This window comes from Drosophila persimilis, unplaced genomic scaffold (assembly GCF_003286085.1).
Source record: "Drosophila persimilis strain 14011-0111.01,24,50 unplaced genomic scaffold, DperRS2 tig00000663-arrow-arrow-pilon, whole genome shotgun sequence".
Taxonomy (NCBI): Eukaryota; Metazoa; Arthropoda; class Insecta; order Diptera; family Drosophilidae; genus Drosophila; species Drosophila persimilis.
Genome location: NW_020825331.1, coordinates 617,745 through 689,502, shown reverse-complemented (window position 1 = coordinate 689,502; position 71,758 = coordinate 617,745). Strand labels below are relative to the sequence as shown.

Here is a 71,758-nt window from a genome sequence, read left to right as displayed (position 1 = left end):
CTGGCGATTACTTGAGATCTCTGGCATAGCTCCCACCCTCTCTCTCTCTCTCTCTGTTGCCAATTTTGTTAATGACAACATTTGCTCGTTAGATTTTTAGATTCTCAGATTTTTCCTGGGCAAGTGCCTCCTTTCGTGTCGTATCAGATTTTGTGTCGAGGAATATTTATTATTCTAATGTGTATACTTAGGAGCAACTTGCTTTGAGGTCTTGGAATTTTTCTGTGCCTTTTATTATCTCAAAGTGAGACGTCTACTAGGAGGCAAGCCCCCTGAACACTCGCCAAAAGGAGTAAAATATCAAATAGAGAGAGAGAGAGATTCTATCTATTTTTTACCAGCTATTTCGTAGATATATGGGACTATCCATTATTTTTACTTCCATCGAAGCTTGGTATCTTTTACACATACTATATAAGTGTATCTTCAACCAACTGCAACCCTTTCAGCCCTGATAGGATCTCGTTCGGAATCCTTACACCTCAATTAGTTGGTGCATTGCGTGCGCCTCATCAAGTTGTCACAACCTTTCAGCTCAGCTCAGGGGAGATCAGATCGGATCGGATCAGATCAGATGAGATCAGCGTCTTGTTCCGTTTCGATCCGTTCGGATCGGCCCGAGTCATCTTGTTAGCCAGGGCGAGAGCAGGGTATGGAGGGGGACTATCGTTAGCCAGCCCTTCCTCCGTCGCGCCTGTCGCGCCTGTCGCGCCTGTCGCGCCTTTGTCGCTTTGTCCATTGTTCGGTGTAAATTGTAGATTTCATTATAATGCTTAATTTTTCATTACAACATCAACACCCTGTGTTGGACAACTTGTGAACATGACAATGCAATTGACGATACTAGAAGGGAGCGGGCACGGGAGCGGGAGCGAATCCTTTCGGCATCATCGGCATCGCTAGCCCTGTGTTAGGGTAGGGCTCGGGCTCTGGCTCGGGCTCTGGCTCGGGCTTGGGCTCAGGGGTTGGGCATTGGTTATGAAATGTTTGAACCCTTTTTTTGTTGCCTCATAATTTGGCCTTTGTGCGTCAAATTTATTGAAGTTAATATTTGTCGCCGGCCATGGACTTGTACTGTCTGCAGAGGGGGTGCCAGAGGGTGTGGAAAATTGCAACAAGACTCGGCAAAAACAAAAAATGAAATAAAAAAGCCAGCAGAGAAGAGCAGTGCAGAGCAGAGCAGAGCAGAAAAGAAAGAGAAATATATTACACCGCAGTGAAAGGGGTGCCGCGACGGCAACTGCTGCTGCTCGGAGTTTTTGGTGAAATTGTTGCGAGCATAAATCATGCAACATATTGCATAATCATTCCGTGGCAGAGGAGGCAGCGGTGGCAGCGATGGCAGCAGCGGCTGGTTGACAGCCCGGGCGCGTGATTTGTCGTCCTTTTGGGCTAATGGACTCTCTCTCTGTCGCGCTCGGCATGCCCTGCCCTGGGTGGGCCATCGCCGAATCATTTAAGGGACAAATCATGCCCAAGGTCATCGCAGCCTTTTGCCCAAAGGATTTGCTGCCTTTGGCTTTCGAGGTAACCCGGAGAAATGCAATGTTGCATCTTTACGATCATCCCGATCCGATGCGATCCTTTCTTGGTTCGGTTTTATGATGCAATTTCGAAATTGAGGCCGTGCCAATATGGCTCGCCCGCTGCGCCTTCGCCCGAAACCCGGCCATTATATAAAGTTGCGCATAATTTCCATAGATATTTCAGATATTGGTCGTCGAAGAGCGGGTTCCGCTGCGACTTTCCCCTGCGGGCCCTTTAATGACGGAACATTTCCAGCGAATTCCCGTCCAAATCGGTACCTTTTGCCCTTCTGTTTGCTCTACTTTCGCTGCGTCCTGCCTTTCTCTGCCTTTGCTTCCTTCCTTTTTGGTTTTTGGGTTAACTCAGAGCTCTTGTCCTTTGTCCCTTTTGTCGAGTTGTCGGGTTGCCGGTTGCCTTTCTCCCCGCTCTATGCAAATACGAGTTCTGTCCCGGAATGCGTGTCCTTCGAGCGTTTATATGATGCCCTCTTTTGTCGCAATATTATACAAATATCGGGCAATCGGTCGGCCCTGTCCTCCTCATCGCGGTTGTCGTCTGCCCGCTGCATTTATGGACCATAATAAAAGTTTTGTGGTGCCGAAAACCAGGCCATAACTGGTAAATGGTAAATGGTAACTGGTAACTGGTAACTTGTCTCCGGGGCTCGGCATTCGGCGTTCGGGGAAATCCTTTGAAGGATCTTTCAGACTTACAATAGTTGGGGGGAAAAGCAGTTGCCATTCCCCGTCGATGGGAACCGCCTGTGTCATCTTGGATACGGCCAAACACACAAACATTATCCACGCCCATTTAGTGTTTCACCGAAGATTTCACAATTTTCCAGTTTACTTTTTTTTTGTACTTTATTTTTTAGCACCCTTTCCCTTGCCCTTTCCCTCGCCCTGTCCCGTTCCCATCCTCCACTGGTTACGGCGGCCGACCGTTAATCTCTTAATTTATCAATTGAGCCCAAGAACCAGGACGATTCACAGGCCCAGGCGCAGGCACAGGAGATGGCTTCCGTTTCCTCTCGCCCCTTATGTTTCTATTTCTATTTCCATTTACATTTTCGGTTTCAGTTTCAATTTCAATTTGAGTTTGAGTTTCGCAAATTAATTTCCATAAATGCGCGACGACGAAGGACAAAAAAAAAATCAAACAAAACGTGTCAAAGGGTTGCCGCGACAGGGCTGCTAAGGAGGGGTTGGTAAAAGGGTTTCGACAAAAGTTATGTTTACATAATTAATTAAACAATCCCAGGCAGTGTGTGGGCAAGGGGGGAAGGCACGCACACACACATGTGCAGCGAAAAACAGTGTGAAAACCTGTGACCAAGCGCGAAGGCAATGCCAAGACGAGCCGCCGAATGGTCAGCCGCGCGTACAGTGGGGCAAAAATTGGGAAAAACAAACAACATAGTATGTATAGTACAGGAAGTTGTAAAAATAAAGCACATACACTTTAAGAATTGAGAAAATGTTGTTTCTTTTTTGTTTATAAGGATGTGATGATGATAAATAAAATGAATAAATAATCCCCCAAAGATCCCCGAGATCAGGGCCGATTCAGGCTCATGACACTGGGATATAGCATGGCAGAAATAAAGGGATAAATAATATATATACATTTAAAGGAAGACTGTTTTCCAAAATTGCAGTAAATATCTAGCAAAGAATTAATTTTCTTCGATGGGACCCAAAAATATACTTTATAAATGAATAAAAAATTATTTTTTTTTACGTTCAACGATTGTATTTTTTATTTTTATTCAAAATATGGAACTTTTTAACACAATGACTGAATGGGCGGCCAAAGATCGAAGGTTGACGATTGATGTCTCCTTAAGGCACAGGCATTCAGAGCCTTCTCCTTTATCCATTACATTGCAAATACATTCGCAGCCGAATCTGTGTGCATAATCCGTTCCACAAGACTCTTTTTTCACTGCATTTACACCATGAACAATTTGTCTTTCTAATTGGTATTCCCATATCCGAATCAATAAAGCCGCAACCACTGTTCGCCTCGACCAGGATAATTCGATACGATTTATGTAATTTCACACACACACACATACAGATAGAGAGAGAGAAAAGATATAGCTTTAACCTGGAGGAAAAAGGGTTGCTGTGGATGATGGGTGAAAGGGATCTCCGTCATTTACTTACGCCTCACGTTAATAAACTCATAAAAAGCCAACTAAAAAGGGGAACATTAAAACAAAACTAAATTGTCATCTCCACGCACGCCCAGGCCAGCCCACCGACAAGGCCGCATAATGGCCGTGCACTGGCACAAAAGGGCTGGGGGGGGGACAGTGTGGTAAAGGGTTAACGCCTGAGAACACACACGGATACAAAAGGATACAGATACAGATGCAGAAGTAGAGCAGCAGCAGCAGGGCACACACGGTGGGCGTGCCACTTGGCACATTTGTCATGAGGAAGCGGACCAAACTGGTTCCCCACACACACGCACACCCCACACACACACACACACAGATGCACACAGAAAGAGAAATGACTTTTTGATTCACTTGCGCGGCAAAGGATCTCGGATCCGTGCGTTAAACAGGCACAAATGTCCCAAAGGAGCCATCCCGAGAACTGAGTCGAGTCCTGCACCATGCCTCAGCCAGCTGCCGCCTCGACTCTCCCCCTCTCTCTGCCGCCAGCACCCCCTTCTCAACAGTGGAAATTAAATCGCAGCCATTTGGTGTTGCCATTTTATGGCACTTTTGTGACGCTTTTCCACTTGGCTGCCTCTCGCTTTTCTCGTTCTAAGCTTCATCCCCCTCCGGCTCCAGCACCGGCACCGGCACCGGCACCGGCACCGGCACCGTCCTCGACCTCGGCCAGGTGTGAAATTAGCGCAATTTTCCGGCACACACACGCACACATGATGCAGGAGGGTCCATCCGTGCGAGTGTGTGGCAGGATGTGGGGCCAGTGGCCGCCGCTGTGTGTGTCCCACTGTGGCCAGAAGACTGTGGGATAGGCCACAAGTCGGATAGGGGAAATGAGGCGAAAGAAGGCCGTGGGCGGAGGTAAATGGAGGATTGGATCAATGCGGATTAAAAGATACGATTCAGCTCCAATGACCAGAGATCTGAGAGATACTTTAGACACACTAAATAATTGCGGATAAGACACTAAACAAAATGCTTAAAGGCGGCTTAACTAAGAGCAAAATATGTTGCCAATCTACGACGCAAATAGGCTCGATTTTGAAGGCAACTCCTGGGGGTACTACTGGAAGCAGATTGAGGCATCTTTCAACGAAATGTAACTATTTAAAGAACATACTAGAAACCCTAAACAGCCCTATTAAATATCAAAAGAGTGACATCCCATGTACTGGGCACCTTCTCCAAGTGCCATCCACTTCCCGACGCATCCATCCATCAATCGTTTCAATCCCTTCAATTCAGCCAAAAATCAGAGTGAAATTTATGTGACTCCTTAAACATCGCAGACAAAAATTATTATAAATTTCCCATCTATTTGGAAAACGAATCCCATAAATTGGGAGCTATTTAAGAGTTCAATCTCCTAAATGAGCTCCGCTCCTCGACAAAGGAGTCTCTGCGCTGCGCGAGAGTAAGCCCCTAATCAATAGATGTGTGCCTCTGCCTGGCGGGAGGAGTAATCACTTAATGCCGCACACGAAACAGCCACCACCCACCCCCCACTGCCACTGCCACTGCCACTCCCACCTCCCACTCAACACTTTGTTTGGGTTGACAAAATTCTTGAGATACTTTTATGACGCACGGCTAAATGCCTGGAAAATCGACAGCGGCCCAGACTGCTCCACAGTAAATCACATGACCCTCTCTGACCTACTCCCGCCCGCCGCCGCCACTTGTAGTGCCCCAACTCCAGGACCTATCCTATCCCTTGATTATACCTGGGGTACTCGGCTCAGCGGCGGGTATATTGATTCGATTTCCCTACAGCGTAGGACCGGAGGTGAGTATCTTCTGGTGGTGGGTATCTTCTAGTCGTAGCTGAAGAAGCTTCTCCCTCCTCAATCTCCTTCTGGTGGTGCGGCCCCCTTCCCTGACATTCCTCCATTCTATCGTACATCTTGTGTCTGTCCTGTACTGTTCTTTTCGCTTGGGGCGTGAGTAATGCGCATGGCTTAATTTCAGTTTGTTGTCACATATTTCGGAGACGGGCACCCGGCCCCCGTCCCCCGTCCCCCACCTAGGCATAAATATTTATAGCGCTTCAGCCAGCCCCTTCACAGATTAGAAAACGCTCAAGTGCGACTTTTGGCTCGTGACTTGTCTTAAGTGAACGCCGCCCCTCCACCATTTGACAGCCACAGTCCCTCCTCCCTGCCCTGCCCTGCCCTGCTCTGCTCTGGTGGCACGCGTGTTTTAGGTGTCATCTCTCTGGTCCACCCTTCCCGTGCCCCTTCGGCGGTGCACCCGCACGTTTGGTTTATAGTTGGGCCGACAAATATGAGGCGCAGATACTTGTGTAATTTGAGGAATCCCCTACGCAACTGGGGCGGCTCTGACTTGTTTGATTATGTTGTCGCACGCGCTGTTTAATTTTGTATGAATATGAAAATAAACCCACCCCCGCACCACTACCCGTGCCACTCATATTCCCGGTCGGGGCGGTGGTGGTGGGGGGGCTGGAGGCGAGGCGAGGCGAGGGTGGTTGGGTTGCCCTGGTTGCCCTGGCGCGGCGGGTTAATTGAAAAACTTAAGTGGCAACAGTCGCTGTGGATTAGAGCATGTTAAAAATTTAATTAACGCCTGCCTCACGGCCGCACACGGCCAACAGCCCGTTGGAAACTATCTAAATTGTCTCCTGCCTCTCCTGCCTCTCAAGATACTGAGACAACAAGGAGGCGTGCCCGACACACGCCCAAATCCACAGAGCACGAGAGTAGAGGAGTCTGTGGCACGACAGACAGCCAGAGAGAGAGAGAGAGAGAGAGACAGAGAAAGAGATGAGTGCTGTCGCTTAATGAGGCTCAATTAGGCGAGGCCCAGGCAGAATATGTTCAAGTTTTTTTTATTTAAATATGTTAATTGCTTAACAATATTAGAAGATCCCAAATACATTGCCCCTGCATGGGCTGTGGGAGGGCAAGGTGTGAACAAATATGAAAACTGAAATTCCAAAGAGGGGTATTAATCATACTTGAATAATAATTTACTCAAGCCAATTAAAAATCAAAAGAAGCGGCTACTTTTTTTGAATAATATTCATCCTGCGTATACCCTTCAGCAGACACGAATCAATCTTAAGATACAAAACTTTGGGCACTTCCAATCCCTGTATGAATAAACATTTCAAAACTCGTAACTTTTTACATCGAAAATTATAAATAAATAACAGATTGGCTCTACAATTTCCACAATAATGAGCGCGGCAGATGAGTAGATCAGTAGATGAGTACAGCGATTTGCTGGCAATTTTCACTCGGCCTCTGAAGCATTGATATCCAAAAAAATCAATGGGTTGAAAAGAGAACTGTATGACCTTATAAAGGATTTTTCATTCGTGTCAATACAATGGCTATAACTGAAGATATACTCACCCAAAGTTTGAGTTGTCTAACACTTTTAATGTTTCTTCGACTTTGGAATTTTTTTAAAATTTTTTTTTGTATGGTAACTAGGAAAGCCAAATAAATAAATAAATAATATTCAACTAATGTCCAATCACCTCCTTAGTATCATTTGCATTCCTGGAGTATATATTCCACAAACTTTGATTGGTCAAATCGATGGGTTTCTATGAATGAAACTGTCCGCCAAAAGAAGCATTAACCACCCTCAGAAAAGCGGAATTAAGGGAGAGCTTAGAGAGTGCAATAATCATAGAATGTGTGTTTATTGTCCATGTTTGATTTCCTAGTAACTTTATTGGTCAAATCAACGTTTGCTCGTTGGCAGTAAATGCCTGCACGTATCCCCACATCCGCACATCCCCAGCAGCAGACCAGCAGCAGACCAGCAGCACAGACAGCAATCAGAAATGGATGGCCAGAGGGCATTTATGGCTTGAACGGGCAAAGTAAAACACTTTTGGTAATTCATTAAGTTACGGAAGTTGAACTCAGAACTGCAATTTCCCCTAGAACCAATTATAGAAAAATTTAAATTCGTTTTAAAAAGCAGACCAGAAGCAGAAGCAGAAGCAGAAAGCAGAACGCATGTCCCATGTCCCATGTCCAGTAGCTGTGCCCGAGAACAGACCAGACCAGACCAGACCAGACACACGGACCGACGACAGGCAGACGGACGGCACTCTGCTGATGAGGGGGGTAAGGTGCAGGGGTGCAGGGGTGCAGGGGTGCAGGAGAAGGACCTGAAGCCGAAGGAGGAACAGTAGCAGTAGCTGATGGATGAATGTGTGTTGTCATGTGTGTGGGTGGATATGCGGATACGTGTGTGTGTGTGTGTGTGTGTGTGTGTGTGTGTGTGTGGATAGCGGCATGTTCATAAATTGAAATCACTTCCATATCCACCAAGAGAGAGGAAAAGTTCGGCAACAAAATCGAGCAAAGCGACGCTTTCCGCCCAAAAAAAATGAGAACAAAAATACTCGGCGACGTTTCATGCTCGGTGGCTATCCCTCATTCTCATTCCGATTCCCATTCTCATTCCCATTCCCATTCCCATTCCCTTTCCCATCATCGCATCATCCCATCATCTCCCATTCCCTGGCAACTGCAATAAAAAATTCCGTTTTTAAACCGGTTGGCAGCAGCAGCAGCAGATGGAGCAATGGAAGCTCAGAAGAATGGAGGTTGTAGGTTGGAGGATGGAGGATGGGACACAGACTGGACTGAATCGAGGACCCTGGACCCATGTACGACAAGTGGGCAACACTTGACACAGTTGCCACTTTCAATTGCCAACATAACTCGAGTGGTGGGCGGCCCCTGGCTGAAGAAGGCCAAAGTGTGGGTCCCCTGCGAGTGGGTGCTGCTGCAACTGGACCTGGGAACTGGTAGAGGAGCCTGGAGCCTGGAGTCTGGGGTGCTCTGTGTAGTTGGGCCTGCATATAAATACCGCCTGTGGCCATAAAAGTGGAGGCCATCCAACCGACGGTGTAACAAGCCTATCCTCCCCCCTCTCCGCCACTTCAGGCACCCAAAAAAAAAAAGATAGCATAGAGTGCTGCAATTGAACCTACCAACCTACCAGAACCCCCCTGGCCGAAACCCTACTAAAAAATGGCTAACCGAATGTGTGTGGGCGCGAGGCTGTGGATGGTCTGTGGATCGGTCCTTGTGGGTGTGCTGTGCATATGCTGGTCCCTCCCTCTCTTACTCGCTCCCTCTTTGTCCAGCAAATCCGAATCAAGCGCCAGAAGAGATGCTCCGTCGAAGCCAGGGAAGAGTTCTTTGGCTATCGGTTTCATCTGTTTTCTACACGAATGCTAAAGGGATGGATCTCCAAGCTGATCTCCCAAAGCAAAGCGAGTGAGCCGGGGTCAGGCCTCCTCTCTTTTTTTGTGCATCTTTCAAAAGAGTATCTCAGCTTCGTTGGCACCCACCATTGTGTCTCCCAGAGAATGTTTCTACCTTTTTTTGTGTACCATTCTCTTGGTTTTTTTTTTTGTTGTTGTTTTTCGCTCGGCTCTGCCAGGCATATCCTTTCCTCTGGCCACTGGCCATGGTCCCTGCTCCTGTTGTTTAGTTACTTTGGTAGTTTCGTTATATTTATTGGCCCACATCGGGTGAAAAATGTTCAACGCTTTGGCAATTTAGTTGAGTACCCCGTTATATGCTGGCTGGCTGGCTGGCTGGCTGGCTGGCTGGCTGGCTGGCTGGCTGGGAATTGGATGGCGGGGACGGAGAGTGGATGGAGTGCGACTGCTATGGTCAAGCTCATAAAAAGCGAAGCGAAGGCAAAACAATGGCGAAACAGCAGGAGAGGCCCAGGACCAGGACCAGAATTCCACCTAGTCCATGATGTAGATGGAGATTGGCCGGGATGAAGGAGGAGGAGGAGGAGAAAAATGGAGTGCCTGAAGTGGTGTCGCTTGACGATTTACGATTTGGCATTTTGCTGCTCAACTGGGCCGTGAACAGGAGACAAGACAGCCAAATGATGGCCACAGCCCCGAGCCGGGCCAGGGACCCACTGAGTTTTAGAGTAAAAAGTGTACCTGCAGCGACGAGGCAGTGGACAGGAGGACAGGTGGAAGGAGCACCGCTTCGACCTCAGCTTTCAGCTTTATTTCATATTACATAATTGGGCGTGTAACGAGTCTAATTGAGTTTTTATGTTTTTCGGGTCCAAGCCAGCGCCAGCGCCAGCGCCAGACAAAGTTCCCCAACAATTCTGGCCATCGTCGCGTGTGGGCCCTTTGTGCTGTGCAACCCTTTTTGGCGGCCGGCACACACACACACACACACACTTGTGCCCACACATGTGCGGTACATTTTATGGCCGCTGGCCATTGCCACGCCCCCTCGGGACGCACAAGCTTGGGGGGAAAGGGAGGCTGCATGTCTAGCTCATTTTGTCCCCGGCACTGGGACTGGGACTGGGCGTCAGGTCAGCAAATCAATTAACTTCGCTGGCAACATGTGTTAATATCCTTTTCAACTTCCGCTCGTCCTGCTTCGAAGCGGCAAAGGTTTTTTGGGCTGGTGGCCCGGTGGAAGCTGCAGTCTGGAAATAGTTCAAAGGACTATCCGAAACTATGGAATACGATTCATTTTCGAATGGCTAGCAGCAAAGACAAACTTAAGTTGATGCTTTCTTGGGACTTTCCCGGGGGCTCACGTGTGTGGGGCTGCGTGTGCCGCGATGCGCCTAATGCTCTATTGCCACGCCCCTAACGCCCAGCCACCCGCTGGTCGGCTGGCCTTGGGCGTGCGCGGCGGATGCTAATGAGAAAAGCGACGGCAATGGACCAACCGCTGGGCAATGTCCTCGAACTGCCACGATGCCAGGATGCCAGCGAGCGCACCTTTCGCCGAGGCTGCGCGTGCACAGAAGCTGCTTCCTCTGCAATCTCTTTCTCTCTCACTCGTATGCCTGCTCTGTGAAATTCTCTAGAGATCTCTCTCTCTCTCTCTCTTAGTATCTGTCAACACGCAGCGTGAGGGCCGAACGGCAGCCAGTCCAGAATCACAGAGTCCCGCTGTGTTGCGCACGCGAATCGAGCGGTGCGGCATAGGTAGGAGTCCGAGTCTGCGTCTGAGGCAGGGACTGCGGCAAGAAAGGAACTCAGACAGGGACTCAGACTCAGTGGCATAGGGATCCTTTTTCGCGTCCCTTTTTACAACTTTCTACGAAGGCAGCTCTCGCGCCTGTGGCTTTACGATGTCCGCTTCATTGGAATGCACTCCGCTCTGGCCAGGATCGTAGCGGGAACGGGAACGGGAACGGGAACGGGGACTCGGACTCGGACTGGGTGCAGCAACGACGGGACATCCTCGCGGGGATCGCTCGCGCTGTGCGATGCACCGCTGTGACGTGTCGCGTGCATTTGAGATGCGGAAAATGCGTGCCCGCTGGGCGGCCTGGGCGCGCGCGACCATCGGAGTGGGTCCGGTCCGGGAGCGGGGGTAGGCGTGGCCGGGACACCCTAAATGCCTCGCATACGAATTTGTATCTACACAGATTCACTTCTGGTGTCCGGAACTGGGTTTTCTCCGTGGGACACCATGCCGCGCAATTGATTTCCCGTCACCGACTTTTTCCAAAGTGCATTAATAATAGGGCGGGGGGGGAGGAGTAAAGAGACCCCGGGTCGGAATAGTTGAGGTCACACCCATGTAAGTGGTTTTAGTCTGTTTGCGAGCGGATAGATCTTTGAGTACATTAAACACTTGGAAGTACTTGGATAGATACTCGAATAGAGGCCAGGCTGGGGACATCTAAGGGATCTAACTCATTCAGAACTATCGGATACATGAGGTCCATCAAAAGGAGAGCATTCCTTAGTGTAATATTGTTGAAATGCCGAGGGAATATGATGATTGGACCTGCAGATCTCGGAGAAACCCACAGAGATACTCCGTTTGCTACATTTCCAGCTTGATTCTACTGGTGTAAGAAAATAAATATAATATCAACGATAGACGAAGATATTACCCTAATCCATGGCCATCATTCTCCCGAAGATATAGCTATGAAAAATGTTTATTTTCTGGGATGAGCAGTTCCTCTGTTGCGAAAGTGTTCGATGGGCCTTCGATAAATTAAAGTCGTCTCATATCATACTTACGCACAGATGCATGCACAATAAATGTGCCTCTCTGCCACATGGGGCTGGAACTGGGCCTGGGACTGGGACTGGGACTGGGACTGGGGCTGGGACTGGGGCTGGTGCTGACACCCTCTTCAGATTGCTGCTTGTTGCCCGATCGGAAGGGTACTCGTGTCCTGCTTGCCTCGGGGGTGACAAGGGTCTCGCTTTCGACCTGTCTTCAGCATCCCGGAGACCCTTGTTCTTCTCCCGCCGCACCACATCCCCAAAGGCCAACGGCTGCTGCATTGCCCCCTTCTGTTGCGCTTTGTCAGCCATTCCAAACACAAACAAAAAGTCCCCCCCCCGCCCCCCATCGCTCCATCTTTTTTGCTGCGCTTTTTTTATGCTTTATGGCGCAAAAATTTTGTTCGTTTCTTTGGGGCTTTTTGCGCTTCCTTGCAGCGGGGCTACTGTTTCTGCAACATGCTGCAATTGTGCCACGCCACCCACCCGCATTCCCCCCACTCGCTTCAGGGGCCCGCTGGCCCGCTGGCCCTCCGCGCCTTTGTCCAGGGCTCTCTCTGGCTCTCTCTCTCTGCCAATCCATGCATTTTTTTGCGGGTATCCGATATAGTTGGGTCAGCGCTTGTGGCCAGAACGGTTCTGGTTGCCAACTCCACCGAATGTGGCAGATAGCAGCGAGGAGGGGAGGGCCAGATTGGAGTAGGGGATGCTGTTGCTGTTGCTGCTGCTGCTGCTGCTGCTGGGTGTTATTGAGTGCAAATAGCAATTTCGCAACAATTCTTCCGAATCTGCCACTCCCGTTCCCGCTCCCTCGCTCTGTGGCTGTTCTTTTTTGCTTTCAGCACTTTAGGCCGAGATTCCCCCCAGTTACCGCCGCTCTATCCCCCCCCCCCCCCCCCCCCCTGCCCGGGCCCGGGTCCCATCTTTCGACCGAAGACCTCATACCTCCATATGCAACATTCTTTGCGTCTATTGACTTGACTCGTTGTGCCCCCCACGCCAGCAAATCCCATTTTAGGAGATTGCTAAGTGGAGCGGCGGGGGGCACGGGGCACGGGGCTTATCCGGGGCTTTCGCACAATGAACTGTCAAAAATGTTGGCATTTTTTTTGTTTTGTTTTGCAGTGGGGTCCGTCCGGGTGCAAAAAACATTCCTGCAGTCGATTTTATTGGATTACGGTTTAGATTGCATTGGCGAAAAAGTGCAGCAGCAGAGCAGAGCAGCAGCAGAGCAGGCAATCCGTGTGTGTGTGTGTGTGTGTGTGTGTGTGTGGCTCTTGTTGTTTAGAAAACATGCAAAAAACTTAACGCCACTTGGCCAGGCCGCTTGTCCTTGTCGTCGTCGTCCTTTTTGATTTCTCTTTTGCCTTCTTCGTGTTTTTGTTTTTTTTTTTTTTGGGTGTTCTTTTTAGGTCGCTCACTCTGCCACAATTTGTTGCTGCCACTGCCACTGGTGGTGCTTCTGTTTGCTGCTGTTTTTTGGTGGCAACAACAGCAACAGCAACAGCAACAATAGGCCTGGGCGTTAACGAATTGAAATTTGTTTGTTTGCTGTTTGCTGTTCGATTCCGTGCGCTTCCGTTTTTAAAATGTACGTGCAACAGTGCAACATCTACATATGTATACGTGTGTGTGTGTGTGTGTGTGTGCAGCAGGAGGCAGGTGCTTTGGGGAATACATGGCAAAAAGTCTGAGAGAGTGCCCAGAATGGAATAGTTCCCCAAGGAAAAGCAACATATGAAGAAATTGCCAGGGTAACTTTTAGATATTTTATGGGTAATAATCTTCTCAAGATCCGGGCTTAACTACGTAATTTCTTGATAGTCAAATAGTTGGAAATAAACTGAGAAAAGAGCGCCAGGAGAGCCAGGAGCCAGCTCAAAAACAGCCTGAACAAATCTCGTACCAAAAAAATGTATGGCCGTTACTCTTCGGATATAAATATTTCTCATATATTTATATTTTCTCGGGCTTTGTGCTATTTCCATAGGAAAGGCCGACACTCCCAAAAGGACACAGGAAAACCATCAAATGATGGCTCAAGGATATGCCACGAATGTCCCAAACATCTAGTTTATTTTCGAACTCAAAAGATCTCCACTGGAGAATGCTTTTGCCGCATTTGTATGTGGAGTCTCAGCGTGCTGCAGGATGGGTCCACAGGATCCGTTCTTGCCATTCCTCATCCATTCCCAATGCATTCCGCATCGGAGGAGGGGCCCGGAAGTGACTTAGGATATATGCAGGCCCCGCACCGATGTTTCCCTTATTCGATTTGTTTTCTTTTTTTTTGTCTGGGGGGGGGTCTTTTTTATTGGGTTTTTTGGTACAGCGGCCGACACCTCCCATTCCCTGTGTCGTGGGGGAAATTGGATGCCATACCAAAGGTTTCTTTTTGGCTTCTTGTCAAAGGATCTGCATTCTGGGACCAAAGACCGAGGCTAAGCTAATTAAATTTTGGGCCCCGGGAATGGGGCCCCATCCACCGCCATTGGCATTAGAGCAGCGCAGAGCGTAGAGTCAAAGGTCAAAGCCAAATGAGATTCAGTGGCTGAGGAGGGAACAACATTTTAATTAAAAATTTCCACTAAGCAGCTGGGGATCAAAAGCTACTGCGGCGCTATCACTGATGCGGCGAGTGGCGACCACAAGCTGCAGGACACGTACATGGGCACGGATACGGATACAGGGATACCACCCCACCCCCGTTCCGAACCATTCATTGGCCAGCATATGCGTTAGATTAGAGCCATGTGTGTGTGTGTGTGTGTGTGTGTGTGTGTGCGGCACAGTGTGGTACAGCGTGGCATGGGTTCGAAAGTGATGTGTGCACAGCGATAATCCTGAAATTTTCAACTAATTAAATTGTCAAATATTTTTGTTTTGCCAGGGGCGTGGCGCGTACACCCACGCAAACACCGAGCAACACACATCTCCGACTAATTTGCAGCTAATTCATGAGGAATCCGGGGCAGGTACACCAGCGGTGTACACCTCTCGTAGCTCTCTAAGGATCAATCCTTTCTCTCCTTTCTCTCGCTTTGTGCTGCGGTCAAGCCCAGTAGAAGAAGGATCACCGGGCCACGGCCGAAAAGGAGTAAGAGGGCAAAGGGAGTAAAGGAGTGAGGCCATAAAACCCCTATGCTCGCACTCGTACTGTTCGAGGTCGCGGGGAAATTCTGGTTTATTTATGCACTTGCATTGTGTGGCCAGAGCAAACGGCAATTGGTCTGGTTCTGGTTCTGGTTTTGGCCGGGTCGGGTCGGGTCGGGTCGGTCTCATTTTATGGCATGGTGGAAGCGCGGGCAACCCTTTCCATTTCCATTTCTTTTCTGGCTGCTTTCATTGGAATTGCTCAGTGCTTCTGTTACCCTTTCTCCCGTCTACCGTCTGCCGTCTCCTGGCCTGACTGCCTGTCCGGGGCCCTCGTCTCACGTCCTTTCGTCCTGGCGCGCCCTTTTTGCAGCTTGTCAGTCATTCGAACAAAACTAATTTGCATGTCATTTCTTTAGCACTCTTGAAATTCGCGCACGAAATGCACTCGACCGAGGGCCCATCGAACAGTTCCCGAAACAGTTTGTGGTAGAAAAATCTATTCAGTTATTCAGTAAAAACTGCTGTTTGTTTCACACACTCCTTGTGCACATCATGGACGGGGAAGTCCCATAGATCCCCTCTGTTCCGGCCAGCAGCTCTAACAGAGCCCCGGCGCTGTTAATATCGCACGCTGTTAACAGACTGTTATCGACCCAGCTGTTACAGCTCACTGTTAGCGCGCTCTTCCTCACGATCCACACGGCTCTTGAGCGGACTAGGGAATGTCTAGGGAACTGCTGGGGCGCACCTCGAAGGCTCGGCAATCTGCTGTCGTCCGCTGAAATAAATACTATTTACAGAGCACTTTGCCACGCCTACTTACCTGAAAATTGGCTCAAGGAGGGCCGTCCCCTGAGCCCCTTCGGAGCAGAGGAGTGCTCGCCCCTTAGTGCAGGCCTAGACCCTTTTGGGTGGCGCTTATGTTGGATCGCATTACATTTATTCTTAAGGATCTGTGCGTTCAGGTACAACACGTGTAATTTTGACTGTTTGTGTCCAAATATAAATCGATGCAATCAAAGTATTCAACACGAGCGGGACAGTAACGCCACAAGCCTACAAATACGGAAGGGGGGGGGGGGGGGGGAGATGGTTGAAAGGTTTTTGGTGTCGCCAGAGAACAGTTCCTCCCCCTTTGACGCGGTGCGGCCTCTGTGTGCACCGCTGTCTGCCTCTGGCTGGGCCACTGTCGAGGACAACCACCCCCTCGCTAGGCGGCATCGCCATCGCCGTCAGCATCGCCGCCCCCATCCTCGTCCTGGTGTTGGCCTTGATGAAGGATCTTCTCGTAGTTGTCTACCTGCTGCACAATGTTCGCCAGACGCTCCTGTATCTGAACCAATACGTCCCTGATGCGATCCAGGGGGATTACTGCATCCTGCTGTAGAGCCAAAAATTGTCCTGCTACCGCCTGTATTGGCTGCTGTATGTCCATCATTTGTCCAATTTCGTTGTTGTCGCCGTTGCCCTGCTGCAAGGCCAGTGCGTCGTTGTCGTCGTTGTCGTCGTTGTCGTCGTGGTTGTCGCCGTTCATTTCCAAAGGCTCCCAGAGATCTTCGGCAGCCTGTCGGAAGCGGCGATCGAGGCCGTGTCCGTTTCCGGGGGCATCTTCGTTGCCGTGGTCGTGCTGAGAGACCTGCCCGCCACCGTGGTTAGCGATTAATCCATCCTCGATGCCGGCATCTGCAAAAGGCTGCCCGCCTTCGGGGCCCTCGACAGGCTCCTGTTCGTGGCGTTGTCCGTCTTGGGCTGCCGCTTGGGCGACCTCTCCCTCGCCGCCATCATGACCATCGATGGGTACATGGTGCTGGGGTCTGAAGCCCACAGCCACTGGAATGATCTGTGCACGGACGTTTTCCAAGAAGAATCGACGGCGATTAATGTCCCGAAGGAATTGTCCGACGAAGTTGAAAATATGACGATGTCTGGGCCGACGCCTTGCCTGGCCGCGGAACGGGCCTTCGCCATCGCCCGGAAAATCACCCAGATGAACAACCTGGACCTGCTGAATGTGGGGTCCATCCCCATCCCCAGCGTGGGCGCGGAGCCGGAGCTGGGCGTGGTCGAAATTGGGAAACATGCCGCGAGGGCCATCGCCCTCTCCCAAGTGGACGACATTTGGGCCGACTCCAGGGCCATCGCCGGCACCTGCAGCAGCAGCAGCAGCAGCAGCAGCAGCAGCAGCAGCAGCAGCAGCAGCAGCAGCAGCAGCAGCAGCAGCCCCAGCACCTTCTCCATTCGAGCCGTCTCCCGCCTGATAGCGTCTAATCCCGCGGAGCTGTCCTCTGCCGGCCATAGCGCGGACCGCGCCACCCCTGATGCCGCGAAAAACAAAGTTCAGATTCATGGCAGCCCGATGGCGCAGAATCAAGTCGCCAGCGACTTCATTGTTGCCACGAAAGTAATGGACGCCGCCCAGTGGTGGGAGCTCGGCATCGCCGCCTCCGATGCGTGCAATCAGCTGATGTTGCGGTACGTCTGGCACCAGGTTCTCCATATTAAACACGACCCGATCGCCGCCTCCCTGGTTCCGCTGGCCCGGGGCCATCAAGATCGGAGGAGCCTGCTGGCCGGCTGGGTTGTTTGAATCCTCTGTATCCCGAGTGCGGCGTGGCGGCAAGGTGAATCGATTCACATACCGGCGACGGCTCATCAGGATGTTCAGACAGGCATCGAGATCCCGGGACGCCACGCGGCCCTCACTGTTCGGTTCCAGACTCGCGATGAATTCAGCGACGATGTAGTCCTTGTGCTGCTGGTTCGAAGCCATGCCCAAAACGAGAGCTGCCAACAAAATGTACAAAATATTAACAATAAAAAGAATAACTATTACGATTATTATATAGTACAATTATGTATGTGTTTGGGACTGTGGCTGGCCACAGAGACTTGGTCTTACCCGTGATATCTTCTGGGTAAAATCTAAGTTCCTAAATAATATTGTTTGAAACACAATTGGTAGCGATTGGTAGCCGTTAGTACGCGCTTTAAACTTGTTTTAGCTTCCGAACGTTTCAATTTAAAATATAAAAAACAACAAAAAAAACAAAACTCGCCGGAAATTTATTTGTTTAGAAAGATGATTCGTTTGGCCGAATATCGAATTTTGTGAGCGATTCACGTTTCCGTCTCAAAGCTATTTATGACAATATTTGGACAGCCATCTTTGTGATATTTAATACGGAATATATCTGTGCGAGTATGTGTCTAGGAACACATTCTATTCCCTTCACTTCGAGTCGAGAAAGGGCCACAAAACTCAACTCTTAATGCCCCATACACATGTATATACATATGTATATGTAGTGTATGTATTATGTGTATGGATGTATCTATAAAGTGGCATATCACCTGCTGCTGGGCAATGGTGTTGCCATGGCTAGGACACGGATGGCAAAGGCATTAATGTGCACCGGCAGGACATGTTCATAAAAAGCAGCTGGCCAGCAGGACAGGCAGGACATTCGAGACAGCGGAGTGGCGAGTGGCGAGTGGCCAACAAATCATATTACAAAACTTTACACGCTTAAAAGCGCATGTAATTGGCTTTTGAAATGGACGCGAACACCCGCCCCCGTTCCCCGCTATCCCTATCCCTATCCCAATCCCACTCCCACCCACTCACGCCTTTCGCCCACAGCAAAAGGTTAACACGTTCTGGAGCCAGGTCTGGCCCACTGTCTCTCTTGTCGCCTTCACCCCATGGACAATGGCCAGAGCTCTCTCTCTCTCTCTCTCTCTCTCTCTGATCCTGGGATGCTAATAACAATAAGTGTCGATGTCCCTTGCCTCAGACCGCACCGTCCATACCCGCTTCCTGGTCGTCCGTTCTTTGGTGTCTGTGAAATATGAGCAGCACCCGGACCCAGAAGCACAAGGACACAACGTTGGACAACCCTCAATTTTTCAACATTTTTTCAGTTCATTTTTTTTTACCTCACTTGGGGCTAATTTTTGTTAAAAAGCTATTCAGGGCCAAGTAAAACATTCAGAAAATGTGTAAAGAAAGCCCAACAGAAGCGGAACAACGGAGAAGAAAAGTAAATGGGGTAAAGCCCATTGCAAAAGGGTACGAACACGATTTATATTGACTATTTAGTGGTGGTACTATATTCCATAGGCCCATATATGTATATGGCGAAAATCAATCATGAAACAAATTATCAAAACCAAACAGAAGTCGCTTACTTGTTTGTATTGTATTAAAGCCACTAAAAATATGACCATGCCATACAAAAAACAATTTAAGCAAAATTGAGAGACAAAAATGAAAGAAAACTTGAACTTTGGCTCGATATAACTTCAGTTTCAGCCACTTTATTCACACGAATAAAAAATCCTTTGAGAGGTCATTTGATTTCCTTTTGAACCATATAGTTTTGTTTGATATCGGTGAGGCAGACGCCGAGTGAAAATTATGAAAGTTGAAGCCCAAGAACACCGTGTATTACCCTATTGTACTGTCAAAACTCCGATGTGAATGCCAAACGATTTTCCCAAAAATTCCATTGATACTATTTAGCTTCTGCAATGCACTGGCTATCCTCTGGCTTTCATTTTCCTTATCAAAGATTTTGAAATATTTTCGATATATGTAGTTCCTATGAGAATTTCCATCACTTCCATCATTCAAATCAGGACTCAAATCAAAAGTCATTCAAAGTAGGTTTTTGGTTGAATTTTTGGTGCTTCCCAGCAACAACAATTTAACATTTCCTACCCCTATTATTATTACTGGTGCTGTTGTTGTTGTTGTTTGTTTGTTGTTGTTGTTTTTATCGCTTGGTGTTGGCGTTGTTATATCCTTGAAACTTTTTTTCGGTGCTAGGCATGTGCTCGTTGTAGCTAGTGACGTATATTTAACATGCCGCACCGCAACTCTGAACCACCGACACCCATCATAACCCAGCCCCGCAGCCCCGCAGCCCCCCAGCTCTATCCCCAATCCAGACCCCCGCCCATCGCAGCTCCAGTTCCAGCTCCAGCTCCAGCGATGGCCAAAAAAGCATGCTACGATTTTTGAGTGTTGGCATGTTTGCTGTCAGAAAATTGTCAGAATTGTATGCAACATTGCCTGTGGAGGGGGGGTGGGGGGGGGGGGGGGGGGCTGGGTTGGGGTTTCTACTGCTGGGGTTGTTGTTGTTGTTGTTGTTGTGTATCGTGTGGTTGTTGCAGCAGGCTATTGCTATTGCTATCGCATGCCAGAGTGAGCTAGATTTTTCATTAGGCTTGATGATTGGAAAAATTGACAGCCGCTTTTCAAAAGCGATAACTTTATAGCGATGTATCCCTGTGTGTGTGTGTGTGTTTGTGTGTGTGGGTGTGCGTGAGTGCTCCACAAATGCAACGCCAAATGTTTGGCCAGACAATTGACGAAAATCTATAACAGCAACAATGTATACACATGTATGGTGTATCTGTGTGAGTGTATCTGCGGGGGTGTGAGTGCTAATGCACATGGCAATAAACTTTAACATGCCAATGCATTTCGAGAGGCGATTCCAAAATGGAAGTAAATCAAGATGATGATGACGATGACGATGATGGTTCTGTTCTGGATGGCTGATGCCTCTCGGGGGGGGGGTCGGTTCGGCAGGGTGCAGCAACAAAAGCGATAAACTTGAATGGCCGACCAGCCAACGACGATAAAGTTGACTTAGATGTCTGGACTATCGATTGGCAAAAGCTTCTGTTGAAAATATCGATAAACGTACAAAGAAATCCGTAGGCGTGCACGATGGAAGGACTTAAGCACAAGCCCATAAATATTTCCCCCCCCCCATTTAGGAGGTTTCCTTAGCACATTACACATATGTATGTATGTATGCCCCCACGCACATTACGTATCCGCCTGGTGGTGTTGGGGTTGTCTCATTACGAGCGCAGCACTTTTGCGGGTAATTAAAATGCAAAAAAGCAAAAGCTTGAAGCTGGTTTTATGTTTATGTGTAATACGCGGGGATATGACACTTTGTGGTTACGAGACAGCAGTTCCTCTCATCATCAACGGATTGTCGAGTGCTCGGTAGGCCCTGAGCAGGTATTCAGTCACTGAGGCAGGAGGGGTTTCTCAAACAAAACTGAGTGCCGACAGCATCTTAAAATTCTTTGTAATTATTTAGGACCTACAATTCGTACACAAAATGTCACAGAATCAAGTGACAGCAAGAGAGACGCATACTAAGGCCACATTGGAGGTGGAGATGGAGGAAGGAGAGCAACCAATTGTGGCAGAGATACAGAGGAGTGATTGGGATGAAGAAACCCCCAAGGGGCGGCAATCAGACGAGGGAGAGACCAAAGAGAAGTATTCAGAGTACGGTGGGTCTGGTGACCATTCCCTCCCCGCGGTGCCAGAGGCTGTGGCATCATTCACTCGCAGGATCCGCAGCAGCTCACACTTGGCCCAAGTCATACGCAATGAGCGCAGCATCCGCATTTGCCAGGCTATTCAACATCGTCTGTGCCATATCTCTGAAGATTTGCGCCGCAGAACCGAGGAATTGGGAGGAGTGAAGATCCCAGAGAATAAGGTCATGTCGGGCCCCACGGAGGAGTAGTGCCAGCAAGGATCTGCATTGCCCACACAATATGCTCAAAGAATGCTTCTACTCTTTCATAAAATTATTGCTATAATATTCCCAGATAAATAGGCGATAGTTTTTCTTATATCCATGGATATGGCCTTGACATACATTCCGTGAAAATGGCTGCTGCCTAAGCCAATCTAAGTCCCACACTCGCGGATGCACAGATACACAGTATCTAGGACCCTTACATTCTGGTAACTGTTTTCGTTTCTGGTGGGTTTTGTTACCCCGGATATCTCTCGAGTCGAGTCGAGTCGAGTCGCGAGGCCATTGTTTGATATCTAATACGCGCCGGGGGGTCATGCCCGAAAACAAAATAGAAAAAAAAAACAACCAGAAGGAGCGACGAGAGGTCGGGTACATCCATCATAAGTGCGCTTTGCCAGCAGCCTGCATATGCCCGATAATGTTATGCCCCACTCCAGTGCATCCTCTCCTCTCCTCTCCTCTCCACTCCACTCGCCCCGGAGTCTAGTCCCATCCCCGTTTGAAGTGGTTGGTTGTACGATTTGGATTTGTGATTTCAATGCCACTCAACACTGGCCGCTGGGAAAATCGCCTTAAAAAGTCCATTTCGACGGTTAAACCGAAAGCGAAAGGCAGCCACAACCCCTCTGCCTACATATGTATCTGTATGTATCCGTATCTGTGTCTACACGAAGATACACTTATGTGTGCGCTGGGTGGGAGAGAGGGGCAGGGAAGGGAAGGTCGAGCCATTGGCCATGCCGTGGGGTGGCTTTTTCATTATCATTTGCCGCTGCACATAAATTATTTATTGTTAGCGATTTTCCCAAAAAGATAACACACACACACACACACACACACACACACACACCACACCACACTCACTCTTTCCGCGGTGACTACTGGCAGGAGTGAGTCCTCAGAGGAGGATGGAAAGGGACCCAGGAGCCAGAGGGAGGTTCGGACATCGGGCGGAGAGATCGACACTGAAACACAAATTTCTCTCTCTCCCCCTCTCTTTTTTAATCCTGCAGCTCATCTTCATTATGTTACTCTCTCCTTAAATTCCCCCTCTATCTCTTTCTCCCTTTCTCTGGTTACCCTAATCGCAGAGCCGGATGTAAATAAATATTTATAAGTTCTGCTGCCTTTGCCGCATTATGAGAGGCATACAACATAATAAACGTAATATTAATATGAATTCTGTTCACTCGAGTAAATAGCCCAAAGGCAGGCCAAAGATTTCCATATACAGTGGTGCAGGGCGGCAGAAGGAAGTACTGTCGAGGGGGTATATGAACACATATGAACACTATCTGAGCCCGCCACGAATGTAATTGAAATACGATATACACACAAACAGCTGGGCTACAGTTTGCACCCGCAAAGAAGCAACAATTTCAAGTATCTATTAACAAATTCTTATTAAAGACAATTTTGTGAGACTCTCCATAAGCCACAAGAAAATCCACAAAATCGAATAGTTAATACTAGATTTAAAAATGTAGAAAAAGCTTTCTACAATCAATACAAAATAATTACATACATACTTAAAATAAATATATACCTTTTAATTAAATTGTTTTATAATTAAACAAAATATATTTACTACAAATTTAATATTTTTATTTATAATTAAGTATGTCCCCTATTCAAAATACTTTTTAAAGCATTTATGTTTATTTCACAGTCAATGCTTGATTATTCAATCAAGTGAATACTTAATTAAAATATTGGTGTGCTTTTTATCATTTTTTTTGTGCTTTTTACACACTATTTCCGACTTCTATTTGCGGTATATTTTAGGACCATTTATAAAACTCCTAAATCACACCCAGGATCCTCTTCCTGACTCATTCGATAAGTCTATTTAATTATCCTTGCATCAATTCCCTTCATTCATATCCCATCAACCAAATCCTAGAATTTTCAGTATATTTTGTAAGAAATTTCATTAAATTCGCGTCTGGTATCACTTCAATGATTTTCATCATCTCCATTTGTCTCATTTATTAACCATCACTGCAACCTCCAAGCCCCACCCGGCAGTGGGTGCCCCTCCCTGTATCATTTACATGTTTGACCTTTGGACTAACAAGTTGCAAATTTGTTTTCATTCATTTCCCCCAGCCCGCACGCCCAAAAACCAACCCGCAAAAAAAATAAAATAAAAACCAAAATGATTTCTCCACTGGATCTGGATGTGGATGTGGATGTGGATCCAAAAATTGGAAACATGGGACGTGGCATTAAAAAAAGTGCCTACCGTGACCGCCAAACAACGCCACTACATTAGCAGCTGCATCTGGGGTTTAAAAAATCACCCCGCGCCCACCCAACCATCCCCGGCAAACGGCAGGAGCCAGGATCCCACTAGAACCACTGCTGCCACCCTTCCGTCCGTCCAGGCAAACAATGCCAAATAATTGGACTTTATGCAGAAGCAGTACGCAAAATCTCACCCTCTCTCTCTCTCTCTCTCTCTCTCTCGATGGGCACACCGAGTGCATGCGGCTATCTCTGTCTAGCCACAAGAGCGGAAGTTAACTTGCGTGCCAGGCCCCACTCAGCCCACTCAACCCACTCAACCCACTCAACCCACTCGACCCACTCGAATGGTCCACCTCCTCACGGATTGCTGTTGCTGGCGGCTTGGCTCGTTCGGTTGCGGTTCAAATTTAATATTCACTCGCGCAAATAATCCACACAGACCCCAACAGACACACAAACACACACACACACACACAAAATGGCGCTGCTAAGCTGACAAGAAGGGGCTGGGGGATGGGGGATGGGGATGGGGACGGGGTTGAGGTTGGCTCTGGCTCTGGCTCTGGTGGAGTACGGGCAACTGCAAACTGCAACTGCAAGTGAAGTGTTGTCTGTGGCTAGCCAGGAGCTCGGAATTCAGGATTCCATTCTCATATGTGTGATTGTTCAGGGCAGAACGAGATGGGCGAAGAGAGAGCGAGGCAGAGAGGGGGAGAGCTGGACGGAGCTAGATTATTTATTATTTGCCTGCGGAGATTTCATTTACACAGCCTCCAACCATGACGAAGTGCATTAAAACGATTTGGATTGAACTTGAAGTGGGAGCTTGAACTTGATCAGTGCTCAAATGAAGCGGAAAATCTTCAAAAAAAAATCTCCAAATTAATAAAAATAATATGTAGCTGATGAAAATGCGGGAAAAGCCAACACTTGCCTATGGGTCGGACTTAGCTAATAAAAAAAGGTGGAACATGTCATGGAAAAATCCCAAAAATACTTTAGGGATCCCTTAACTTATTTTAAAGCTATTCCACAGCTGGCACACATTCCGAGCTTCTAAAAACGCGGCAAAACACCATCGATGTTCTGAATTTAATATCAAGTTAAAGCTAATACAAATTGTAGGAAATGCCATGGAAATCTGTTGGAAAAATGTTCGAAAATATTTGAAGGAATTTTTACGAGTAACAGATTCTTAAAGTAATCTATGCCGCTTTTCTCATGCCATCTACCACCAATTAGAGACTCCAAAACCCATTTGTAGCATATGCATATTACGCATACGCCACATGTGACACTTGAGAGGGAGAGACAGAGATGGTGCTCAGGTAGAACATTTGGCCATTAGTTGGCCCTAATTAGCCGCAAATTGGTGGCTCCTAGACCGAAGAGAATCTCGGTTCAATGACCAGGCCCGTGCCATGCCCGGCAGAGTCGAGTCAGGTCGGGTCGTTCCTGGGCCAAGTTGAAAAGCGGTCAGAACGTGTTGGGCCAACAATTAGGGAAAAGGTTTGACTGTAATTTGGTTTGATTTGCTAGCTGACCGGTGACTGGTGACTGGTGACCACTGCTCCTGCTGCAGTTGCTCTGATACAGCCCCCCACCCCCTGCCGACGGTCCCTGCCAAATGCAACTCCAGCAGAACGGAGATTCCTCCTGCCACTGGCACTGGCATTGGCACTGCCTCTGCCCCTCCAATAAAATGCCTTCATGTCACTGTCGCGACTCTTTGTTGTTGCCCCGTTGTTAGTGTTTGCTTCGTTTCACTCGCTGTTGTTGCTGTTGCTGTTGCTGGTGTCGCTGTTGCTGGTGTCGCTGATGCCTCTCGTACAACTGTCCAAGTGACAGCTGCCGCCGTGACTGTCAGTTCAGCCACCTCCCCGAACGGGCAAAAAACAAAGCGAATAAGAAAGCCAGAGACGAGTATTCCAACGCGCAGATACCCCCCCTTCAAGTGTGAAAGGTTCGTACAAATATAATATAAAATTTAATGAATATAATTCCCATATTTTGGGATATACTACAAGCCTACTTTATACTTCATGTATCCTTTATCTATCTGTCATAGAGCCACACGAATACGGCATACCCTTGTACCCCATTGAGTACCTTCTATACAAATGGAAAAACAACACAATGGCAAAAAGAAAACCCCATCGTGGCTCAACCTCCTCGAACCTCCCTCTCTCTCTCTCTCTCTCTCTCTGCAGCAATGCGCAATCAGTTGCAACGCAATTTGATTTTGTCGCTTCATGGCTCATGCACCACCGCTGCCCTGCTGCCCTGCCCCACTGGCCCCACGCCACGCCCCCTCGTCCACTGCACTCCACTGCCATTCCACTCCACTCCTCTCTTGGCCGCCATAAAGTGCACATGTCGCTTCATGTTCACAGTGACATTCATTCGCCGTCGAAGCGCTTTCTTTTCCACAGCCATAAAAACTTTCTGGCCCTGCATCCTGTCTACTGTCCCCGTCCCTTTCTCCCTCTCCCTTTCTCACCGCCTCTGTCTGTTTGGGATGTCTGGCCATTGCAATTGTTTCACCTTTGATAGCCCAACCTCCCCCGAATCCCAGCCCCGGCCCCGGCCCCAGCTCCAGCCCTAACCCCATCCATGGACATTTTTTGGCCATTTATTTGACGGCTTCAAGTTGCCGACGTTGCTGCGGTTGCAAAAGTGCATTAGCCGCTGCCCGTCATTCATCGGATCAAGTGCTATATGTGGCATGCAAGCATTGTCGGCGACGAACGGAGCGGGTGGGGGGAATGGGGGAACGGGTTGCCCCTGTGGAGGTTTCATTGGGAAAGGATTGGTGTGTGGCTTGTGCTCACATTTTTGCTGTGGCGATGGCAATAGGCAACGGAACGGACCAAACGACATACACTTTAGAACAGGAATACCCCGATTCACTTTGAAACTAAAACTGAACAAAAAAAATGCAAATTACTCACTTATTTTCCGGTAAATTAACTTCCTTGAGTTTGCTCCTTTCTTCGATTAGTATTCAGTGTATATATTCAGTTAATGTATGTCTATGCCCTGACACAGATTTCCATGCAGTAGAAACAGTAAAAAATCCAGCTCCAGGCTACCCTTCTCCGATTGCTTGGATTGGAATACCTTTGAATATTTCCGAGTTCGCTTTGATGTCCCTTCGAAAAACCTTAAGGAGAAAAAATATGGTTGGAATTATCAATTGAATCGCGCAATTTTAGATGATTTAAACATGTCCTGCACCACCATTTTCAATGGTATGAAAAAGGGCCTATAATTGTGTAACATGTTTAGCTTAAGGGCAACACAAAGAGATCTCAGAGGCTATTGGAGCAACAAAGTAGGCTCACACTGAATCCACTTTGCCTCAAAATCTTTGCCCACAACCCTCTCGAATGGCGAAAACGGAAAATCATAGAAAAACGATTGAGAAGACCACCCGCTCGGGCTCTAACTCTTCCTTGTCCAGAGGCCCGCCCTCTGGCGGAGTGAGCGAGATATGACCAACTGAAATATAGCGAAATGAATCATATTTTACTCACGTGCGCTTAATTAACTGTAACTGTCTGTTTCAATAGCTTGTGGTATGCGTTAATAAGTATTTGTAATTTGTTCCTTTGGCGTGAAAGTGGACTCAATCAAAAAACGTTCACGTGCTTTCATAATTTTCACAAAAACTGTGCTTATGTATGTGCTCAAATATATGAATGATATTTCAATGCTACAAGGACGTGAATATTTGACAAACTATTTATTTAGTTCTCTAGAAAGGAAATCTCTTATATGGTTCCCTCAGCACAAGGCCGATCAATACTTAAGTATATATCAACATAATATAATTTTAGTCTGGGATTAATAGGGTATCTTAATGTCGTGACACTCGAATATTAACTCATTTTTTGACCCCCGGCTGGAGGTTTACTTTAATTGTATTTTTTTGTGTGGATCGAAACTATTCTGTGGTTCGTTCTCCTCATTTTTTGGCGGGACGAAAACCTTTGCGGGATGCAAATTCTTTTTTAACGTCTCTGAAACGTTAACGACAATGACACTGACACTGGCACTGGCTTTTTTTTTTATTTTGCATTCGCTCGGTTTTTTTTATATAATTGTTGTTGTTGGTTTTTAGCACTCAATTGATTTTTGCATTGTTCTTATTGTTGGTGCATTATGGCTTCCCGTCTGTTTGCCTTGGGACAGTCGCTCCGACCTCAGGTCCTCCCCGGCCACCGGCCACCGGCCCCGGCCCCTGGCTCCCGGCGCTACTTCCTGCAGATATTGTGGAATTTTTTTCGCGCTACAATCTCTGGTCTGGTCCCCGCCCCTCCCGCTGGGGCTTTCGCTTGGCGCATCGGTTGTGAAATACCCGAAGCATTGCGGTCGCCATATTGCGTTTGCATACACGCCCACATGCCAAACACAGCAAAGGCGGCAGTGGCAGTGGCAGTGGCAGTGGCAGCGGCAGCAGGAGCACACACACACACACACAGGCAAATGCACACAGACACAATACACATACACACACACGCATACGTATGTAGGAAAGCCATTGACAAGAGCGTATTGATGGCCATGTTTCATGCGCCGTTGTCAGCCAAATTTAATGCGCGCCGCAAATATGCAATGCACCCCCTCCGGGCCACTCGCCACCCCAGTCCCCACCCCAGTGCACACCCCTACTGCCCCATTGTCTCTGCCTCAGTTGAGTCCCCCTCTCCCCCTGAGCCAGCGCGACTTTTCATTTGGTCATTTAATAAAATGCAATGCCGCCGCCAGCCACCATGTGGACAAAGAGGTGGGAGGGGGTCTTGCAATCTCTATCCCTCTGCTGCCGATTCCCCATGCCAAACACCCCACTCCTCGTCGCTTTCTGCTTTATTACAACGCTGGGGCCAGCGAAAATGTTGTTGGATTTATGGCGGCATTACATGACATGATTAATGGGCTCCAATACAGCAGGAAGAACATTGGCCAAACGGACACAAGGGGCACGGCCCGACAATGGGTGGAGGAAGGCAGGGAGGCCGGAAGGCTGGGAGGCTGGGAGGCTGGCAAAACCAGGACAATGGACACGCCAGCAAATGTTGACCAGAAGGCGGATTTAAAACGCAGCAGCTCCATCCGAGAGCATCATCATCGCCATTAGCATCAGTATCCAGCATCCAGAGTCCAGCGTCCAGCTTCGAGCAATATCCACAAAGTCAGGCATCAAAGCAGCTGCCAGAAATGAGGTGCAATGTTTGAAGAGAGTCACCTGAGGGGTAAGCGCTGGGCAGGAGTGGTGACCAGGTCATTGGGCATAGGACACTGATTGAAGAAGAAGGAGCGATTCGTGCAGGAATCCATACATACTATGGGATGCACATGGGATTCTGTAGAGTTGAGAGCTGAAATCCCTATCGCCTATAAGACACAATTGAATCTGTTGTAAGTGTACACCTTTCCAGTCCTGTTTCTGTAATTTCCATAGCTTCGAAGTCTCGTATTTCCGCTATGCAAATGGCTTCCAATTAGTTCAAACTGAATGCTCGGCCAATGCTCAGCTTCCTGCTGCAACACCCTCTCCATCTGCCACTAAATTTGCAGCTCCACTGCCAAAAAAAAAGAAAAAGTTCCCCCCAAAAATATGACACACTCAGGCAGAGCTCTGGGCTGCTGTCCTCCTGGCTGTCAGTCAGCCAATCAGCCTCCTCGAATCGTGGTGAATCGAGCTGGGGACCCAAGCCGATTCCCCAATTACCTCGTTCCGCCTCCACCTGTCTCCTGTCTCCTGTCTCCGTCTCCGGCTCTGGCTCTGGGTCTGTCCCTCGCTCGTTCGCTCGCTTACGATTCGTTTGTTCTGTTGATCCATCAAATTAAAAATGTAATGCTTCAACATTTAAACACGACGAGTGCACCCTAATGCAGTGCTCTCGCCCGGCGCCAGTGGGACTCTGGAATCTGGGGATCAGGTGGCATGCTACTAATAAGTGCAATCAGTGATGATGGCTCCCCACCAGCTCCTTCCTGCAGTTTGCCTTTTGTCTCCTCAATCTCTCTCCCTCTCTCTGGTGTTTTTTTTTCTGGTTTTATTTTGGCATTCGTCTAATGAACTCATCCAGGAGAGGGGAAGGGAAGCGCAGCAGGCAGCAGGCAGCAGGCAGGAGCCAGGACCTCGTCCGACCATCAAGTGGCATCAACGTTGTCATGATTTCTGCTTGTTAACATGACTACCGGAGGAGGAACCATTGGGTTTTCGGTTTTGCTATCTTCCGAATTTCTGAATTCTGAAAATTTAACTCTTCACGTGGCTCGGAGCTCTTTTTTGAAATGGAATGTGTGCAGAGGATGGGAACCAAAGGCTGCCATAATTCCTCGTCGACATGTCAACAGTGTGCTCCATGGGTCCCCGTCCCGGCCCCGTCCCCGTCTCCGTCCCCGTCCCCGGCACCGCAACAGGACGGAAGGGAACAAGAGGAAAACAGTAACAGATTCCATAGACGGGATGGGTCGGGTCGGGTCGGGACGGGACAGCGACAGCCCCTCCACCTCCACTAAAAAGACAGACAGACGGATGGACGGACCGACGTGTTAGTTCATTTTGATTGCTAATTGGTTTGTTAAACAATGGCGTCGGGGGTTTTAACGAATTGCCCAAAAATTCAACGAGACGAGAAGCTGAATTTTGGGCGACAGCAAAGGATGGAACGGAAATCCATCTAGGATTTCGCTGCTCAGAGAGGGTTGATCCAGGGCTAATGAACTCGAAGCTAAGTGATCATTTAGCACTTGTATCTATCTATCTATCTATCTATCTATCTTCTGTCAAATCCTATAAAGGACTACACTTTGCCTTCTTCCTGAAGCTCCGCATGGATTGGATATCCTCGAGGCAACCCTCTGTCTCTCTCTCTGTGTTTGCATGCATCTCTAGTTAAGTAACTCCCAGGAGCAGCCGACTGTTGACTTTGACTGACCGCAACCCAGATTCCCCATTTTCCGATTTCCCAGACCCAGAGGCATGCCTCAGATGCGTCTCGTAAATCTTGTTACAATTTGGCAACGTGAGAGATGGGGCATGGAAGGGGGAGCATACGGATGGGGATGGGGATGGGGATGGGGATGGGGATGCATTCAATTAAGTGCAAGGCCGTTTTGGGCGCGTTTTTACAGTTTAATTGTTTGTTGTTCTAGATGCGAATGCGTATTCGAATGTGGCTGTGGATGTGGAATGCTTTCAGGTAGAGCCAGCCGCTGGCCAGGACACGGTTGCAACAAGTGAGGCAGGCGACCGCATAATCCACAGCAACCACAAAGGCCACACCACCGGCACCGCCAGCCAGCCGCCAGGACACGGGGCTCTCAAACACCGATGCGCATTAATAAATTTCTCTGGCCTGCAAAAAGCCCAAGCAGCAGCGAAAATATTGAAAAACCGATCTCTACACAATTGTCCATAAAGTGGACAGTGGGTCTCCGCTCTGCCACTGCCACTGCCGCTGCCACTGCCGCTGCCACTGCCCCACTCTTTTTGTTGTTGCTGTTCTCTTTTCTGCTGTTGTGTGGTTGTTGGCATCGGCATTGTTTTTGCTGTGTGCGACCACAGTCGGGATTAAAGCGGACAGTTGAGCGGACAGTTGAGCGGACACGACACGGGGCACGGCCCGGCTCCATTCGCTGCTCTGTTGTGACAATGCGGCTAACAAAAGCAAACAGCAAACAGCGAACAGGGAACAGCAGGCGACAGCCAGAGACAGGGCCAACAATGACTCGTTGATATTGACAACTTTTTAATCACTTAATAAATTCAATAAAATTAAATGCGGTTAAGCGTCAACAAGGACAACGGATAGCGCCCCAACTCAGAGAACCCCAAACCCTTTCCATCAGCCATCCATCCATCCATCCATCCATCCATCGTTGATCCATCATCAGTCTGGTTTCAGTCAATCAAGCGTTTGACAAAAGTACTTCACAAGCTGACACCGGACAAAAGACTCGGGCAAAAAGGATTCGACACCCGCCCCCGGACACCCGGACACCCGGACACCCCCATCAAAGCGATTTCCTTTAGACGCTGTCCTCCAGGGGATCTAAGTGTTTTATAGAGTATTCATTACTGCGTGCTAGTGCAGGGGATTGGACTTCCTTTGAAGGACATTTAATTAGCGTGAATTATGTTGTTCGCAGAATTTTAATTTAACAAATTAAGTGGCCAGGAGGTCCACCTCCACCTCCAACTCCGGTTCCGGCTCCGGCTCCGGTTACACTCTGCAACAAATTATTGTGCGAATTAAAATTGTAAGATGAGTGCATGCAGCACTCGACGTTTTTATATGCAAAATAATTGTGTAATTACAGTTTTGTGCAGCAGCGTTTTTTCTCCACTAAAAGAATTGTTCTTTTCAATTAAGCTCTTTGCCGGGCCCTGCCCAGCACTGATTTAACAAATGAGAGAGTGGTCGCCTTTCAAAATTAACAATTTAACAAATCAGTGAAATGTAGAAAGGATGTGTCCGAACTTGTTGCACAGTGCCCTCTCTGTATGTGGCATTGGTTTGGTGGCAAGACCCTCTTTCGCTCTGGGGAGAATTAGCTGAGGATTTAGTTGGGGAAATCTCAGCTATTGGGGATTATGTCGCACCAGTGGCTGATTGGCTGATTGGCTGGTGCCTCTCGGCCAAGTCGATTTCATTCTCCTCCAATTCCTCACATTTTAAGAGCATTAAGAGAACTTTGGCTGAGAGGGGCGAGGAGCGGGGTGGGGAGAGAACAGGAAGAAGTCTGGCCGACAAACCTAACAACGGCTAACCGCGAAAGCCCCAAAAGAAGGGGTGGGCGGGCCACAATGCCCCGCCCAGTGGCATACACCTTTCAGCCATCTTCCGTGCAGCTGATGGACGGGGCGACAACTAACATTGGCATTTAAAATGTAATGCTTAAAGGGCCTCTAAAGTTTGCCCAGACAATTGACTTTGGTCGCGTGACGTTTTAGATTTTGCGGACAGCACGCGCCCCTCCCCCTTTGCCCTTATACCCGTTTGAGAGCCACCTCCATGGGACAACCTTTTGGCCACATGCAATCAGCGTTACCAACGCATTTCATTAGCACCTAATTGGCAAAAATCACCAAAAAAAACAAATAAAACACAGCGAGAGGAGGCAGGCCAGCAGTGGCAGCCGAAGCATTAGATACCCTAGAATGAACTCCACTAATCTACCTTCATCTGAGGCTTGCTTGGTTGCTAGAGAGTGCCACAAATATTGCTACACCGAAGCCCTCTTTCCTACAGGTGGCATCTCAAAAGGAAATTTTGTAGGCAGTTTCCACAATTTGCTCCACAGCGGCTGCTGTTTTTGGTTCCCCAGAGCATCACATTAGACCCCAAAAGATGATGTATTTATGTTGTGTTCATAAGGAAGGCTAGAATACCCTCCAGCCAGGGTATTAGTGCTCGTCGTATAAAAGAACATAACAAAAAAAAACAGAATCGAAACGCGGCTCATTTCGTATGTAATTTGTTCGGTGAAATTGGAGGGGCGGCCAGTACGATTGGGAGAACGGAACGGGGGCTCCATTCAGTTCTTTCACCTCTCTGTGTAGCCCCCCCCACACACACACACACACGCCCACACACACACACACGGCTCTTTGTAATTTCTGGCCAACCATTTTCCATTTGCATTGGCCATTTTTATATTTTCGGCTCATTTCCCTCCTCCCCAACTCCTACTCCTCCTCCCACTCCTCGTTCGCCCCATCTGCTCGTTCTTCTCCATTCTCCGGCCTGATTGTAATACCCTGGGATTAACAAGGGGGGTATTCTGATTGCAGCGCAGCGAATGAACCAAATCATACCCCTTGCAATTGTAGACCTATTTTCGTTTTAAAAATTGTACAAAATGTTTCCATAAAATCCAAACCAAAAGACAATAGATTTATTTATGGGATAAAATTATGCATGATGCAAATTATGATGCAAAACAGCAGCTTTTCCGCCAGTTGTATCTTCCAGGGAACCCCTTTTCTGTCTCCAAAAAAAACTGCACTACTTTCACTCACTTTCATATCTCTCTTCAAAGGATTGAGTGACTACATCATATAGTAATTTATTTCATAGGGTATACATTGGTTGAGTCCTTAAAACTGATTATTTTCTTTCTTGTTTTTTGTGTTGTTTCGCTGCGTTTTCGATTCGTTTTCGCTCCAAGCGCCGCGCGGTTTCGTCTATCTTTGTATCTGTACCGAGTATCTGTGTACTGTTTGCATCTCTGTCTGTGTGTGTGTGTGTGTGTGTCTGCGTCTGTGTGCGTGTGCCGGCGTAGGCATTTTTTGGCTGTGGCCCGATGCATGCCCCAAACCGCCAACAATCAGAGAGTCAACCTCAGTCGGTGGCAACAACAGCAACAACAGCAGCAGCAGCAGCAGCGCCAAATGAAGCAACAACAAATAGCCAAATAGTTTTCCACGCGCCGCATTTCACAAAAGGGGCGCCACCCCACCACACACACCCACCCCCCGCCCACCCTCTACCGACAACAACAGCAACAAAATGCAAAGAAAAACAACAGGGAAATCAAGAGAGCCCCCCGACCAACAAAAAGCAACAACCAACTCGAAGCCGGGGCAAAAACATGGAGAAAAGTGTAAAACACATTGTGAAAATGTAAATTTTCCATTGATTAAATGCGAAAATGCAAGTGGCAAAGTGGAGGTAGAGCTGGAAGGGGGGGCTCAACTGTATTTTTGGTATCATTATGGGTTGACCCCACTATTTCCCCCGTCCCGCAAAATGGGTTTTCCGACCCGAAAATATTCGTAATTTTTACCAGTTCAATCGCACATTCTGTTCGATTCAGCAGGCGCTAAAGTCCTTGGAATTCCCGCTCTTATTGAGTGAGAGGACCACTTCTTCGCAATCAGAGAAGAGTCCTTGGCTGAGAGCTGTTTTTATCCTCATAGTTAGGGAGTGTTTCCCCATCATTGTCCATTCAAATGCGACGACTCTTCTCATCATTCTTCAGCAAGGTAAAGTTTATTCTTTCATGGGAACATAAATTATAATTTATAAATATTCATCACATCATAAAAGACCTCCATTCATTATCCAAAGGAAGTGCTCGTTCCAAACCTCTTATCTTATTTTCATTCCCCACCCACCAGGACATGCCATTCAGGACCACACCAAGTGAGAAACCCCATTGCCTTGTCACCGAATTGAGCGTCAAAATTGCATTTTTGTGTGGCTGCCTTGACCAATCGAAGTGAAGGTCAGCATGTGTCCATTTGGCCTTGAGGAGACAACTCGACCGACTCGATTCTTTGGTCAACACCTTGGCCAGCGATCCCCTAATGAGGCGTGCCCGATGGACGATGCTCGATGCTCGATGCCCGGCCATCGACTGTGCGGTTAATGGCACCGACAAATCGCGCTGCGGTTGGGCCCGCCGTGGAGTCCGTGTACCCGAGGATGTTGCACTGCTGGTGCCGTGTCGACACACAGAATTGAGTTGAGTTCGCTTTGGGCCAATTAGCGCGACAATTGTCGAAAAGTACACGCTGCGTCGGCCGTGTCCCAGTGCCCATAATCACTAATAATCCGCATTAATTGCCATCAATTTGGTTTCTGGCTACGTCCTGCGGTTACCGGGATGACCTTCGTCGCGCATTAGGGAGGACCACCAGCCGAAGAGGTTCCCGCCTTATCTGCCCTCAGCCCGGAACACCACACCACGTAGTACTTTTGTGCAGATAGCCAAATCGATTCGATTGACAAAGATCTCCCGTGGAACGTGCCTGGGGGCCAGTTCACTTTTGGAGTTACCCCAGACCACAGACCCCCACAGGCCCCCACCGGAGGGGCCCGCTATCAATAAGTAGCGGACCCTCTAGAGATAAGGTTCAAGTGATCTTTCGATCAGAGGTATTCCCACAATGGCAGCTGCCGTCATCAAGTAGTGGTTCCACTGCTCATAATTCAATTGTGGAATTTCTCAATTTGCGGCCAATTCTTGACCACTTTCAATCACTTTTTTATATCGCCTTCCGTTGTCTGCCGTCCGTCTGTGATAAGGCTAACTCTGCCAACTAATGGGAAAGGGGAGTGAGTACAAAATTAATTCATTTTCTGAGTGTTTTGGTTAGAGGATTGTGTTAGACTTACAAAGAATGATCCAAAACAAACGCAAGGAAGGGCCCAAATATTTTGTAATCACTTTAAAAATTTCCAAAAATATCTGTTGGGAGCCAGGGGATTTTTTATGATCTACACAAATTTAATTCAAATACTTTTTCCACGAAACAAAAAACTAAACGAACAAAATTTCAAATACTCGTATATGGGCCTTTTTCTAAATTTAAAAATTGTTGCGAATTTATTTCAAACTTAAAATTAAAATAAAGAACTTTTGGAATATCATAAGGAAACAGTTCCATTATTGAAGAAAAATCTGTGCATTAAAATTTAAAATAAAATACTGAAAATCACATTTTAAAACAATATTAATATTCCATATTTGACGATTCAAGACAGCTGATGGAACAGAAATCCCAGCAAGGTATAAGGCTCCCAAATTGTAACATCATTTTAAGTGAGGATAAAACCTCACTTTGTTGTAGGAAATCATCCTGTATTAATATTTTACAATAGAAGACACAAATTTTCAAAAATCCTTCCATTCACAAACTCCGTTTTATGAAAATTTCACTGCAATAATGGAAGAACCTGAATTCCTGAAAAAGAATTAATTAAAAAGACAATCCAAATGTTTTTTGTAAATAATTTTTGTGTGTGATTTTTGTTTTTTCTGTTTTATTTGGTTTTGGGGGAAATTCGTTTGTGTTAGATGTTTTTTTTTCTCGCGCTAAAACTTAAGTCTAGACAAAAAAAAGTTCTGTTCACTTACATCACTAGATAAACTTAGGAATTATCCAATAGCTAAATTCGAATTATCCACAAAAAAATATATGTTTCCTCAAAAAAAAAATGCTCTATATCTATGTACAGTATTTTGTGGTGGCTAGGAAGGGGCGGTGTGTGGTAAGTGGTGTGTATAAAGTGAAAATAAAAAATAATTTACAAATAATAAATGTTTCGAGTCGTTTAGGAATTGAACTAAAGTGTTATTCTCTCTATCGCTATATTACTTTTTATCGTTCTTTGCGTTTCTGTCGGCTTTGGGTTTTGGTTTTCGTTAGGTTTTCGTTAGAGATCTTGCCGCTCGGGAAGATCTCGGGAAATTCTTTGCGTTCTTCTTTATTTGGTTGTGCAACACCAGTCAGCCAGTGTTGGTTCACGAACTCGGCCTACGATTTTATGAATCGAGCATAAAACTACGTCGGAGCTCGATGCACCAACTCTCCTAATCCTCTCTGCTGTCTGTGATCGTGGGTTCTTGTTCCACTTCCTCTCCGTTTGCCCGCCGGAGGCCTGCCGTCTAACTTACATCACTATATCACAATTTTTGTTTGCTTGCCGCTCAGCGCTGCTTCCGTTCCGTTCCGTTCTGTTCTGTTCCGTTCTGTTCCGTTCCGCTGCCCTTGCCACTCCACTCATGCCAATATCACTTTTGTCGAGGATCCTGATTCTGATCCGCCTGCTTTCTCCTGCTGTTTGCTGTTTGCTGTTTGCCTCCTTAGTAGGGCCTCCACACGGTCTTCTGCTGGACAGCGGAATTCTTCAGCTTGGTGGCCGCCGGCAGCGTGGTCTCGGGCGAAGCCTGTCGGTTTGTGGCCGCCGCCGCGCTCTCGTGGAAGAGGGGCTTCAGGGCCGAGGGTGCCTTGAGGTCGCAGCGCATGCGGAGGGGCACGGAGATGTGCTGGGCGAGGGGAGAGCTGCGGCTGGAGTCGATGGACTTGTCCAGGTCGTACTCGGACTTGACCACGTCGATCTGCTCGTCATCGGAGTCGGCGTCGGAGGCGGACTGCTCGTGGATGGAGCTCGTCTCGATGGAGGTGTTCAGCTTGAGGAGGACGTGCTGCTGCGTGGGTGAGGAGCTGGAGGGGCGCGACGAGGCCGGACTGATGTGGCTGATGCCGGTGGCGTCTCCGCCGTGGTGCAGGACAGCCGCTGCCGCATTGCGCGCGCGCAGACCCGCGGCGGCGGCAAAGTTGTACGGATGGAAGGCGTGGGGCGTGGACTTGGCGTGATGCTGCTGCTGCTGCTGGGCGGCGGCCGCTGCGGCTGCGGCCACATGATTGAACGGGAACTGGGGTATGGCGTAGGCGGCTGCCGGAGCGGCTCCTGGCGGCGAGGGCATCATGGCAGCCGGTTGGCCAGCGGCCGTTGGTGCCCCGGACGGTGGCGGCGTGATCTGCGACACATGATGGTAGTCGGCAGGACCCGCCGCCCCGTTGCCAGCTCCACTGGAAGCCGCGGCACTGGCGCTGGGCGACACGATGCTGGAGCTGCTCGAGGGCGAGGCCTTGGACAGGGCCGGATGGTGCACGGCTGCCTGGGCGGCGGCCTGGTGCCGGAAGTAGTCCGCGTAGCCGTAGGTCATGTAGGCGGCGTCCAGCCAGGCGGGATTCAGCATGAAGGGGTTAAAGGCGCCGGGATGTGGATAGCCATAGCCTGGAAAAAGCAGAAAAGCAAAACAAAAAGTCAGTAAAGAACATAAATCAAAAGAAAAGTTTGTAATAATTTCCAAAGGGAAGGGGGAGGAGAGGTTTTTGGTGGGAGATCAAAGGAAATCAATAAAGATTGAATCCAAATGGATTTGAATATGTTTAAGGAACGGATCGCAACGATCTCGAAGTCTTTGCAATGCGGAAGGATCCGTGGAGGGATCGCGAGGATCGTGAGGGAAGGTGTGTGGGGTTTTTGGGAACGGATTTGGATTGAACTGAAAACGTAATGGAAACTAAAAAACTCACTTTGCTTACTTCTTGGCTCCCGCGGCCCGTCGACCGTCACCTTGATGGCCTTGCTGTAGCTGGCTATCTGCACGGGGTATGTGGCAATCGTGATGGTCAGCGTGAAGGACTTGCCCCTGCCAGAGCGGCCCACGAACCGGAGATCGTTGAACTTGGCCACCTGGTTCTTCATCGTCGTGGTGCAGTTGCGCAGCTCCCCGCAGTAGTTCTCATCGTTGCCGCACTTGATCGACACCAGAGTGCCGTCGGGCACATCGTCCAGGGCGATCACCTTGAAGGCCCCCGGCAGCGACTTGTTGGAGCGCCAATGGTTGGGCAGGGCGCTGCACAGGATCGAGGGTGAGCCGGTCTGGGCCAGCTCGCCGTGGTACTCCTGCAGCATCTCGTGCAGGCTGGCAAACATGTCCGTCATCGAGCTGGGCATCTTGGCCGAGTTGCTGTTGCTGCTGCCGTTGTTCGCTGTGCTGTTGGCGGTGTTCGTGTTGCTGTTGCTGTTGCTGCTGCTGCTGCTGTTGGCGGTGGTGTTGGCGGTGGCGCTGATGTCCGGCGTGGAGCTGCCGGTGCTGCTGCTGGCCGAGTGGGTGCTGGTGTTGGCCAGGGACGTGCTCTGTGCCACCGAAACGCCGCTGGAGCCGGAATTGACCACGGCCGCTGCTGCGGCCGCTGCGGCTGCCGCTGCCAGGACCTGTGTGTGCGCCACAGCGGTGCTGTTGGCTACCATCGTGGGACCGTTGGGTAGATGCATCTTTGCTAATGTATCTTGTATCTTTCGGTTGTTCTCCAACAAAAAAAAACCCGCTCCTGTTGCTCCTGTTGCTCCTGCTGTTGCTGCTGTGGTTGTAATCCAAGAGTTGTAATCCTTGTGGGTGTCGGGGCGATGGGTGTTCGGGATTTCGCACTGCACTTTCTTGCGAGCTGGCAAGGCCGCCCGCTCTCGCAAAAACGCGTTTTTCACTGGCAAAAAAAAAATGTTGTGCCGTTTTCGTTCGTATTTTTTCGGGGATTTTTCTTTAGTGCTGCATTTGGGAAATGTTTCTCAAGCAAAAAACTAAGACGCGACGTGTGTAAATCTCTTTCTCTCGATGCTCGATTCTCGCTTCTCACTGTTTTCTCTCTCTCTCTCTCTCTCAAGACTGTCTCTTCTCTGGGCGTTCTCGACACGGTAAAGTCGCTGAGTGAACTGATTCTCTGCTGCGATCGTTGCCAGTATTTAAAGTGGAATGCGCTTGTCGCCGCTGGCAGCGCTGCCCGCTGCCACGCAGCTCGCTCTCTCTCCTTCTACCTAGCGCACCCTCTCGCTTGCACTACCTCCGCCGGCCGGCCTGCTGCTGCTGCTGCTGCTGCTGCTGACCTGCTCTTTCGCACACGCTGGCATTGTCCTGGCAGTGTGGTTTGGTTGGTTCGCTCGCTTACCTATACACACGCACACGGAGCACACACACACACAGCCGGATGGCAGTGGCGGACTAAGGGTGCAGGGCGGCGGCAGTCTGCGAGACAAAAGGGGCAGGTATCAAGCAACCACCATTGCCGCAACAACAACCACAGTAAAAATTTTCCCATTTTTCCATTGCGGTATACAACTCGCGCACACACACACACACACAGTGGCAGAGAGGAAGGAGATGTCTGAGGCGTGCTGCTGCTGCCACTGCCTCTGCTGCCGACGTTCGTTGCTGCCACTGCTGCTGCTGCTGCTGCTTGTTACTTGTGGCCAGAGGCGCGCGGCCAAATAAAAAAAAAAATGAAAATGAAAATGAAAAAGGCAAAGCAACAACCACATTGGAAGCAAAATAAAAATCTGCCAGAGAGGGTGTGCGAGTGAGAGAGGCCATTGCGCTATTTCTCTCTCCCCGAAAGAGAGAGCGAGCGAGAGAGCACCGACTGGAAAGGCAAGGCGCAGCAGAAAAAGAAAACAAAAAAAAAACGCAACAAAGAAATTGTCGGGGAAATAAAAATCAACGGAAGAAAAAACACAAAAAAAAAAAATAAAAATCAGGAGAAATTTGTGTGCGCTCTCTCTCTTGCTATCCAGCCATCCATCCATCCATCCATCCATCTCTCTCTCCCCATCTCTGTCGCTCGCACGGTCTGTTGGATTTGTGTGTCTCTTTCCGCCAACGGGCGGTCGGTCCGGGTCCGGGTCCGGGTCTGGGTCCGGGTATGGGTCTGGAACGCACAGTTTTTCCTTCGTTTTTTCCTTAACGCACGGCCAAAGGAGCGCGCTCTCAGTCCGGCTCTGTTCCTTGCCCAACATGCAACAGTTCCTACTGCGCGCGTGTTGCTGCTGGCACCCTGCGGCGGTGTCCAGGGGCCCAGTTGGAGGGGGGCCGCCCTCTGTGCCACAGAGGGTGGCACAGGTAGCACACACATCGGTCTGTGCCGTCTGCCAGGGAGGGGGCCCGTGGGCTGTCAGGGGCGTCCTCCTAAGGACTCAATTAGGGGACACGCATCGCATAATCGCAAGCTGTCTATGTAGATCAGAAATACTTCAGAGGGTAGAGAGATCTATCATCATCTAAAGATAATCTGGCAGGGAAATGGTCTAAGAGGGATTGAAATATGATCCAAAATATGAACGGGAATACTGATCCATGAATTGATCTTCAAATCACCCAAAGGACTTCTATCTAAAACATTATATTGACGGAAAAAGAAATATGAATTTTTACAGCTTACATTTACAGATCTTACATCCAATTATTATTGTTGAAAATATCATTATCTATCATATATTTATCCTGCAATATATAGATATACTAGGGGCAAGCCCCCTACGCTCGGCTTTCTAAAAAGAACGATTTTTCTAATGTGCTGTCCTTTAGTTTCATGTATGTAATTCGCATTTTTATTAATCCTCATCAAGCCAACGATCACGTTCAAAAATACACTCAAAATATTCAATACAAAATTGACGCTACAAAACCCATTTCTGGTATTCCTTTAATCTCTTCAAATTAGTTTTATATTCAAGATCTTGTTCATTTGCTGACAAGATCAAATTACTGGGCAAACACCCATTCTTGTGCAATGTTTTCCTATGATTCGATGCAACGTTTCTCTCTTCAAATATCAGTAGATCTGTGGATCCTTAGTCTCGAATCTCAAAGATCTAAAGAGTAGAGCTATCCGATCTGCAGCCGATCCAACTAACACCCATTGTCGGGGCAATGCATTCCTGAATACTATCTAAATTTGCCTTAAACGATCTGCTGGGCCCGCGCCCTGGCAGATCGCCCTAATCCTAATGCTGATCGGGGCGATTAGCCGGCGATTAGACATGTAAATATTTGTGCTCTTCAATGGCGCAATCTGCGCACTGTTTTCGGGGCCACCCTCGCAGATCGTTCGTTGATTGGATCATGTTCAGCTTAGGCTCGAGAGCTCAACTGATCTGTGATCTGTGATCTGGGATCTGTGATCCCTGATCGCATCCGATTCCATTCGATGCCAGCGGAAGTGTCATACTTGGAATCATTCGGGGCACTCCCCCTGCTGGGACGGGGCTACGCCTCTGTCTGGTGTGCCGGACAAATCAAATGCCTGGACATTCCACAAAAAATATCTGCGGAGCCCCAAAAGAACGTTGAAACGAGGCCAGCGCGGTACAACCACAATGAGGAATCGCACTCTGGTGGCTGGCTCCTAGGGGGGATGGTGGGTGTCGGGGTGGTGTTGGGGGGAGCCACGAGTCAAGATGCTGCGGCTTCGGAGCCAACCAAAATGTCGCCAGTGTCGCCGCTCTCTGTCTCACTCTCTTTCTCTCTGTTTCTCTCTGTCAGCACACTTCCCTTCCAATAAATCGCTGCCGCTTTCCCGGCAAGCAGCGGCGTCGACTTCGCTGCTTTTGTGCGTGCGCGCCCGCTCGCTGTGAGGGGCACACAGACGTCGGACTCTGCCACAGGTTACTGTTACTGCCACAGCTTCTCGGCGTTCACCGTTCAACGTTCAACGTTCAGCGCTTAGCGTGCGACAAGGACGCGCTGTCAGAGCGCGACTTTTCCAGCGAAACTGGGCAGCCGCTTCTGGGTTCCGTGTAGCGTGTCCGGGGTGCTGGACCCCGCTGCGTTTTTCCTCGTTTTTCCACAATTTCGTCGTGGCCCATTCAGCGCCCGCTGATCGATCGACGATCGACAGAAGCTGGTGCGCGCGCCTCCAGCGCGACAGGAGGACACGACAGGATCGTGCCACTTACCTGTTTTCACGGCCTCTTCCCTGAGCGCAGCTGTACAAGGAGCTGTACGCCACTCCCAAAGGAAACACGCACCCTTTTTTATGGATTTTTTGTAGTCCCCACACTAATGCAAAAAATCGAGAGATCGGGAAAACATCGAGCAGGTATTACCTGAGAGAATATGGATATCAGGTATCGAAACCACACAAAATCGCTGTCTCGCGACCTCCATCCGTAATCCTTTACTTACGAAAGTCAATCGCCGGGATTAGCCAGCACGCCCCGCAAATATTTTGGCCGATTAGCCGCCGCCCCGCCATCGTAAACCCGTGATCCGTGATCCGCGATCCGCACAAAAAATATCCCATAGCTCGCTACCTGTTTTTCGGTAGGATTCCGCGTTTTTTCGATCGGGATTAGGCGGGAAGGTTCAGGGATCACCATGAACGGATTAGCGGGAGGACTCGTTTAGGGCCCCGTTTTATTGGACTTTAATTGAAGCGATGATCCAAGGATCTGGTATCTGATGAGAGGCTGGAGAGCCAGCTTAGAAGATACTTCTGGACATGGTTTCTCACCTACATATGTGCAAAACAATCGGATCACTCGGAGATCTACCCAAACATTTTGAGGGATCTTTCTTATGTAAAAACATGACCAAATGTTTTCACAACCCAGATATGCCAATTCCAATGCAAAAAAGTGAGGATCATCCCCCCAAAAAGGTTGTTTATGTACCGCAGGGAAGATCGTATTGATCGTATTCCCCACAGGTCATGCGACTGATAATCAAAAAGATTCGCTAGATCCGTCCCTTCGCAGACGATCCACAATGCAAAGCAGAGAGAGCACGCTCTTTCCTAGCTATAGCGAACACAGAACAAGCGATCGATCACACCCCAATCCAAGAGAGAGAGAGAGAGAGAGGGAGAGAGAGATCGCGTGCTCCGCCAACCAATGGAGGGATCGCCGCCGCCACTGCGGCATGGGGGTTGATTTATTAATAGAGTATGCGGCGTGTGGCCACGCATTCGAGCGTGAAGAGCAGTGAGTGATCGATGTGCGTGAGTGAGAGAGGAAGAGTGTTGGTCCGTTGGCTCCGCCCCCCTGCTCCGCTCCGCACCGAGCACTGAGCACTGAGCACTGAGCACCGACTGCTCCCGTTAGCGAGGCAACACTGACACGGCATTTCCAAAAGGAAAACTCGAAGGAAAAACTCATGGCAGCAACAGCCGTGGAAATTCCAGTGGCGCAGGGGAAATGCCTCCCACCACCAACTGCGAGTCCCCTCTGCGAGAGCCATTTTTTAAAACACCTCAATGCCGACTGCGCAGCGAGCAGCAGCAGCAGCAGCAGCGGCCCGAGTAAAAGTAACAGTAACCGGGCAGGGGCAGCGCTGCAGCACCAGGAACAGGAGCCAAAGCAGCGCAGCGCAGCGCAGCAGCAGTGGCAGCAGCGGCAGCGGCAGCAACCAGCGACAGCGACTGCGGCGCTGTGTAAGTGAATTGTGGTTTGTTGTTTTGGTTGGCGCTGCGTCGACGGCGGGCAGCAGCGACAGAGCGCGCGCGCTCCTTTTCAATTGTTTCACTCACCCCCGTCCACCGACCAGCAACCGGGCAGCGTGCAAGTGTGTGAGTGAGTGAGAGCGAAAAAAAAATTCTCACCACACCACAGCACAGCACAGCAAACCACTCTCTTACACAGCCCCCTCCCCCCATGACGACACTGGAAAACGACTGTTTGAGTGATTTTTTGTCTTTCCTTTTTTTGCTGTCTCTTTTGGGGTTGGTTTCGTGGTGGAATCGCCCAAAAGACGGGGGTGGGGGGCAATGAGTGCGTTCTTTTGGTTTTCTGTGTGTGTGTGTGTGTGTTTTTTTTTGTGTTTTGTGTTTGCATTTGCTTTGGTGTGTGTGCGTTTGTTGGTGCGGTGACACTCCCACAAAATTGTGTTTTTGGTTAGACGCGCGCCCCCCAGCCATTGGTTGCTCGTACGTCCCTGAATCGGAGAGGGAGAGGGTCCTACGGAAGGATGCTACCTCTTTCATGGACTCTGCCCCCACTCCTTGGTCCTGTGGAGCAGCTGTTCCATCGCTTGGAACGTGTGTGTGCCCTACATATTTTTGGTCGTAGGACACATTTCAAGGCTCCTCATCCTCATCCTGCCTAACCATTTTGTTTTCTTTCCTATACTTTGATATTTTCTTTGTTGCTCTCTCTCATCTCTCCCCTGTTCTTGGGCCCGCGACAATTAGCCAAAGAGAGAGAAAGATCTAGAGCTGGAGAGGAGGCTGCATAGAGGATCTCTGCAGCTGCCCAGCGTTGAAATTCCTAATGATCATTCCCGATTGTTGCCAGTGTCAAACACAATTTGTAACAAGAATTTCATAAAAAATAGAGATCTCTTTAAAGAATATCCATTGTTGATGGAGGGGTTCGCTCGACGGAGGCTGGAGGTGTGTTATTTCTGGGCAAAACAAAGGACACTGGTGATGTTTGTACACGTTTCCCTCAAAGGACACACGCTATGGCCCCCAGATGGTCGGAATAAAGTCATATATCATATCAGCGGCTTCTTTGAAACCATAGTCTCTGGGGCGGCCATCAAATCATCGAAAATCCATGCAAGATATTCTATACATTGAATTTCAAGTTATTTATTTTATATATTATATAATATCTCTCTATAATATCCCTAGTTAAATGATGTTATATTAATTTTATGCTCCGATTTGCTTGAATATAGAAAAACCTTTATTTTGAATGGCTGCCATATCATCCATACAAAATTGTTGCATTTTTCCCTTAATTAATTTTCTAGTTCTATTCCATGGCTTTTTATGAGGTACTTTTTATAGACCTATCACTAAGTCCATAAACTGCTTATTTCTCCCCATTTTTTATGGGCTTAAATATTTATTTGTACCTTTATAAATGTATTCTTGGTGAACAAGTTTCTTCCGTATTTAAAATTTAATTGATTTATACTCTCTTTCCATGATATCTCCCTCTGCAACCCTTCTTCAGAATGCTCTTCTAGGAATAGAATTTTCTTTGTATGTTTCTCGCCACGATCCCCTCGGATATGCCGCTTCCTGGCGCTAACTTCTGAGGTGCAACTTTTGGCCTATGCCATTGAGACGGCCACTCATGTATGTACATATGTATGGCTATATACAGCACGCTTCACTCACACACACACACACGCTCTTGAGTTTTTTGATGGGCAGACAATGTACAGATTAAAGCTGGAAATCCGTTAAGCCCGTCAATGCGCCCTTAATGCGCCGAATGCGACCCTCGTATTGCCCACGGGATAACAGGAATCTGACAGGAATCGGAATCGGAATCGGTATCGGCTCGAGGACTCGAGTAGAACCAGTTCTCTGGGTCTCCGAGAGAGAAAACTAAATATCAAATTTCATATAATTTGGCGGCCATTTTGATCGGTGGCACATCCGTGGACAGATGCCGCAAATGCCCGCCCGTTTGCAGTGTAGAGTAGCGCGCGCGCCTGGAATTGTGTGGCAATTGAAGGCAACACCGACCTCCCCCTGGCGTACTTTTTCGCCCCCATTTTTGCATTTTTCTGCGTTTTTTTGTTGTCTATTTTTTCCCCAGGTTTCTCCCCGAAACAGAGGCTCTGTAAGAGGGGGCTGGCTCTTGATCAGCCCCGGCTGGGACGCCTCTGTTGGAGGCATTTCCATGACAACTCTTTTTCCTTTTTGTTTTTGTTTTTTTTTCTTTTTGAATTGAAACAAATTTCACTCTCTTTCTCTGTCGGGCTTTTGCTCCTACTGTCTCTTTCTGGCTGGAAAAACTGAGAGAGTCTTTGAAAAGTGCTCTGGGTTGTGGGCTGCTTGTCCATGTTTTTGATTTTGCTTTTGCTTGGCTTTTTTTTCCACCCCAAAAAGGCTAGATGCTCAGCGGGCCATGGGCTATGGGCCATAGGTCGTTGGGCAGGGGGGGGGCAGGCGGCTGGGTGCAGGGGGCAGGGGGAAAGAGCTCTTTGAGGGCTGCGGCAGCTGCGGCCACAAAACTAGTTTGGCTTTGGCTTTGCCAGAGCGAGACAGTGCTTTGCCACAGAGCCATAGAAGGGTAGCAGACAGTGAGACAGAGAGAGAGAGAGAGAGAGAGAGAGAGAGTGAGCGGAGGGGTGGTTTGGGGAGGGGGGTAAAACCATATTTTCCACCCACTTTTCTGGTTATTTCTCTGGTTATTTCGGTCGGCCCGTCTTACCATCGAGGCGGCGGCTCTTAAGGGTTGCAAATCAAAACGCGGTTTGTTGGTTTGTATTTCTGGCCAAAGTCGTCTCGTAACTTTTTCAAGCACGTCGGCATTCTTAGAAAGAGACAGACAGCGGGTGCGAGTGGGAGAGCGACAGCCATAGTCAAAGGGTGAGTGAGAGAAAGGGGCGGTGGTGCACACACACACACACTCACACACAGAGAGAGAGAGAGAGAGACAGAGTGAGAGTGGGGGGAACTCGACATTAAAGAGTTTTCAGCGCCATTATTGACACTTGGGTTAACTCCGTGGAGCACCCAATATAGAAGCCCCACTGTACGTACAGTGGGGCCCCCACCACCCCTCTCTCTCTCTCTCTCTCTCTGTGTTCCTCTCTGGAAGTTGTCAACTTGTTTGCATAATTGCCTTGCATTTTTATGTGGAACTTGGCGCAGTTTTTTATGCTGTCTCTCTCTCCAGCTTACTGTCTCGCTCTTGGGGCTTTTGTGCGGATGGGGTTGGGGCTGGGGGGTTAAACCATTTGTTTGTCGTTGTTTCTGTGTTTGTGTGCAATTTTAGTTTGGGATTTTCGTGGCATTTTTGTGGCCTTTTGTCTGGTTAACCGTGGTTGGTTATTGGTCAGCACACACCCAGAAAGAGTGAGAGAAAGACACACACACACGCACGCACGCACGCACACACATTGAGTGGGTGAAAGTTTGTCAATGTGTGAAACCGCAAAAAAAATATTGACTTGAACCAAAAATGCTTGATTAACTCTTTCGTAATTTTAATGGGAGGCCATTTAAACCAAGGACAAAAACTATTAAAAGTCCATCCGAATGTCTGGATACCCTAACAGATCTATAGCTGATACGCTGATATTGATTCTGGCTGAACTTTCTTTGAAAGAAAATAGTCCTATGTCCATTAGCCCAAAGACAGTAATAATATCCGATAAATTTCGAATTTTTCTATAAGATTTTATTCGATAATTTATTATAGTTTTTATGACAAACAAAAAGGCCCACAATTTGTGGTGCAAAGTCATCATATTTGGATAGCCTTACAGATTATTTTGCTAATCGAAATACCATTACCAGAGACCGCAGCAGAGCCGCTCATAAACGACTTTTTTACACCTCAACCGCAGGAAAAAAAACAAAAAAACAAACAAGAACGAGAACGAGAACAGGAACAGGAAAAACAGAGCAATCCAGGACAAAGGATCCTCGTCGAATGTGATGCAACAATCGCGGCTAAAAAGCCAAGGCCCGAGACAATTTCCCACTGGACAGGACAGGACAGGGCAGGGCCGGTCCGTTGTTGGGTTCCATAAAACATTGCTCCAGTTTTTTGACCAATTTTTAGTGCAGTTTTTTGTGAGCATACCGTTTTTTCCATTGGCCCAACAAAAGAGCCATCTATTTTGGGGAATCGGCGACCCCGGGCCGAGGATCCGCTGAGGCAATTACAGGGAAATGCAGAGCAAAAATCTACAACTTTGTTACAGTTTTTTCTGTTGTTGTTGTTGGTCCATGGCTCTTTGTAGGACCGGAATCCGCAGTGTTTTATGAGCGGGCTTGTTAAAAAAAATCATAAAAATTATTTAGATCTAGATCAGGTCTCAGCCTCGGTCTCCGCCTCCGCCTCCGCCTCAGCCTCAGCCTCATTTGAGGCTCATAAATCTCAGCTCACGGAAACAGAGAAACTGACCTACAAATAGCACCAAAAAACATAAAGAAAAAAAAAAACCGAGAAGGGACACGAAAAAACAAAACGCAAATTGAAAATTCCGAGAACAACAGTGTCCAGCAAGGACTTGCGTAATAATTTGCATGTTTTTTCTCTTTTCTTTATTCCAACGCTCCTTCGAATTTTTTCTCTCTCCTCCAGTGTACGTTATTCTCGATTTGCATCGGGGCTTCGGGCTTCAGGCTTCATTCATGGCATACCAGAGCAGAGCAGAGCAGAGCAGAGATCCTGGTCTCTAAGGACCGTATCAGGGCGAATATATTGCCCTAGAAAAATTACCTAAGAAGTGTAAAACGAGAGCATCATAAAATGCAACGGACAGAGGGGATGCCATGCTGTGATTGTGTTCTACTTTTTTGCATGTTTTGCTTGTCCCACAATAAACCCGCCATAGAAATGGTATTTTTTCAGTCTAAAAAGTTCGAGACGAAGATTCAAACTAATTGAGGCGGGTGGTGCTTGCTGTATGCGGATCTTTATGATGGATTGATCCCTAAACGACTGGAGAGTCGCTCTGACCTCATAAAAATTTCCCAAAAAACCAGATAACGACAACGAGCACCGGCAGAAGAGAAGCAACAAAAAAAAAATACTGAGGATGCACTAAAAATTGGTCAGGAAACTGGAGCACAGTCCAACGTCCTGGCCCTGGTCTCAGGGCCTCAGTAGGCAGCAAAAAATGTAGTAGTAGGAGGAAGTGGGTGGGTTGTCTTTGTTCTTTGTGCAATTCATTTGCAAAAATGCCAGCACCACCTGCTGTTTATTGCCAACATGTCGCGATTTTTTTGCTCTCCCCTGGCCCCTGGCCCCTGGCCCTTGCTTCCTGTTCCCCCGTTTTAACACATGTTCCGCCCAGATCCGAGGGGGAGTTCGGCTCATTCTAACCCCCAGAAAACGAGAAGCTCGTTAAAGCCAGCGAAATGTAAAAAGGGAAGCAGGAAAGGAAGGGCCACAAGAGCACAGGGAGATGTGTGGCATAGTACTCCTCGGAGGAAGAGTGGCATTTTTCTGTTGTGTTAATAATTTGACATTTTATTAGTCAACATTGGGCGATAAACTCTCTGTTTATCTGAGAGAAATGAGAGAAATGAAAATTCAGATGAATTTTTAACTGCCAAAAAAGAGTGGCGGATCCAGGGATCCATTAATGTCTGAAACTCAATCATAAAATACCCATAAAACCCTCAGTAGCTATTGGGTAAGCTATTGTTTCTCTATTATCTAGTATCTCGCGTTGAACCACTGTCTTCAACCACAAGATGGCGAAATGGGGCAACGATCGATGGACTCTTCCAGGAAAACTTTGTAATGGCTGTGCGATCGAACTTGGACTAGAAAAACAGCAAATCATCCGTCCCATAGAGCGACATAACTGTATCCCATAGCTGGCGATATATCTTTCCAGGTTGAAGCAGTGGCAGGGACAGGCGGAGAGCCTAAGAGGCCGCAGGAACTCGATTAAGAAGGTAAGTTTGCAGACATCCAAGATGGAGCTTCTGAATTGCCTGGAGATGGTGCAACCGATCTCTCCACCGACGAAAGGCGGGCCTAAGAGATGTATATCGATGTCGAAGCCCTAACTGATTTCACATTTAGCCAATAAACCGCACAAATTACTAACAAATCTGGCTCGAACCTTTAGGGCCGATACCCGTATGATTTCCTAGCCTAGGATCGCATAGAATGTGCTCCCCCCTTGAATGGAAATATGTGTGCCCCGTCCACAACCGCATGGAAGTACTCCCCGGCGTGTACTAGGTGTTTCACGGCCCCCCACCCCCCCCGGGGAGAAGAATGTAGCGCATAATCGCGAGAATTGTTCATGTTCCTATGGCTGTTCCTGTAATTTGTTTGGCATTTGTTTGGGGTTCACTTTGGATTTAATGGGGCGGGTGAGGGTGCGGGGGCGGGGGCGGGCCGGTACTCATTTGTTGGGGCGTCATAATATATGGTCTCCGATTGCATAAGGCCCTCCAGCATGTGTGTGTGTGCCCTGTGTTGGTGTTGTTTGTATGCTTAGCATGATTGCATGGGGTTGCATGGGGGAGCCGTGGCTTTTTGTATGCAAAACGTTACGTGTTCAGTTTCGGTTGTTGTTTATTTGAACTGCCTTCAGCTGAATGCCTCCTTCGGAACACCCTCCGCCTGGTGTAATCCTTTGGCGGGGTCCTGGGTGGCGATGGCAGCAAATGCTCAACACAACACAAACGCCCCGACCGCCGCACACAAGCCATTTTCTTGGCCATGTTCGCTGACATTTTCGCGTTTGGGCTTTGTCAGCAACGTCCTTGCCGGCTGTCATTCCATTTTGCATTCACAAGGAGCCCAGAAGAAGGCCGGGAGAGGGCCAGGAGCTGAGGCAACAACACTCAAACGGCACAAAAGGTGATTGCGATTGCGAATTCCGTTGACGTTTTTATGGCGCATTCAGTAAACCAAACAATTGCCAAGCGCGGCAGCGGCAGCGGCAGCGGCAGAGGCAACTCCTTCGCTCGTCTCGAATGCAAACACACAGATACATGGCACACACAGACACTTACCTTGCCATTGTTGAACTCCACAGAACAGGGCTAGAACTCCGCGACATTCGAGCATTTTTCCGCCCAAAAAGGACAATGGCAAAAGGATTTGCTCAAGCATGAAGCGGGCCACATCCCACGCCCGCACACCCGCACACCCTTCCATCCGTTTTTTATCCACCTTTCTCCTTCTCTTTCCCCTGTTTGTTTTTTTGTGCAAATTTTTATGGTTTGTTTAACAAAACGCAACGTTATATAAGCCCAGGAAAGGAAGGAGCAGCGCTGACTTAGCCAGAAACAGGAAAAGGGAAAAATATCAACAGAAACCTCTGAAGATAGACACAAGGATGAAAGGGCTGGCCTGGCCTGCCCTGGCCTGGCGGAAGGAAGAGGTGAAGTGCGAGGGTTAAGAGTTAGCGGGAAAGTGTCCTTGACTTTCGCCCAGAGGGAAATATCCAGCGAAAGTTGCAAAAATTAACTCTAATGGAACTCTGACTTTCCTTCGAAATCTATTATCCATTATCTATGGTACCATCATGCAATTTTGGCAATTTTGTTTCCGGAGAGGTCTTCTCCCTCCATTGTTTCTAAGGCGTCCCTCAAACCATACGGCCATACTGCACTTATTTCAAGGAACTTCCTCTGTTGTATTTGATCCTTCGTGGCTTACATTGATGAAAAAAGGTACATTTATTTAACTCGAAATTAATGCCGTATTTCAATGAATTTATTTGCGAATCCCTGGCACCGATCAAATATTCAATAAAATGTAAATGGGTCGGCAAGGGTTGACCAGTTACAAGGGTAAAGCGGGGGAGACTCCATACTGTGTATCTTAAATTAATTAAATAGTAACATAAATAGCGCTAAATAATTAAAGAAGCGGCAACCCTATCAGCTGTTTACTGAAAAATGTACGGAAAACGATGCAAAAAGTGGCAAAAACAATAGGCGATAGCACACAATAGGACAATTGTTATTTATATTTAATTCACCAAAAAAATTTACTTAAAAGTGGAAGTCCTACAATTTGCAGGTTACAAACAGCAACCAAACGCTTGGCCACACTGTATTTCTGCTGGAAGAACTGTAGGAAGAGAGTGTAAGAACCTTTGCCCGAAGAGTGTATGGTGTGTATAGAGATTGGAGTTTTAGGTCCGGTCCTGATAACATGTGCAATCCAGAAGATGGCCTGTATACCGCAATGGAGGTAGAGGCAGGGCCTGTAAGCCACGGGTCCGTAAAGACGTCATGAAGTTAGCTGCTCTCCTGCGGACCTTAGTGACAAGGATGGTGCTATCCAGAAGTAGGCTCACAGGACACACACCGTAAGCTAGTAAAATTTCTTGAATTTAGTCAGTGGCCAGCACCAGGAAAATACTCGTACCTAAGAATAAATAAGAAGAAAGAAATATTCTTGTAACCCAGGCAGTTCTTAATCTTTGGCCAATGATTAGCCATGTCAACTGTCTGTCTGGCTGTCAGCTTCAGGCTGGGCCCGGTCCTCGGCATGAGGGGCATCATTAACATAACACCCGTAACCGTTGGCATGTCCTGGGTCCTGTGTCCTGTGTCCTGTGTGCTGTGTGTGTGTCCTATCCTCAAGTGGCCACTTGGCTTTGGCACTCGTGTAAATCTACACAAATCGCTCGACAAATTTGCCATAAATCCAAATCATTTGCCCAGATTCTCATTTCGCAAAAATGTCAAATGCACATTAACGGACAAACAACAAAAGCAGCGGGCTTTGAATGGGAATAGAGAGATGATGTCGATGTCGATGTGGATGAGGATGAGGATGAGGAGCCCCTCGTCGTCGGACAGAGCTACATATTTGACGGGGGATGAGAATGAGATTGCCAAACACCAGCAGACACACACACACACACACACAGAGAGAGAGAGAGAGAAAATGGTCAAAATGGGAAAGCCGTGCGAATTACAAAATTGAAAATATGACAACACACAACGGAGGGTCCTCAATGGATTTTGGATGCCGGACAGGGGTCCGCTACTGTCCGGCTGCTGCTGATGCTGCTGCTTAGAGCTATCTGCTCTTCCTGGGCTGTCGCTTCCGGCCTTCCTGCCAATATTGTCAATGCAGTTTGACAGGCAGCAGCCGAGAAACAGAATCCGATTCCGATTCCGATTCCTATTCCTATGCCGAGCGGAGAGCTGTCAGGCCATCTATTCTAGCCATCCATCCATCTCCATTCAGCCAGCCAGCCAGCAGCAGGCCAACAATTGAACATATTTCGCTGACATTTTAATTAATTTGACACTCGTCCGCACGTTTTGGTTTCCAGCCATAGGCATACCCATGGCCATATGGATGTGGCCAAGGATGAGGGTATTACGCGGCATTTGGCACTTTTTGCCCGCCTTTTACCCGGTGGCAACATTTAATAAAACTTAATCACAAAAATAAATGACAACATGGGCAAGGGAGGATGGGCTACGGCTTTAGGGGTGTCTCTTGGCAAGCCTTTTCATCGCTTGATACGAACGAGAAAGGATTCAAGAAGGATCAGCTGTTTGGAGCATCTCCTTGCACAGCATCTCAAAAAGGTGTGACCAGGCAGAGAAAGAAAGGGTCACTCCCGCTCTGAAATGGTCAGCCTTTATTATGAGGTTTCGAAAGGAAAATAAACCAATTAATTATGAACCGAAGGCCCAGATTGCAGATCCTTGATTGTTCATTTCATAAAAGATTTCAGCATTGTTCCAATACAAAATTAGCATTTGAATGTTTTGCAAACTTCTCAAAACGCTCCTCCCCCACGAATGGCGAACCCTTTTCAGGATCTGCTTAAAGTGTTTTGTGATCACTTTCGCTGTGATCCGTGAAAACTCGGTCACGGGCGCGTCCAAAGTCAGATAATTAAAACTAAACCCTTTCGAACGGCCGCGCCTCCCTCAACAATCGCTCGCCCACTTTCCAGAGATCCTCGTCGTCTTTGGGTTTCGGGCGAAGGACAGCACACACGCCCACGCCCACGCACGCAGAAAAAGGCACTAAGTCGGGGCCGGGCCGGGCCGGGCTGGGCCGAATATTCGGGCGCAAATGTTAATTACCAACTTTGGATAGCGGAACCAAAGTAAGCCACACTTTCCGGAAAGCCGGACTAAGCCACGGAGAGAGTCAAAGGATTAGAGCAGGATCTGGCTGGATCAGGCCGAGAAGTCACAGATCACGGATCACAGTCCCGAGGCGATCGCGACGATCGAGGCGAAAGGGGTGCGGCTTTGTTTTCAAAATAAACAAATTGCAAATGCACACGAGATCCGATCCGGAGCAGAGATCCCGAACAGATCGAGAGCAGAGCGCAACGGCAGGAGGGTCGGTGGCAACGCCCCCCGGCTCATGTGTGGGTGTGATGTCCTTGCCGGCAACCGCGGGGGCTGCCTTAATTGCCTGAAACTAATTATGAATAGGAAGGAGGCAGCAGCCTCAGTTTTCGAAACGAGTTGAGAGAAAAGGAAAGGAGTAAGGACGGCACATGCGAGCACCCCGGACCATAGCCCTCGCCCAGGACACACTACTGTTTGTCCTTGCCGCGATTGTCGTCATTGTTGTTTGCAATTGTCATCTTTATAGATGATGCCATTGTCCGCTCAGCCGCCGCACCCGTTAAACTCGGCCGGATTAGTGGGAGAGCGCGAGAAAGGATTAAAACGAAATTAGAAAGGATGCAGGTAAGAGAGAGGTACCAGAGACCAGGCCCATGGACACACGAGGGGAGAGAGAGAGGGCCTGAATCGAAGGAAATTCAACGAAATTGCAGTTCCCTTTATTCTATGACAGGCTCTATATTAAACGGAATGGAATGCCAATCAAATCCTTTTCAGGATCCTTAAAAATCCACACAGGTTCGATAGAAGTTCTCATCTATATTAGGCCTTATTAAAGCGGTATTACTACTATTATTTCTTGGGAAAAGCACGTGCTAGATGTCCTTAAAGTTGGGCGAGTGAAGAGACAGCAGGACCACCCTTCAAGCTGATCAGGAATATGAATATTCAGGAGCTTCACAAAACTTCTGGGGCGAAAATTATATCACTTCTCCCCCCACGAAGGGGGTAGAAAGGGGCAAGAAAGTGAAAATTGAAATGGAAATTAATCATGCGGGAGCGTTAAGTATTTGAAAACTTGGAAACCTGTTCAATTATGCAAGCGGTAGAGCTGAGGATGAACTCAAGGAGCTCCACCCACGTTCGAGAGGGCGACAAATTCTCATCATTAATTCAAGCCCCAGAGAGGAGAAGAGTTGGGGAAATTAAAGCGCCCCCGGGCGCACTTGGGGGGTGAAAGAAAGGATTTTCAAGGACAACTCGAACCACACTAAGAGCCTTAATGCCAGCTCTTCGTTCTCTCCGCTTCGTTTCCCCCTTTTTTTTTTTTTGGTTGGCTCATAAAACGCCGCTTAATGCGACTCTTGTCAATAATCAATTTTCACTGAGCCGCTTCGCCTAATAATGCCAATTTATTTTCATGGCGGAAAAAAAGAGTGGAACCAGAAGCAGGACCATATCAACGGAAGGGGTTGCTAAAAAGGGGTCACATACTGGTATGCTCTGTATGCTCGTACACGTGTCCTGGCCATTTATCTGTTTGATTTTCAGCTATGCGAAGTCGCCTGCCAAAGCCCAGAGAGAGAGCCTTGCCGGAATAAGTCGCGGACAAATCGCTCAGGATAAGCGAATCGGCATCCGTATGGGAATCAATTTGAAGATAGATCCACATACATATGTACATACATTGTTTTATGTATGGGAAACAGTCAAAAAGATAGCTCTATGGAGGAGGTATAGAGGGCCCGCGAAGCGAGTGAGCCGGGGGTTGGCTTGCCGATTGGATATAGTTATTCATACGAGAATCGGTAAGGGATCAAAAATATATCGATAAATATATGGGAATCACTTTGAGATAGATCTGTTAATCTGTATGGGAATCAATGCAAGAGATATGGAACAAACAGATAAAGATTTAAATTAAACAAAAATAAGATCAAGATAAATAGACAGAATAATCATTTGGAATAAAATAATATAGGGAAGGGCTTTAAAATGTATCTAAATAGAGGATAAATAGATTTATAAAAAAATTCAGCGGGTTTCATTTAATAAATGGTTTATGATTACCAAGGCTTGATGAAAGTCCTGAGAAGAGTCTTGTGGGAGAACATATTACCAAACTTTATTTAAATGAAGTTTCTGTACCTTGTTTAGGGGTTTAATTTGAAGATTAGACGATTTAAAGGGAATACCAAACAAAACAGCCTTCAATTATTTGATTAATGAATGCCAGAAAGACTCTTTTTAATCAGAATATAAATGTATTTAGCTGCCTAAGTGTCTTTCCTAATGAAAACACACTCTCGGGAAATTCTTTGAGGACAATCATTCATTGAGGAGCAGCACAAACCTCTTCTATTAACCTCTCAAGTGCTGTACGAGTCCCACTTTCATCTTAAAAACACCCAAAAAACAAAAAACAGAGCGAACTTCCAGATACACTCGTACATATGTAGGACAAGAGGAACAATGTCCGATTCTTCAGACCAAAAATGACCAAGTCATGGAGCGGAATCGAGAGTAACATCTTCATTCGGCAGATGGCCCACCCAAATGCTGGCTAAACTCTTTTGTGGCCAGGATCTGTATGCTGTATGCGGCCAGCGGTGGCCAGCAGAAGTTAATCAATGGCCAGGCGATGGACAAAGCCCATGCAGGTGGGCCCTCCGGCAGCGGCCCTCGAGTGGCTGGGCCTATTGACGAGGTGACAGGGCCAAAAAGAAGCTGCCAGAATGGCCAGGATATTGACTTCATTTGGCCACACGCACAATCCTAATGACAACAATTAGTCCAAACAAAAATTGCAGTCTGCAGAGAGAGAGAGAGAGAGAGAGCCACGGGAGAGACTGTAACGGGGAATGGGACTCTGGCGGGGCAAGTGCAGCCATGGAGAGGGCAGCAGGAGACTCGAGCACTCGACAACATAATCAGAGAACGGTCGGCCACGTGGGGTGCCCAAGATCACCAGGGCCAGTCAGGACCAGCCAGGACCAGCCAGAACCAGCCAGGACCAGTCAGGACATGCGGCGAAGCGTGAAAAGAGTGAGAGGGACAAATGGCGCAAAAATTGCAAAACGGCATGAGATTCGGTATGAGAGACACTTCAATTATGAGTAAGGTAAATATTTGTGTAAAAACAACGCAACAGGATATCCATTGAGAGGACCCCCGACCCCCGACCCCCGAGAGCGGGAGCGGTAGAGCAGTATCAAAATGTGCCCATGTGTGAGTGCGACTCAGTTTCTGGGCATTTGAATAACTCAATTTGACACAAGTCAATGGATGAGCAGCCGCCAGGGCCACCCCGGAAGTCCACTAGAAACTGTAGAGCTGTAGTACCGTATACAGTACCGTGGCTCTGGTGGTGGTGGTGCCAGGATACTCTTGGACTCTTGCTCTGCAAATCATTGCAATCCCTGCAGCTGTCTTTCTCTTTTGACAGGAGTCAGAGATTGCGAGTGCGAGTGTGCTGCCTGCCATTTACGGCTAAGGATCATTTTTGGCAAACGTCTGAAATTGCGTAAGCCATAAAAATCCAGGCCAGGCCAAGCCAGGCCAGGACAACTTTGGGAGAGTTCTGCGAACAAGGAGCCCTGCGAATCCCTCGCGTGTCAGCCTAAAAAACTGCACGCAACTAGAAGTTCCACAAGTCCCATAAAAAATATATATGCGCCCAAAACGAAACAAAAAGGATATGTATATCCACGCGTGTAGGCCGCATATCATAAAAACAAAAAATAGAAAACGAAAGAAAACAAAAATCAGCAGCATCAGGGGGAAAATTCGCGGAAACTTTCACCCAAAAAATTCGAAAAAACAAAAAAAAGAGAAAAACATTACGCAAAACGCAATCGCGTGTGTCCGGCCGCGGCGGCGGCCCTTGTAAATCAAATAATAAAAAAATAACGAAATTTGCCTTGGTTTCGGTGAGCCTTGAGTTCAGTTTTTTAGAGTTCTGTATCTCAGTTTTTTCCCTTTGTTCTAAGATTTTTTGGCACATTTTTTTAGCGCGAAAAAAAAAACACGTCACCAAAAAGTAGACCTTTATGGCTTGAGCAACATTAGAAGGATCAGAAGGTTTATGGCCGAGGGGACTAGATGATGTAACCGTCGAAGAAGAAGATCGCTCCGTGTGGGCCGGGCCATAAACGGCCAGCAGCCGCCCGCTAATGAAGTGCGACAGAAGGCCGACAGGGAACTGGCTGGAAAGAGAGCGAGCACGAGTACGAGCTTAGCTGGAGCGTCAACCCCCGGCTCACTCGCCTTGCTCGGAGAGCATTTAGCAACTCTCAAAGGAAGAGACCCCATGAAAATCGAATTAATTTTTGCTGAATCTTCAAGAACTCCCGAACCTCATCTTCTCAATGGCAGTATCCAATTAAAACACTTTCCAAATTCCAATCCGGCATCAACCTAATCTCTACTCTGAGCCCCTGGCATCAATGTCAGGGCAGATCAACACCCGCCTCGAATGTGATTGTGTGAATGTGCCACTGAAGTGATTCCCGGCTTCTGTTGCACGCGGGTCTAGTGCCGTTTGACATGTCAGATAATCGAATGCAAGCAACTCTGACCTCCAGATATGCTCGTACGTGGAGGGGCAAAACAACCCTTAAAACTGAGTGAGTGCCAGAGCCATATAATTAGTGTAATTACCTCAACAGCCTACTAAATTTGAGAAAAATGCAAACAAAAATTAAGAAATCACAACATTTATATCCCCCTGTCAACGAGCCCAGGTCCACTCCCTCTCTCTCTCTCCTTCGATGCACACGACGCACCGTTCCCCCTCGGTCCACACAGAGATCCTGACAATGGGCAGAAATAGAATTCCGCTGCCCCTGGCCCCTGGTGCTCCTTTTCGACCGAACAATTGAATCGACAGGCATCTAATGACAGGGTGGATTGCAATTTTTCGCTTTAATTTCAGTGCCAACTTCTGTTCGGTTCAGATCTGCTTCCCTTTCTGTTCTGTTCTGTTCTGTTCTATTCTGTGAGTTCTTTCAGAAGACGACGCATAAATAAATGAAACTTTGCAGTTGCATTGTCAGCATCGTCCAAAGAGATTCGTTATAAATTATTGTACGTACATTGGCTGGCAACTTCCGCCTTAGATCTACCCCTTACATACACGAGTACTGGCTAATTGTGAGGCGGCATCGGGCATCAGGCAGATGATGTTGCCAAAAAAAAAAGAAAAAAAAAAGAAAAAGCAAAAAGCAAAACGCAATCATTAGGGCTGGCTGCTCAAAAAGTGCTGCCATCATGCAGAGGTACAAATGCGTGCCATCTCCTTTGGGCCATTTACATGGAATTCTCGGGATCCTTTGCTTGAAAATATTTTGGCTGTAGCATAATTAACGCCTAATGAAAATATTTTGGTCTGCGGCACAACTCTTTGAAATGCCAGCCACACAGCAAGCTTCAACCCCACCCAGCAAAACAAATTTGCATTGTCTCCATATTTTTTTTTAGTCGGAAAAGTTACAAAAGATTCCCGCTAGAGTTCGGACGCAGAACGCAGAGGTGCACCAGAGGTCCCAAAGATGGCAGAGGATCGTCGTCAGCCGAGTAAGTACCAGTGACTAGGCTAGTGACTACGATAGTCCGTCGGTTATGACTAATTTAAGGTGGTTTGCGGTAGGCAACCGAAAAATGTTCTACATATTTAAATTTTTCGATTATTTAATTGACAAACCTAAAAACTGTACGAATTTTGTTAATTTTTTTTTTTTTGTTTTTACAGGGGATCAAAGTTGAATGAAAAGTCTATATCTATATGTATTTATTAACGTCAAGCCATTGTGGTTAAATCTAATGAAAAATAAAGCGAAATTATATAAAAACTATTTTTAATGACTGAAATTTTATGAGAACCTTTTTGGAAGTATTTTTAATGATTATTTTTATCGTATATATGTACCATCTATATTGTATCCTTCCATTTCCATCCGCAGAGGTTCAGAAAAACAGAACATCTTCATATAATCCTAACAATTAATTCCAGTTAATATTAGATGCAATCCAGAGTTGCGATTATGTCGGAGAAACAGATGAAATTTACCGGACACAGGCCACAAAACTTGATGGTCTGCGAGTTATCAGAAGTTCTACCACGGGCTTGGGGGATGGGAATACCAACACCAGTTGGTAGCCCAGAGCATTACATTACTAAGTAGCAGCAGAAACAACAAAGCCAAGAGGAAAAGTCAGCGGGGAAGAGGCCAACGCAGGGCCAGGCCAGGGATTGGATGGAGTGGAGTGGAGTGCAGAGGAGAGGGATATCCCAAGGCGTTGGCATTGTCATCAACACATAACTGTCAACTCAATCGCAGTGTAGTTTCAGGGGGGTTGGTTCTTTCAATTCCGCTCTTTGCCGGTGCTTAAATTCAAATGCGTATAGTTTGAGTTCCATTTTGAGTTTCAGGGTTTCAGGGTTTCAGGGTCTCGGCGTTTCAGGGAGGTTTATGCGCCCCATGGCAAATGACCCAAAACAGAGACATCATCATTAGGACATCAAATGGGCCAAACGGCAGCCGTGAAAATCGGGGAAAATCATCGGGCAAAATCATCAAAATGAAATGCATACAAAGTGAAATTTAACAGCATTATGTATGCAGATATGTTTTGTAAGAGTACATTCTCGTACATACATATTCCGACATATTTTATGCATTTGGCATTTGGGTGAAGTGGCGGGAATCAAAGCCGAGCCGAGCCGAGCCGTGGCACAAATAAATAAGTAAAATGCTGCATAATTTATGCATTTAATGTAAACAGACAATTTGGCGTAGCTTTCCCGGCGATTTCCCAACCGTAGAGGTGGTTGGTTGGGCGCCAAGAAAATGACGTAACGGGAACATAAGGTTACGCGTGCGAGGGCAGACCGAAAAGTGGACCCATTTCCATGGCAAAGTTTGAACAAATTCCCAGAAATTGTACTTCAAATGGAGCATTTCATTCTCATGAAATATTGTTCCTTAGACACAAGAAAGACCTCCAGGGAAGCCAATAATTTTCAACAGCTTTGGAGAGACATTTCTTTGGTACACGATTTTTTTCGGCGTGGCCAGGCTTTGTCATAGCCACAAGAGAGCTCTCAAGATTGGGTTTCCAAAGTAGTCTTTAACCGATTTGGTAGATCTGAATTCCTTGCAGATATTTTCGAACTTTGAGACCATCTGTTGCGATGGAAGAAGAAACTTGCCAGTCAACCCTCGGTAAGTTTTTGGGCTGCTGTTCAAAAATGATTTTAGTTGACAGCCAACAGTCAGCGCCGTGTCAGAAATCACGAGAGCAGCAACAGGAAAAACCCGAAGGAAAAAATGAAAGAAAAACCGTACAAGATTCTACTGGGGTGGGACAAGGACTGGGACTGGGACCAAGGAACAGACGGCTGGCTATGAGTAGCCGTCAGGGCGGCACTTGATGAGCAAATCAGGGCCCGGGTCCATGGTTCATTGACGTAGCAAATTGGAACTTCCTCTGGGAGCAACCAAAAATGAGAGCTGGAGAGGGCAGGGCAGGGCAGGGCAGGGCCATGATGATGATGATGTGAATGAGAATAAGAATGAGAATGATATAACTCCCCGAAGGAGGCTCTTAAGTAGCGCCAGGTAAGCGGGTGAACAGAATGGGATACAATGGCAATGGAATGGCATAAGCGGAAGTGCAGCCAGGAGGCTGAGGAAAGTATCTAAGAGATGCGCATATTAATGGCACTGATTGTGCCGCACAGATAAACGAAACGAAACGAAACGAGACGAACTGAGGAGCGAGCGGCTACTTGAATTACATTTACATGGCCCTCGGCCCATGTCCGATGACAACCCGTCCTAAGCGCATTAAGATGCGAATCGAGACGAGCATCGTCTCCATGTGGATCACTTGCACCATTCCAGTCATTCATTCATTCGTTCATTCATAGACACCATACGCTCTCACCCATTCATAAAAATCAAACGAGACGATCTGTCGCGCTCTTTTGTCCAGAGTTTACCCCATATACAACTCGTCATATTATGACAATGTTGGATGGGTTTATTTACCTCGCACCGACACACAGATACAGAATGTGCAAAACGATCATCATGATCGTAAAAAATACAGCGCCAAAATACAGGGCACATCAAAGGCCTGAATGGTCCATAAAAAGGAAAGACTGCACTTTGTTGCAGAACCGGAAGGGGGACAATTATGCAATGGAAAGCTGGGGGAAAAAGTGTACAACAAGTAAAGATACAAATATTAGAAATACAGTTGCTCATTATTCAAGTGAAAGTGATGGAAATCCACTACGATTTCGATTCTGGTAAAGATAGAATTTTCAGTAGACAATAATGAAAACGAGGGGGAACGTTGTGAGTTGCTGCGGACACCGAAACTCTACAGTTATACCCGATACTAAGTCAGTATGGCTTTCCTCCGGCAGACGCCGCTAATATTAAACGACACGACAAAGAGTGCGTGCGAGAGAGACAGAAAATCAGTCTGAGCGTGACGTCGGGCGCTGCGTAGCCACTGCAAATTGATTTGTTCCTTTTGGCTACAAAAATTATCTGATCTGATCCAGATTCAGCAATCTGATAGATATGGTCGTTATCTATGATTCTCCGTTTTTAGTTTTTCTCGAATCTGCAATATTGTGGATGCAACAGATTTTCGTCCTTTGTGTGGGCGGAAGGGGGTGGGGCGAAATTTTGAGATACACGTTTTATAGTGAGATCTAAGAGAAGTGCGGATTCCAAATTTGGTTACTCTAGCGTTAATAGTCTTTGAGATTTGTGAATATCCCCAGATTTGCATCCTTTGCGGGGGAGGAAGGGGGTGTGGCGAAATTTTGAAACAAACTCGTCTCGGTCTGATATATTAGGAGTGTGGATACCAAATTTGGTTGCTCTAGCTTTTATAGTCTCTGAGATCTAGGCGCTAATGTTTTACTCTAAGCAAAGCCGCCTATGCTACCTGTGTGTTAGAGAGAGACAGGGCGAGAAAAAATGAAATTGTTTTCTTGATGCTGGCTATAATAGTAATACGATCCAATTCAGATTCTGCAGTCTAAAAGATATGGTCATTCTCTACGATTCTGCGTTTTTTGTTTTCTCGTATCTTTAAAATTGTGGATGCCACAGATTTTCGCCCTTTGTGGGGGCGGAAGTGGGCGGGGCAAAGTTTTGAAATATTTTTGTAGCAGTGACATATCACAGAAGTCTGAATCCAAAACATCGTTGCTCTAGCTCTTATAGTCTTTGAGCATTAGGCGCTGAAGGGGACGGACAGACGGACAGACGGACAGACAGACATGGCTCAATCGACTCGGCTATTGATGCTGATCAAGAATATATATACTTTATGGGGTCAGAAACGATTCCTTCTGGACGTTACACACATCCACTTTTACCACAAATCTAATATACCCCAATACTCATTTTGAGTATCGGGTATAAAAATATACGACACGTTATTCTTGCAGTGGATTTTGTATGGAATCCAGGGGAAATTTTATATGAAATCTCAGCAGAGCAGTGTTGCATTCGATTACCTTCGTTTGCATTTATACGATTACCCCAAGGAGATGCCCCCGGCCCCGACCCCGACCCCGGCCCCGACCCCGACCCCGACTCCGCGAACCCCAACTCTTCGACTCTGTTCATTAATAATTATTAATCATAATTCCCTTAATGGCGGGCGTTTAAAAACTGTTCGAGCGTCTTAATTGGTTTTGCTGCTTGGCTGAATGCTGAATGCCGGATTGTAGGTGGAGTTGGAGGTGGGGCCACTGGCACTGGCCAACTGCTGGCTAACTGCCTTCTGAGCCAACTTCCGCTGACCAGAGAGCCATTTGACATGTGCATTGGATGATTGAGCTGCAGTGCGCGAGTATTTCCAGTAATTTGGGCTCATTAAAACGACTTCGAAAGAGAGGGACACACTGCAAGTGTCATTCGAAAGGGAGCGCGCGCGACATGTGGGAAATGAGCAGTAAAAAAGAAGAAACGAGAGGAGCCGGGAGAAGAGCAGCCAGGAAATCGAAAGACAATAGAATTGCGGCGGCGGCTTTCGGTAATTGTTGGCGTTGGTCATGGTGAACCGTAACAACAGCAACTGTCAGAGACCGGCCTCGGTCCCAGTCCCAGTCCCAGTCCCAGTCCCATTCCTAGGGATAGGTACGGTACTGCGACGACCCTACAAGTGCCCAGCGCTCTGGCTGATCGGAGCGGAACACGTGCGTGGGAGCAAAGGCTCTAATTAGGGCCTTTAAACAGCTGCCTCTCACTCGGCCCTCCACCACCACCACCACCACCTCCACTCCTTCTTGACCCTTTCCACATGCGTGTGTGGGTATGTGTCTACTCTTTTTTTGGCATCTTTTTGATGTTTGCGTAGGTTTATGTAAATTACCCCGAGGGCCAAGGTTCCATGTCCATATAGACCATGTTAGAGGCGCAAATGATTCCTAGAAGGCAGCAACTGTAGCAGGAGCGGCAGCGGCAGCGGCAGAGACAACTCTTTCCTTTCATTCACTTTACCATCCGCAGGTTCCTTTCATTTGCATAGGAAACACAGTTAACAGAGGAAAGAGATCTATCGCATCGTATATGGCAGGGGAATGTGTGCACACCATACATATTTATCCAGGGTGACGCAAAAGATCTGAGAACCCGAGTTCCATAGAATATGTATTCGTTTGGGCTTTGACAATAACTCAAGAAGCTAGAGATCCTATGGTAATAGAATTCAAAGACTTTGCCGTGAACTTAGGAACCAATATCCTTTAAACCTTTGCGGGTTCATTGTTCTTAGGTTTTCTATTATATAGATCGCCCAACATAGTCCTTCAATCTCCCTCAAATTTCTCTAAGCTGAGGAATAACCACAGAATCGAATATTAACACTTTGATTTAAATTTGTCTGGTATAAATTTATGGTATATTTATATTTATGGTACTTTTAGCTTATTTTATATATTTAATTTAAATATGCCATTTTTATGGAGCTTTTATTCGATTATCTTATGTTCTATATCCCAAAAGTGATCCGAATCCTGTAAAACTCTATTGAAATGTACTTTTGGACGATTTTTCCACGTACACCTCTCCGGTTGTAGTTGTTCCGCTAGTTCCTGGGTTCCGTGCGACTGCCAGAGAGCCTCTCCTACTGGATATTTGCTTTTGGAACCTCTCCTCTCGCAGGATTGCTTTATGACATTGCCGTAAACCCTTTTAGCGGCGTGCGCGGAAGGACCAAACACACACACACACACACACACACACACAGCACTGAAAACAACTGTAAAACAGAAGAACAGCATGAAGAAGAGGCGGCCAAAGTAGAGGAAGAAAAGGGACCACCCATGCCCCGTCCCCCCCGTTTCGGCCACTGTTGATTTTTCGCGGTCTAATAAAAACAGCCCAAACAACAAAACCAACAAAAAGAGTTGGTACGGGTTTCCCCTCAAAGAGTTGAGGCCGCGCGCGGCACATTGCACTCGATTGCCGCCGCTCACTTTTCCACGGAAATCACGAAAACCCTTCGGTTTTCCGCCGTAGCCGCCGCCCGCTCAACCGCTTTGGGTGTGAGCATTTGCATAACGCCGCTAACGCTAACGCTGACGCTGACGCAGAAGCCAACGTCAGCGTTCAATGGAGCTTTCGACTGGAGACAGACAGCTGTTGGTGGTGGAGCTTTTGATTGCAGAGCGGCTACGGGGGGAAAGTGAGTACTGGAGAGCCCTGGAGAGCGTGAATGAATGAATGAAGGAGCACTGTTGAGCGGGAGTAGGGGTTCTTAACCGATTCTTGGGCCCCGCCGAAACCGGTTCGCGACTGATCCGATCACCTGAGTGTTGGACTAAACTCAAACTTTGAGCTTTAGAGTGGACCAACAATGCAGAAGCACAGAAGAAAAAGGTCACCAAGACGAGACATTGCTGCACTTCGATCATGGGTTGATCTTTTGTAGCGGCCAGTGGCATTATGTAGAAGTCCGCTGTATTTCGTATTCAACGATCGACCTAGTGACATACTAGAGCCCTGCACGAATCCGCAGTATTTATAAAATCACAGGGCTACAATATTTGTCTTTAATTTGGACTATATATTCTTATATATTATATCTCATATTATTACATCTATTACTGGAGGGCAAAGCTCACTCGATATGAGTCAAATATCGAGACCACGACAATACCTCACAGAGGTCTTCGACATTATTATCTGTATATTTATGATTTCACACCATTTTCCCTTTCTATTTTGTGGTTTCAAGTTTCTATTTTCAGTGTTTTGGTCCACTCAAATGCACCACAGAGTGCTTTGCCAGCCCTGGCCAGAGGCAAGCAAAAAACCTGAACGTCTGTTTATGAGTCTTGAGTGACTGGTCCGGTCCGGTCCGCCCCACGCGGTGACGTAGTCCCCGTAGTAGCAGTGCAAACGGAACCGCAACGAATCGAACCCGCCGCCGATCAGGCCACCGGGCGCAAAGGCAAAGCCGCTCGCTCTGATAAGCTATCAGTCAGTGCCGCCCCCCCCTCAGACCCCACAGACCCCATGCCCCCGGGGTCCCGCCTTCCACGGGCAATAAATAAAGATAAAATGTATAACATTTTCGTTGCAAAATACGGGTAAAAAAAAAAGAAAGTAGCAAAGTTTATTTGAGGCATGCCCTGGTATATACAATGTGGCAAATGATGACGATGACGACGATGACATAGATGGGGCTAATAATGGGGCTGCTTCTGCCAACGACGGGGATGATGACAAGGCGCTATAAGCAGTCGGCGACCTTGAGGTAAATGCGGTGTTCGCTGGCCAAAAGCGCGAACTTGGCATCGAAGCTGATGCGCTCGACAGTCTTCTCACAGAGCTCGACCCGGTGCCGACGCAGAAAGTATATGAGTCCCAGCTTTATCTGCAATTGGCCAATCTGCATCCCAATGCAGTGCTTGGGCCCGGCGCCGAACGGCAGATACGACATCGGGGCCTGATGTGATTTATTTTCGGCGCTAAAGCGCTCCGGATCGAAGCGTTCCGGATCCGGCCAGTACTGCAAAAGAGAGATTTTACATTAAAAAAAAAGCTAATCTAATACAAAACTGTGATTGGAGGTCTATCGACGTTGTGTTATTTCTAATTTCTAGTGCAGTTTCACATCGCCCTACTGTTCCTAATGATAGATAGTCGTGGGCTCTAGTTAAAAGTTCCTAGAACCATATAAAATATTAGATAGCAAAGGTCCATTAATTTCTGTGGTAGCCGAAATTCGATTCGACTCGATAAGATTGGGAAAAACTAAATAGAACTTTGTATACCATCAAATGAATTTGCCAATTAGTGACGCACAAAAAACTAGTTATATCTGGATAGGCTGCCTTTTGGGCTTCCTCCCATCCTCACCTTTGGGTCATGGTGTATGGCCAGATTGGATATATAGATGGGCATGCCGCGACGGGCATAGCACTCGGCGTGCGGACGGAGCGAGTAGAAGCGCTTCTTGTTAATGGGGGTGCACTCGCGCTCCAGCAGCGGCACAATGGGGTACTTGCGGTGCGTCTCCTCGACGATCATTTCAAGGTATTGCATCCGGCCGATTAGCTCGTAGCTGAGCGACCCGGCCGGGGACTCCTCGAAGGTCTCGCGTATCTCGCGCCGGAGCCGGGCCTGCATGAGGGGCTGTTTGGCCAGCTCGTAGAGGGCGAAGGAGAGGCTGGACGAGCATGTCTCGATGCCCGCCACCTCGAAGCTGGCCGCCTGGGCGGCCAGGAAGTCGCGATGATGCGTGAAGTGGGACTTGTCCTTCTGCAGATCCGCCTCCTTCTTGAGCGTTAGCAGCATCTCGATGAGATCGTTGCGCAGGTCGCCGCCGCGCTCCCGCTCCTCGATCACCAGCTGGATGACCCGGCGCAGAAACTCCGCATGCGGCTCCGTGAACAGACGGGGCCGCAACAGCGGCACCAGCTTGGGCAGGTAAAATATCACGAAAAAGTCAATTATCCGCCGCACATTCGGCCGGAAGATGTCCTGACAGTGTGAACCAATCTCCGACTGCGTGCTCCTCAGGCTATACGATCTCAGGCCGAAGGCGATGCTTGCGATCATGTCCGTGTTATACAGATCGCACACGTCCTTAATGCTCACGATCACGCCGCGTGCGGAGGCGTCGCTTCTCCGCATATCGCGCGTCAGTCTCTTCAGATAATATTCCAAATCGCAGCCAATCTGAAAAGAGCCGCGAACCATTAGGACTGTGACATTTAAGATTATATCTATCAATATGCCTAGCATACGCTCAGATATGATCAGAATGAAGCATACTCTTTAAAGGAGAGAATCTATCAATGGGATCTCATAATCTATTATAAGATCTCTCATTCATGAAATCCAGATTGCATGCAATACAAATTAGAGTAAATACAAGAGATAATACATAGGTGTGCTCAATCCATCATATATCTGATAGAACGATGGATCTGGAAGGGTATCTGAGACTCTCTTTCTACAAAGTTTTTTGTTTTTCCTGAATGCATTGAGCTAGATTTTGATCAATGTGAAAAAAAAACAAGTTTGTCATTTACACTGGGCAGCACGGCTATGGTCATTTCATCGTTTTATAACTTTTTGTTTGATTTCCTGAAAAACTGCTTTCGGAACTATCCAACAAACTTTCGGTTAGTCCAAACAATTAGTGTGAATGTCTTTATTGTTTAATTTGACCAAAAACAAAAGAAGGCACACCTGTTCGGATCACACTGGCCAGCAAAAAATGTCGACTGCAAGATCTTTTTATTTTAATTTTTCTCAATTTTTTTTTTTGCATAGTTTGAACCAATCCACCAGGTTTTTGGTTTATATTAAAGTATTTTCAGAATGGCAAAATAGTAAAAATTTGTTTTTTTGATTGTTTAAAAAAAAAAATCTGGACTTTAAACTTTAATAAATCCATAGAGATTGCAAATGCGTCATTTAAAGCCTCTATAAAACACTTACTTAAGAAACAATAAACCGTATATCTAATCGAAAAAAAGAAATTTGACTGTTGTAAATTTTCAAGCCGGAACTAGCCGCTTTCAGTTATCGAGCAGCCACTGTATAGCATATATTCTCCGCGGGCCAACATTCGATACTTTCTGACCTTTGATAAGAATATTCCAAATCAGCGCAAGAAAGAAATATAAACAAGGAATACAAAAAAAGAACCTGCGATGATAAGGCGACAATTTTGACAGCCTGGAGAGTCTCTTTTTTATCAGCGTGATATGGCTGCACTCCACACCTATAGCAGACCTATTCATATTGGTGGATAGTGCAAATATTCTCCGACACGCCTACTCGATCAGCGAGATAATATTTGCTTCCCCTCTTTAGCCCCTCATTTTGTTGGACAGTGTAGGTTTTAAAAGTTCGTGGTAGACGATCGACCGACATCGAATGTTACTCTCTCTCTCTCTCCCTCTCTGTTGCCCCATTCCAGTGACTCACCTCCTCCATCAGCGAGAACATTTGCTTAATCTTCGCCCCCGTAAAGACGGGGGACAGCCTCGTCCGTATTTCCCGCCACTCTGGCTGCTTGGCGAAGAAGAGGTTGAGCGAGCCCATCTTGTCGTGTCGCAGATCGCACTTGGCGAACCGATTCGAGAAGCTCACAAAGTCCTCGACGAGCACGGTCCGCACCAGCGACAGGTCCCGGATGAGGAGCGCCGGCTGGTGGAACAGGTAGATGCCCACGATGGGCTCATTGCGGAACCGCTCGTCGAAATAGAAGCGTCGCAGCTGCAGCGCGAACGACTCCTCCAGACGGAGCACCTTGCTGAGGTTCCCCAACAGATGCGCCGGCTGCACGAACTTGACGCGACGCCGCTGCCAGTAGACATAGGTACGGCGCGACCACACGAACACGGCCGTCAGGATGGTGACGATGGCCAGCAGTATGTTGGTGGAGTAGACCATTGTGGCGGTGGCGGAGAGATATGTGATCTTCTCTCTGCTGGGGACGCTGTTTCTGCTGGCGTTGGCGTTGGCTTTGCTGCGACTGCGAGTGCTGCTACTGCGTGGTATTCCTTCTGTGTGTGCGCGTTTTTAGCTCGTTTTTTTACAATTAAATAAATAAATACTTAACAAAATTATATCACATTTGTACAAAAAAAGCAACTAAATGCTAACTATGCGACAATGAAGAAGCAGCAGCTTTCGCGGCAGAAAAAGGGAACCGCGAACAAGACAAACAACGCAAAAAGAGTCGCACAGAAAGAGACGCGCACAGACACACACACATACGGACAGACAAAGAGAGTACAAAAACGCGGAACCGGAACAAGAGAGAGCGTTGAACAAATAAAAGAATAGTAATAATAGTATTAATAAAAAAAAGCACGCTAGTAAGCACCACAACGACGCCGGCACGACAGGCCCCAAAAAGCAACAGAACTGGCCGAGATGCCGACGCCGCTGCCCAGCGAGCACTACTATCAACAGGCAGCGGCAGCGACGGCGGCAGTGTATCAGCAAAACAAAGAAACAACAAAAAGCACAAAGCAAAACCGCAGCAACCGCAGCAGCAGAGAGTAACCTCAAATGCAGAGAGTGGCAGCAGCAGAGAGCAGCAGAACAGTTCACAGTCCACAGCCAGCCGACGCCAATGCTGACGCCCCCATCATCTCATGCTGATTAACCGCAAGAGTGTTTGCGGGGGGCAGAGGCAGACATAGCAGCCTGGGATCGCAGAGAGGCAGAAAGAACAAGAACGAGAGAGCGAAGCTGTAGAATTGAAGTCGCGGCGCGCCGCTGCGCTAAGCTGACGGCACAGTGGGATCGAAGTCGAAAAGTACTGTTACTGTAATCAAAATTCTCGACATCATTAGAATTGTTTCAACAAGCAAACATGCATACATATGTATAAAGCATGCATACGAAGAGCAAGAGGTGGCTCGCTGCAACCACAAGATATCGAAAACCAACAGAATTATGAAAATTTTTCAATTAAATCAATTCTAGATACATATGTAGATCTGCAGTGTGGACGAAGGCACTGTCTCAACACTTTTGCTCTACTGTACGTTAGTTATTCAGCAGAGAGCGAAATAAAATGCGAGCTGCAGAATTGCAGTCGCGGTCGCTGCGCTGCTTTCTTTTCTGGCACATGGCAATCAATCCACAATTGAATCGGAATGGAGCAAAACAAAGCAAATTTATGCATACATATGTATGTATGAACAAGTAAACGCAATACGGAATGCTCGCAATTATTTGCAATGGTATACAGCAGAAGAGTAGTTTTTGTTAAACATATTTATGTACGTACACTCGCCCAGCATTTTTTTCCCCACTGTACTCGAATGGTTAAGAGAACAAAGTAGACCGCAAATAAAACTGACGATTAAAAGCAAAACAGCGATAACAATAGCAGCGCAGAGACGTGGACTGCTGCCGCTAGTGCTCCACGTGACGACGTCGCCCGCGTCAGCGACAGCGACAGCGAAGAGAGCGTCAGAAAAAGAATGGTTCGTTCGCTCG

The 71,758-nt window shown here is 47.6% G+C and overlaps 2 protein-coding genes across 2 annotated transcripts; both read right to left on the bottom strand.

Moving 5' to 3' along the window:
- Window positions 1–36,693: 36,693 nt before the first annotated feature.
- LOC6599435 (segmentation protein Runt) lies at window positions 36,694–39,590 on the bottom strand. The gene is made up of 2 exons (XM_002024497.2): window positions 38,505–39,590; window positions 36,694–38,202 (listed from the first exon to the last, which is right to left on the bottom strand). Exons 1-2 carry the CDS (start codon window positions 39,247–39,249, stop codon window positions 37,265–37,267), a joined length of 1,683 nt encoding a protein of 560 aa, XP_002024533.2. The 5' UTR covers window positions 39,250–39,590; the 3' UTR covers window positions 36,694–37,264.
- Window positions 39,591–66,854: 27,264 nt separating this feature from the next.
- LOC6599436 (probable cytochrome P450 6v1) lies at window positions 66,855–70,697 on the bottom strand. Its single transcript, XM_002024498.2, has 3 exons — window positions 69,728–70,697; window positions 67,646–68,467; window positions 66,855–67,295 (listed from the first exon to the last, which is right to left on the bottom strand). The coding sequence occupies exons 1-3, from the start codon at window positions 70,193–70,195 to the stop codon at window positions 67,017–67,019; spliced, it is 1,569 nt and encodes a 522-aa protein (XP_002024534.1). The 5' UTR covers window positions 70,196–70,697; the 3' UTR covers window positions 66,855–67,016.
- Between the last annotated feature and the right edge of the window lie 1,061 nt (window positions 70,698–71,758).

Excerpts from the sequence above, each read along its gene's own strand:
- LOC6599435 (XM_002024497.2), bottom strand. The coding sequence starts at position 39,249 with ATGCATCTACCCAACGGTCCCACGATGGTAGCCAACAGCACCGCTGTG. Across the intron at positions 38,203-38,504 it reads GGAGCCAAGAAGTAAGCAAA|GCTATGGCTATCCACATCCC; the intron begins GTGAGTTTTTTA and ends TGCTTTTTCCAG.
- LOC6599436 (XM_002024498.2), bottom strand. The coding sequence starts at position 70,195 with ATGGTCTACTCCACCAACATACTGCTGGCCATCGTCACCATCCTGACG. Across the intron at positions 68,468-69,727 it reads TGTTCTCGCTGATGGAGGAG|ATTGGCTGCGATTTGGAATA; the intron begins GTGAGTCACTGG and ends GGCTCTTTTCAG. Across the intron at positions 67,296-67,645 it reads CCATACACCATGACCCAAAG|TACTGGCCGGATCCGGAACG; the intron begins GTGAGGATGGGA and ends TCTCTTTTGCAG.